Source organism: Protomyctophum parallelum (genome assembly GCF_964188405.1).
Source record: "Protomyctophum parallelum genome assembly, chromosome: 10".
NCBI classification, from domain to species: Eukaryota; Metazoa; Chordata; class Actinopteri; order Myctophiformes; family Myctophidae; genus Protomyctophum; species Protomyctophum parallelum.
Genome location: NC_139704.1, coordinates 39,669,166 through 39,730,113, shown reverse-complemented (window position 1 = coordinate 39,730,113; position 60,948 = coordinate 39,669,166). Strand labels below are relative to the sequence as shown.

At 41.8% G+C, this 60,948-nt stretch overlaps 4 protein-coding genes across 5 annotated transcripts in view; 3 read left to right on the top strand and 1 right to left on the bottom strand.

The window, feature by feature from the left end:
- Positions 1 to 17,112: 17,112 nt before the first annotated feature.
- On the top strand, positions 17,113 to 23,439 carry LOC310865125 (serine/threonine-protein phosphatase 2A 55 kDa regulatory subunit B delta isoform). Its single transcript, XM_083774131.1, has 10 exons — positions 17,113 to 17,367; positions 18,175 to 18,249; positions 18,827 to 18,924; positions 19,106 to 19,271; positions 19,372 to 19,484; positions 19,574 to 19,751; positions 19,989 to 20,153; positions 20,355 to 20,524; positions 21,447 to 21,538; positions 21,741 to 23,439. The coding sequence occupies exons 1-10, from the start codon at positions 17,259 to 17,261 to the stop codon at positions 22,018 to 22,020; spliced, it is 1,446 nt and encodes a 481-aa protein (XP_083630257.1). The 5' UTR covers positions 17,113 to 17,258; the 3' UTR covers positions 22,021 to 23,439.
- A 95-nt stretch (positions 23,440 to 23,534) lies between these two features.
- On the bottom strand, positions 23,535 to 29,529 carry LOC310865126 (BCL2/adenovirus E1B 19 kDa protein-interacting protein 3-like). The gene is made up of 6 exons (XM_083774132.1): positions 29,373 to 29,529; positions 28,726 to 28,903; positions 27,185 to 27,248; positions 25,106 to 25,212; positions 24,365 to 24,514; positions 23,535 to 24,147 (listed from the first exon to the last, which is right to left on the bottom strand). The coding sequence occupies exons 1-6, from the start codon at positions 29,416 to 29,418 to the stop codon at positions 24,105 to 24,107; spliced, it is 588 nt and encodes a 195-aa protein (XP_083630258.1). The 5' UTR covers positions 29,419 to 29,529; the 3' UTR covers positions 23,535 to 24,104.
- Positions 29,530 to 41,005: 11,476 nt separating this feature from the next.
- LOC310865163 (alpha-2A adrenergic receptor-like) lies at positions 41,006 to 42,208 on the top strand (the record flags this gene model as incomplete). Its single annotated transcript, XM_083774181.1, has 1 exon — positions 41,006 to 42,208. The coding sequence occupies one exon, from the start codon at positions 41,006 to 41,008 to the stop codon at positions 42,206 to 42,208; it is 1,203 nt and encodes a 400-aa protein (XP_083630307.1).
- Positions 42,209 to 59,082: 16,874 nt separating this feature from the next.
- smndc1 (survival motor neuron domain containing 1) overlaps positions 59,083 to 60,948 on the top strand; it is a 6,477-nt gene continuing 4,611 nt past the window's right edge. The window contains exon 1 of one of the 2 annotated variants that reach the window (XM_083774536.1): positions 59,083 to 59,220. The gene's annotated coding sequence lies outside the window, so the exon portion shown is untranslated. Of the gene's footprint in view, positions 59,226 to 60,948 lie in introns of both variants that reach the window. The other variant, XM_083774535.1, reaches the window with a different exon arrangement.

The window sequence follows — 60,948 nt, the reverse complement described above, 5'->3', positions numbered from 1 at the left end:
AAGTGTTATGAAAGGTCCCCCTGGCTCTCTGCTCTCTCTTCTGACATGGATTTGAAGACTTGCCACTTTATTAGCTGCTAAGCCCCCTATGCTTGTTCTATATAGTGGAGGCCTATGTTATGAGCCAGGTTCTCATTGTCTGGCGTTATTAGAGGAAGAGTCTGCAGCACTCTCCAATTCCCCCCCTTGAGGATCACCCTGACTGTTTGAATGGAAGCTACAAGTGCAATTTAACCCATCTTATTTACAATATGATCTGTAACAGGGACATCATTACAGAAAGGATTCACATCTAATATTATGGTAGCTGGGCTTTTTGTCCCTGTTGTCATTTACTCTGTAGAGTGCATTCCTTGATTTATACATAGTTGTGTGCCTGTATCGCGCACCACCACAAATAGCATATCTACAACAAGCTTACAATGTGTCTCAGGCTTATGTTGTTTGATATGATTGATTGATATGATTGATTGATTGATTGATTCATTGATTAATTCATTGATTAATTCATTGATTTATTCATTGTTCATTGATTGATTGAAATTTGTTTACAGTTTACAGAATGTGTACAGTTCAAGGAAAATAGCATGGTACAAAAACTGGTAAGAGGATAAAACCAGAAAAAGCCTTGTTTATATAAGGGTCCTCCATTTTCAATTCATCAAAACATTTAAAGACATACAAATATACACATCTATGCAAAAAAGAAGTCATCAAATACATGGTTAGAAGAATGGGAAAACGTGTACAGTATAGAAACATAGAGGGGGAGGGGGACTTGTACACCTGTACTGTCCAAAATGATACCTTCCACTGGAATACTGGAGAAATGGAGAGGTAGAGCAGACTTCACAGTATTGTCAACAGTAATTGGCAACTGACTTCAAATGTCAGTTTGCATCAATTTCAACATGCATTCTTTTTTTAAACAGTTCTGCTACTGAGTATTTCTTCCTAATTGTGAATTAATATGGTTTAAAATGTATTTTTTTAATGAAGCAGCAACTTATCAACAGAGGTTCAGTTTGAGAAAATACAAACAGTGACTTTATAACACTTCATTGCCACCCATGGAGTTTCCAGCTATGGAAATGTTCCTCTGGCTTTGAATAATAAGTGACATAGTGCCATCTAGTGTGCAAGTTTGCACACTGAAGGAGAAAGTCCATTTCACTGCATGTATGGAAGACATTGGTATATGAAACCTTAGCACAATTCAAACAAATAGTAGGTGAAAAAAGACAGTGTAGCTGGTGGCTTCTCATGTGTCTGTCTATCTATAGATGTGTGGTGGTAAGAACACTCAATGACCACACAGGCAATTCTTGCTCAGGGGGAAAATAAACCAACAGTCCGGGGTTTGTCTCAGTCTCTCAGAAGCTTCAGTGCATCTTTGGCAACCCTCAGTTGTGGAAGGCCGCAAGGATACTCTTCTTCTGACAACGAGACAATGTTGAAGGTGATGCATGCGAATTGTACCCGTCTAAATGACAAAGACACGCATGAAGCTCAAACCACCAGGCCTAATATCTCACTCATTGGTCCTCATGGCTCTGCAGGCTGCCAGAGGAGGCTATAGAGACAACAGAGGATACATAAGAAAACAAAAAACAAAATACAGGAGCCAAACAAGAGTGCTGAATAATTGATTGTGTTTGTCTTTGCTGTGTGTGCGTGCGTGCATGCGTGGGTGCGTACGTGCATGCGTGTGTGTGTGTGTGCATGTGTATTTGTTTGTGTGCATGTGTGTGCGTGCGTGTTTTTGCATGTCTGTGTGTGTGCATGTGCAAGTGCGTGTGCGTGTGTGTGTGTGTGTGTGTGTGTGAGGGTGTGTGTGTGTGTGTGTGTGTGTGTGTGTGTGTGTGTGTGTGCGTGCGTGCGTGTGCGTCTGCATGTGCGTGTGTGTCCGTGTGCGTGTGTGTGTGTGTGTGTGTGATTTAAGCCTGAGATGCTGGACAGAGCGCATGCCCCAGAGCAGGTCAGATGCCTCCAATGGCCAATGGTTTGTATTGGAAACTAAGTGATTGACCACATTTGGGGGATGGGTAGATTTGGATGGATGGATGGATGTGCATGTGTGTGCAGTGTGCACACACACCTATGCACATGCAGGCAGGTGAGAGCAGTGAGAGTGTTGTATAGCAGATAGTAGTGTTTTTTTTAAATCAATCTGTAGAACTGAGCAAGCAAGCACCTAGGCCTATATGCATTGTTTTTGTGATCACTTTTGCGAGACTATAGGAGCAAAGGATGTCAGGGAAAACAGGCGCTTGTTGTTAAAGAGCTCAGGAATAGCTGTGTTGTAAGCTGTTAAAAAAGTCAATATACCTTCATTTTGTCTGTGCTGGTAATGAGCCATATTTTCTCAGGAAAATGGCTGCTTCTCCGGAGGCACCGTGTCTACTCAATGTGGCCCTGATCCTGAATAAAACAGAAGGCTCACCAATCAATCTCTCCAGGTTGCCCACAGCCAGAGAAAGCAGCTGCACCACATGTTTGCCTTGCGCGATAGCGACAAGTTAACATACGGGCAGTACAGTAACCATCCACAAGCAGCCTCTAGCTGTCTTATAATGAATTCCCACCGGGATGGGGAACTATCAGAGTCAGTGGTGTTACTGGAGGCTCGGAATAAAGTCAACACCTCTCCTTATACCTGATGAAGCAACGGTGCGGCAGAACACACAGCACAATCACACTGAAGCTGCACAAATGTGCAGGGAGAATAACAGTACATTATTAAGCTGTGAAAGAAATCACAAACCAGGTTAGAGTCAAATGGTTCCCCTTTGGTGGTGTTAAACTTCAACACAATCATTCCCATATTACGAAGGAGTGCTTAGTTTAGACAAGGCAGTGATTTTCTACCCTCTCAACTAAATGGGTTATACAAGAAAGGAGCTCTTTCATTTTATACAACAGAGAACAATTTTTGGTGGCATTAAAGTTAGAATTTTACTCCATAAATTGTTCTCAAACGGCACTTGACCTGTTCATTTAAATGTACTGTAGGAAATGTTCCAGGTAAGCTATTTAAGCTAAGTATTTTCTTTTTTTAATCATGAGATTTTATTCCCTAGTATGATGGGGAATCAAATCTTGGCCTTAGCCTTATAGTGCTAGTTAAGTGTCACATATACACAGTGTGTATTGTGGAAATGCCAAAACGCACTGTCCCCCTAAAAGTATGGCATTAAAATAATTCGCCTTATTGGTCACATACTTTTGTTTAATTGATTGTAGTGTCTAGGTCTTATTTTGTTTCCTCGTCTAGTTTTCTAGGTTCTTCCGTTTGCTCCAGCTGTATAGGCTATCTCATTTGTAATCATCCCTCATGTATATCATGTTCTCCAGTCAGTCCTTGTTGAGTCATTAGTCTTGTTTCACATGTTTTACTTTGTCTGAGATGTTCTTGCTCATCTGTCTCCTGTATACACCCAATGGGTGTTATAATGGCCAATAATTAGATCACTACCTTGCCTGGCTGTCCTGCGTTTGGGTTCTCACTTCTCAGTGAGAAGTAAAAAAAAAAAAGAAAAAGAAGAAAACTGTGTGGTGTTCTCACCACACAAACACATGACACGTATGAGCATGCTCGTGAGTTATATAAATCCATTTCCCATTTCGCCTCACATAACAAAGTGCTCTACTTACACACTTGTAACACTGGTGATGTGAGATGTAGTGCGAGTATTTGTGTTAAAACAAACGGGACACCGTTTTTAGGCCTGTCATAGCAGGATAACACAGGTGCTGAAACCGGTGTGTAATACTATGTATTAGGCCTAATTATGTATTTGTGGTGGCATGTTTTGTTTATAAAGGCTAATTCTAAGTTTCTAACGATAACTATGCTAACAGTGGTGAGTTTACAATGAGTTTTTATGAGCCATGACCATGACTCATCAATCCGTTGCATTCTGTTATGAAGAATTGTTATAAAAATGTGATAACAATATTCTTCATAACTTAACATTTAATGCCGTTAGGCTGGCCTTAATTATCTTCTTCCTGAATCTACTATGGATTATACTATGCAGGGACTAGTTGGCTTGGACTTTAGCTCTTCTTGAACCACCCACTGACTATACATACGCACCTTGAACAATTTTGCACCTTGACTGTACATTGCATCTTGAATCCTGAATCCTGTAGGCTACCTTATATTGCACAGACAGTACACAGCGGCTGCTATGCTCACGCACATATATATATATACCAGTAAGACGCCTGAGGGCGAGAAGTGTGCACGCATCCGCCTGGGACTGCTGGGTAAGCGATGGCGCTTTGGAATGGGGGCTCAGATCAACATATCCGCCTGGGTGACAGCAGACTGCTGGGCGAGCGATGGCGCTCTGGAATGGGTGTACTTGTACTGTACATTGATAATAAATTGAATCTCATCTCATCTCATGAACATATCTGCCTGGGTGACAGCAGACTGCTGGGCGAGCGCTGGCGCTTTGGCATGGCAGGGTCAGATCAACATATGGAATGAATTCTGTACTGGCCATATGGAGCGTGTCTTGAGTGTACAGGGTTTGATGAGTGCCCAGGTAGGGCCAGGCCTTAATTTTCGGGCCTGTTGAGAACTCTAGCTTTTGCCGGCTGCCGGGCGCGGCACTAATAACTTTGGGGCAGGCCCGTCTAGAGTTTAAATGGACAGGTCTCAGTCAAAAGGGAGGATGGATGGGGAAGGATCAACATGTGGAATGTCAGACCATCTCCATATATGGAGATTTAAGGGTTTGAGGTTTGAGGTCAGATGTAGAGTTGCTGGCAAATATTGATAACATCAGGGATCTCCATATATGGGCTTAATATTGATGACATCAGGGATCTCCATCCCTGATTTATGTCACATTATGTCACGAGGCATGCCGCATGACCGGTCATGCCTGGGGGTGGTGACTAATTAACTGACTAATTAACTGACTGACTGACTGACTGACTGACTGACTGACTGACTGACTGACTGACTGGAAATGCACGATTTCATAGTAATTGCGATTATCTCAGGTACTAGCTATGTGTAATTGTTCTTGTGGAAATAAGATAAGAGAGACCCTACAGTCGTGCCGTTTGTGAAATAAGCTTGTAAATATATGGAAACCCCTTTACTTATAAATAAGATAAGACCCTACGAGTGTGCTGTTTGTGTGTGGAACAAGCTTCTACATTTTCTTTCTGTCACAGTCACAGACTTTGCTTGTCTAGGTGTTGTATTTCTATGTTGTGTTCTAGTTGTTTTGGTTCTATGTTCTTGTCTTCCCCAGGTGTTTCTCATGTGTAATCAGCCCTCTTGTGTATATTAGTCTTGTTCCCCAGGCAGTCCTTGTCACTAGTCATTGTTTGGTGTCACTTTGACTTCATGTTCAGTGTTAGTTTGTGATTGTGATTGTGATGTTTTCTCAGTTTTTGTAATAAATCCCCAATATTGGATTTTGAACTATGCCTGCCTTGCTGTCCTGCATTTGGGTCCTCACCACACCACCAGCACGTGACACTTTCCACTTTATTTCCACTTTTTACTTAAAACTGAGATGTGACAAAGATGATCCTGATTCTGAATGTTATGTAACACATAACTGGACCACAACAGTGTGGCCAGTCCTATATACACGATTGGTAACATATTTCCATATGTTTGGTAACAGATTTCCAGGCCTGAAATCGTTTGCCCAGCGGTTTTAAGGCTGCCCTCACCACCATTGTCTGAGGAACTCCCACAAGATTTTTAATTTGGATCAAATTGTCACCTGAGTTTCGAAGTTGCAGGATGCAATGATAAACGGCAGGCCAAAAGACCAGATCAGTGGCCTTGTGTGTCTGCCATTAGACTCGCTTCAGTGCTTTCGAACTCAGCATCATGGTTTGGATTGGGGGTAAGTCCCTGTGACATTCTAGTGCCATGTCCAGGGGGTGTACAATCAAGCTGCCTGCATGCTACGGAAACAGAAGATAGTCTCCTGACCTATGGGCCACATGGCTCGAGAACCATTGGTTCCCAAGGCTACTTACTTATGAGTACAAAAAAAAGGTCAAAACAGAAGTGGGGAGCGTTAATGAACAGAGCTGCAATGCCCTCACAAAATGAGTATTATGAAAATTCAACCGAATTTGTTATTTGATAAGATCAAATTATGTGTTTGGAAACATGTGGGAAGGTGCTGGTATAGCTGTAGCAGTACATCAGTCGATAAAACATGGTACGTATGCCAAACCTCAAATAGACTCTCCAAACATACTATATGGCTAGAACACGGTGGAAATAAGTTTGAACTTTATTGTGTTATCCTTAACATTTTCAATGACTTTCCCAGTGTATGACGGACCTGTCAGTAGCCTATATCTTTTTTGTTACATCATATAAATCAAATCAAAATCAAAAGACTGCGTATGAAACACTAGAGGGCATTTCATTTGAATTTTTTTTAATCCTTTACTACTACCTACAATTCATGACGTTTATCAATTGTTTCTTTTTCCTTTTTCCCTTTTCTTTTTTTTTAACCAAGTCTCACCAAGTAAAATTCATTATTATTCAAATTTCATTATTCTATGGGATTCAACCGTCTGGCTGCCGTCCAGCCTAGCAGAGACAATAATACGTTCTAGTCATAATGTTCTTTGAATTAAGATATCTACTGAGTCGACATGGTTTACAAACCATCTACAAACATTTTCTATGGAGACCAGGCTGGATATTTGCATCTGTAGGGCTGGCCCAATGTCCAGCCGTCTCTGTGTTTTAGGGTTTGTAGACACTTTAGATTTAATTGAACAATGTTAGAATACAGTCCATATCGCTTGATATGCCTTTTCTTTTAAACAATGGATACCGGCATATATAATTTCTGATGTATTTTCTTAGTGTTCTGTTTGTATAATAATAACCCGGGAGCAGTATGGGTTGGCACCCCAGCCTGTGTCTTCCCTGAGGAGGGAGCCCAAAAAACCCACAGTGAGGCCTTTAGGAGGGCCATCCAAGTTAGAGAGACCCGAAATCCAGATGACCTGGGATACATCACTGAGGATATGTCCCAGGTGCATCCATGCAATGTTTTTTTTATATTCTTGTATATGTTTCCTAAACACCTAGTTAATAATAACCCCATATACCTAATGCAGCAATTATGACTGTATGTGTTGGCCCTGTGTCCACTCTCAGAGTGGACACAGGGCCAAGTCTATATGGAGTGATTAGTGAATAAACTGGTGTTTTTTTTAATTGATCTGATGAAGATCCATCATGAATTGAAATGTTTGTTTTGTTCAATGTAGTGTAGTCTAATGTGCTATTTACACGAGGATGGTGTTCATATAAAACGTCAAAATAAAGTATCGTTTGCTGCTGTCATTTAGACGAGAACCGTGTTCTCAGGAGGTGAAAACGCAACGAAGTGAAACCACCTCCCAGAGTGGAAATCTTTGAGAACGCTGTTTCCTATGGTCTCCATATAAACAGGCAAAACGGTGAATCCGCAAAACTTATGACATCATGGCTCACGTTGGCTCACAGCGCATATGTTTATTACATTGATGCAGAGCCATATCATTATGATATAATGGAGTTCCTGAACAAGCCTCCCTCCTCGCCTACAAAGTGCTGCTCATCAGCGATGTTGAATGTAAAACCATGATGTAAATAAAAAGCCTTGTGATAGACGGCAGCCGCGGCAGCAGCGTTTATTTAATAAATATATATCATCCCGTGGCGCGCCCAGAGCAGTTTTGCGCCGCTTGCGTCTTCTTCTTGTACGTGGGTGACCTGTCTATTTGGCAGCCCGTTATCGCCACCTAGCGACAGTATAGCATAATAGCACATTATATCATAACGTGTGCGTTCTCGTGTAAAGGGTAAGAAAAAATGAGAACGCAACGGGACTTTGACGTGTTATATGGAGATGGTCGCCGTCTAAAAGAGGCCTAAGTCTAAAACAAAACTCATATGAAAACTGAGCTAGACTCAGTACCACTTCAAAATTTGATGTTTTGGTTGAACTTTTCTCAACTTTGATGCTTCACCGTGGGAAAAGCATTGGTCACTCCTCGCCATAGACAATGCATTGAACCTTGTCACTTTCTCAGAACACGGCGGCAAAATAGTATGCTGGTGTGAATTCTGCATTTGACTAGTGGTAAACACTGTATTTTATTTCATTATTTAATCCTCTGCTGTAAATGAACACAGACAATAATGATTTATCCTAATACTTTTACATAATGTGCTAAAACTACTGAACCTGAAACATAACTCTCCACTTTTTTCAAATTGCCCCTCACACTCCTTCAGAAAATGACATTTCAGTCAGATAACGCACAAATAGATTTAACCAATATTTATTATAGAATGAGAATACAAGTGTGCATACATTTTCTCCCTGCTCGGCACAATTAAACATCATCGTAAAACATTAAGAGCAGGGAGATAGATATACAATAACAACCCCCCATGGGGAACAGAAATAGCAGAGCCCACCGGTGGTGCTGGGGTGGCGGTGGGAGCAAACATCACATAACAACCAGACAGAACCACATGCAGAAGGACGGCAGGAAGAATCCATGCAGTCTAGGTGAGATTAAATACCCCGCCCAATCGGTCAGCTGACATCAGCGTATGACATGTGGGTCTTGCAAACACTGTATATATATATATATATATATATATACCCACATAGTAATGCAATGTATATTAACCCCTCGAGTATATGTATGTCCCCTTGAGCATAGCATGAAGCCGCTCGAGTATACAGTATCTGACTGAAGTAACTCCGCAAGCTACGTATCATTTGTTTGCATCATAGCACACATGTATTCAAGACAATTTTACAACAATTCTTTCTTGATTGTTTGAGTGCACACACTAGCGTGCACACACACACACACACACACACACACACACACACACACACACACACACACACACACACACACACACACACACACACACACACACACACATGCACACACACACACACACACACACACACACACACACACACATGAGACAATGGGCCTCTGGGCAGGTGATTGTAAAAGCCCCCCTTCCCCGCGCGCGCACACACACACACACACGCACGCACACACATGCACACACACACACACACACACACACACACACACACACACACACACACACACACACACACACACACACACACACACATTGATTGGCTGGTACACTGACTGGCAGTCTGGCAGCCAACAGCACATCAATTACATTTACCTGTACGTCAACAGGATTAACAGAGCACTTACACAAAATCAACTGTAAAAGCATATTAATTTGTGCATTATTTAATTTATGCCCCGTCTTCTAATCTACAAGCTCACAACGAATTGTGCATGCCATAGGAGGCCAAAAGGGGGGGTGAACTCACTTTTCCCATAGAAATGTGATGGCATTGACTGCCTTTAGTTTTAGTTTTTTCTTACCCTTTTCTACTTTGTACATAAAGTGCTTTTTATTTGTTGATGTATTTGGTGTTTTTGATGCTATGTTGATGAATGTGTGTTGTGTTATCCTTTAAGCTCAAATGTCTGACTGTACCTTGGCATCACCCACAGATCCGTTTTGAAGCCACTAGTTCAGTGAAAAATGTCTGTGTGAGTTCAAGCAGAAACAGTGTGCTATTGCAGGGGAGACCTTTCTTCCGAAAGCATACCCTGCTTTATGATCAATTAAAAACTTAATTTACAAAAATGCATATCACGCTGTGGAATGAAAACCTGAAACTAGCGATTGAGTCTTCATGAAAAAGTTGACTAAGGTAATAAAACCAAGCATGCAGTCGGGTCAAGTTTCCACTGACTTTGATGGAATCATCATGATGGTTTGTTGTCTCCACCAGGCCGAAGGCATGTGGGGAGAGTATGTTTTGCACTCCGTCCGTCCGTTTGTGTGTCCGTCCGTGTGTCCGTCCGTGTGTCCGTCCGTGTGTCCGTGAACAGCTAATCTCGGCCACCGTTAACCCGGTCGATGCCATATTTTGCACACACACTCCCTGGATGCCAACCATGAACCTCTGCCCCAAACTTTCCAGAACGGCCTGTTATAGCGCCACCAGGAGGCCGCTTTGTGCAAAACAAGTTTTTGCACAGTACACCTACAGATTTTGTCCAAACATCACGCAAATTGGTACACAGTCTCTCTAGAGCCATTCAACGAAACGGGTCTTTCAGATTTATCAGACTCCATCCTGATTGGTTAAGATTGGCTTCCAAAGTTCACAGGAGTGCTCAGTTTCAAACAAAATGCTGCAAATCATGAACACATCGTGTGATTTCCGTGAAATTGTGCACCCACATTCCCACTAGGCCGAGGACGAAATGCCACATGAACAATTTCAACTCAGCCTCAAGGTGGCGCTATAACTGGCCAAAAAGTGTTTTTACCTCTAACTGCACGGATCTGTGGATAACCTGGTGGAGACCTGTGCCCGGAAGGGCACTTTTTCTAGTTTAGACATGTTTCTTGTGCCATCTTCAAAGTGAATATTTTGGCTATTCCTTCAGTTTCAAGAAGGAATTTTGGGACTCTGTTATTGACATGAATGACTAAGCCCTTTGACAATTCATTCAAAGCCTCTCGCTTAGGGGACCACTGAGCTCTTGGACCCCTGGGCTGAGGCCTGGTAATCCACCCCTGCACAAAGTGCACATGAGCGCGCACACTCTCTCTCTCTCTCTCTCTCTCTCTCTCTCACACGCACTCACGCACGCACGCACACACACACGCACACACACACGCACGGGGAAGGGGCTATTTTCTAAAAGGGCATGGTGAAAATACCGAAAATAGGCAATCTCCAAGCTCACAACGCGTTGCAGCGCGACACGTTGTGAGCTTGGAGATCGGCGCGTGATGCATGATGCCGTACTCAACTAAGTATACTGGAGATGCAATTATTATACATAAATCAGCCAGATTCTTCACAAGCTTTTTGCCCCAAGCCATTAGACCTTTAAACAAGACTGCTATGCTGCTATGGGACTCCTGTTGTGCAATATCTATGTCTCCTAAGAACTGATGTTGTTTTAATTTGGTTTTATAAGTGTATTTTAGGATTTTAGCAATATAGAATTTTTGCATTTCTTTTAACTAGTAGATTGGAAATCTATCAATCTATCTATCTATCTATCTATCTATCTATCTATCTATATATCTATCTATCTATCTATATAAAATGCTGCATTTAAGTTCAGGAGAGTCTGAAAAAGGCAATTGTCTTATGCTGCATTTACGTAGGTATGCCATGGAAAGGGGGTATTTGCATTTCTTTCAAACTACAAGTAAAAACTAGTGCGAACCCATGTCTAACCAATGACTAGTCTAAATTAAGTATGCACCCCAGTGCTACATTCATGGTCTGGAGATGGCACTTTTTACAGATGGGTATGTGCATGTGCCTGCTACAGTCTACACTAAATACCTGCAGTGCTGTGACATGTTGTGAGCTAGTAGATCTGCTATTTTCACTGAATGTTAGCCCCAGGTGTAAAAGAGAAGTGAGGACGCCAAAAGTGATTGGCCGGAATGTGATGATGTATGATGATAAGAGCGCCCCTCAAACGTGTGTTTTCTTTTATACTGAGAGTGACGGAGAAGAGAATAAACATTTCATTATCAACTATATGGACATGTTTACATGTTTTTAAGAGGCACAGGTCTAACAATCAGCATAATCTCATCAGCAACCAGTAGTGGTTAAGGTAATGTACTTCACCAGAATAGGGATGCAACTTGTCGTAGGATATTTAGTATTTTCACACTTGGTAAATGGTGCATTTATAGCACCTTTATCCAAGGCGCTTTACAGAAATTGTGCATTACATTCTGATTCACCCATTCCCACACACATTCACACACCTACGCCATGCAAGGCACCAACCTGCACATCAGGAGCAATTAGGAGTTCAGAGTCTTGCTCAAGGACACTTCGACACTAACTCTGGGGGAGCCTACCCCATTATTCCGGTAGTGTCTCAGCCCCTGCGGTCGCTACTTGCCTTTAAGGCGTCTTACTGGTTGTATATCTATCTCCCTGCTCTTAATGTTTAACGATGGTGTTTAATTGTGCCGAGCAGGGAGAAAAATGTAGCAGAGCCGAACTCCAAGATAAGATATTATATGCACACTTGTATTCTCATTCTATAACAAATATTGGTTAAATCTATTTGTGCGTTATCTGACTGAACTATTCAAATGTAAAAGGAAATTAACATTAACCAATGAAAGGATCTCAAATACATCCACACCCACAGTAGGGTATAGAGGAAGGGGGCAAGAGAACAGAACAGGGGTAGCTTCCCTAATAAGAATTAAGTCTCAAGGACACTTCAGAAAGGATGGGAATATTTATTGCCTCTGGGAACAAACTTGTAGCCACTCAAGTGTTGGCACTATGATAAGTAGAATGTCATTTTGAATAATCTAGATTAGAACGTTTTATCTGTCTATTAGCTTTGACTGTTTATAGGTGAACAGTGTGTCCAGTTTCATGCAGTATCTTAACCCTTTCTTACATTAAGACCTTCTTTAATGACATTTCTAGTTTATAGTCAATACATCTTTGAGTGAAATCTTAAGCATAAAAACTAAGGTTTTGTGTAGCCATGCAGCATCGATAATATGTACAGCATTATTATTATTATTAATAATAATTGTTGTTTATGTTGTGGTATACTTGTATAGGTATACCATGCTTAATTAAGATTTCACTTTTGTTGTGGTAGTGGCAATAGTAGCAATAGGTCAGGTGTTAGAAGCAGTAGTAGTTCTATAGATAGTGAGGCCTTTTGGTGTATGCGCATGCCATTCTTCCAGTAAAGGAGCATTCAGGCCTGGGCCGTGGCTCAGTGGTCCAGGCACCTTGGCTGGTAATCCAGTCTGGCAGTGTGCCGCAGGTTCGACTCCGGATCCCGACGGCCTTTACTGCATATCACCCCCCATCTCTCTCCCCATTTCCAGTCAGCCTACTGTCTGTCCCTCCATAAATAAAATAAAGATTTGGGTGATTTGGAAACCCCCCCCGGTCTGCCCCGGTAACAAGATGTGCACATGCACGCACTACAGTGGGGAGACTAACGCCAGGGCTCCACTGGGCGCGTTGCGTCACGCGTGCGTCACGCGTGCGTGCGTCAAAAAACGAACCGGTTCAATTTTATGGTGACGGAGACGCGACGCAACGCGGGCAGTGGAGCCACCCTCCATTGATTAAAAGGGCACATTCCCGACACTGACGGAGACGCGACGCAGACGCGCCGCAGACGCGCCCAGTGGAGCCCTGGCGTGGGAGAAGGCCAACAGGCCAACGCACACCAAGGCCCGCCCCCACTCGATCATGATTGGAGGAATGCCCCTCTCATCCTGATTGGACGAAGGCTTTCTCTACCGCCACCGAAACTAGGGTTTTTTTTTACCCCCGGGGGCTCACTGGGGACAGGGGGGAACTCCTTATTATGGTCAGCACACAAAAAAAGGGAAGAAAAAGTGATATTTTAGTGAAATCACTGAATATACCTTTAACACCGAGTCACTATCTAATTCTTTGAACCGGCACAGTGGCGCAGTGGTTTGCATGGTTACCTTGAAAGTCTTGGGTTCTTACCCTGGCAGGGGGAGGTTTCCTTTCTTTCTGTGTGGAGTTTGCGTGTTCTCCCTGTGTTTGCGTTGGGATTCATCCAGGTACTCCGGTTTCCAACCACACCTAATAGACATGTCCCGAGCGCTGCACGGTGGCTGCTCACTGCTCAACCCATAGTAATCTATGGGTTAAATGCAGAGGACAAATTCCCCCAAGGGGACAAAAAGTATCAAATCAAAACAAAATTAATAGACATATTAGACAACATGGCGAACAACACTCAACATAATACCGTAACGATCAAAAAAAGCATGTGCAAAAATAACGTGAACTAAATAAAATTAATTCAATAGGTGCCTAGAAAGAAAGAAAGAAAGAAAGAAAGATCATTAAAAAGGAGAGCTACGGCATTCTATATAGATTATTGAAGATACCCCCGGTGTAAGGTGTGTGATATCTTTTTATGGATCTTAATATCTTACCAACAGCAGGATGCATCCACCACATTGTTCCATCCACCGTCCACAGGCTGTTGAGAGCCACTGTTTCGTACAGTATTAATTTGTGACAGTTTCCTTACATATATTAACTTTATGCTGTTGTCATATGAAAGTTTTTTATGTGGAAAAGGTACATATCCTTGTGCTGCAGGGAGCACTGAACCTGCGTGAATGGTCTGTCTCTGTCTGTTCTTCTCCCATGTTTTTTGTCTCCACCAGGCCGAAGGCATGTGGGGAGAGTATGTTTTGCACTCCGTCCGTCCGTGTGTCCGTCCGTCCGTGTGTCCGTGAGCAGCTAATCTCGGCCACCGTTAACCCGCTCGATGCCAAATTTTGCACACACACTCCCTGGATGCCAACGATGAACCTCTGCCCCAAACTTTCCAGAACGGCCTGTTATAGCGCCACCAGGAGGCCGCTTTGTGCAAAACAAGTTTTTGCACAGTACACCTACAGATTTTGTCCAAACATCACGCAAATTGGTACACAGTCTCTCTAGAGCCATTCAACGAAACCGGTCTTTCAGATTTCTCACACTCCATCCTGATTGGTTAAGATTGGCTTCCAAAGTTCACAGGAGTGCTCAGTTTCAAACAAAATGCTGCAAATCATGAACACATCGCGTCATTTCCCTGAAATTGTGCACCCACATTCCCACTAGGCCGAGGACCAAATGCCACATGAACAATTTCAACTCAGACTCAAGGTGGCGCTATAACTGGCCGAAAAGTGTTTTTACCTCTAACTGCACGGATCTGTGGATAACTTTGTATGCCAACTCCCTAGAGGCCAAGGAAAAACCTTTGCCTGGAATTCTTCACATCTGCTCTTTATAGCGCCACCAGGAGGCCCACATATGTAAAACACATTTTCTATTATTACTCCTTCACATTTTATCCAAATTTCATGCAAATCGCTATACACTATCTCCATAGTCATGTGATCAACACGGAGCGGCACCATTTCCCATCTTCCATCCTGATTGGCTAAGATTGGCTTCCAAAGCTCACACGATTCGTCCATTTCGAAAAAAGGCCACAAATCACAAACACAGTGTGCAATTTCCGTTAAATTATACACGCACATTTTCACTAGGCCGAGGACGACATGCCACAATTTCTTCCTCAAAATCAGCCTCACGGTGGCGCTATAACAGGCCAATTCCTGTTTTTTGCTATAACTGCATCGATCTGTATACAACTTATGTATGCACACATGGAAAAACTTTGTACCTGCATCCCTCCAACACGAACCTCCGGCCCAAATCTTCCTCAACAGCCTGTTATAGCGCCACCATGAGGCCACAACCTGACCTGCCCTGGTGGAGACCTGTGCCGATTGGCACTTTGTCTAGTTTCCCCTTCTTCAAATAACGTAGCATTTTTCTGACTGCTGCGCCTGTTTTGCAGGTTTCTCTCTGCAGTAATAGTTTGTGGCTGAAGTGTTGCCGGTGCCGCTGTTGTCTCATGCTGCTCGTAGGTGTGCACAATTATGCACATTTTCAGTGAAAAAACTCTAACCCCGAAACCGTCCCGGCTGAGATTAATTTAAGTCCCAAATAGATATTTTATAGTCCCTGGGACGTAGGGACCCCCTTAGTCTGGAGCCCTGGGCCACATAGTGAAAATGAGTCTCTAGTGAAGGTGCAAAATATGGAGGGGTGTTCCAGAGTCTAGGGCCAGCCATTGCAAAGGCGATATGGTCCACTTTCTTGGTATTAGCATTTAGTAAGGACTTGAGCCGTAGTATTCTGAATCAACTGCAGTCTGCAGTTTTATTGCAGCTATTTTTAGGGAGACCTATACATTATTATTATTATTATTATTTATTTTTTAATGGTCCAACTTTCTTACAGAACGTAATTTTCCCTTTATCTTTAAAAAGAAGTTGGTACTCCTTAGATCATGGGTTTTCAACAGGTGGTCCGTGGACCACTGGTGGTCCGTGAAGGTGTTGCATGTGGTCCCTGACCATGCATTTAGTAATGTAGGAAAGTGAAGATTCGTATTTGAATTTATTCTATTGACCACAAGTTGAGAAACAATGCAGTAAATAATCTGGTGACAATGATGACGCATCGATGTTGTCAATTACTGGGAGTTAGAATCTCAAGCGAAACCGTACCGGATTGCCTGGTTGAGTCACCATTATAAGTAAATGTGCCCATAATGAATCGCAAGTCTCTGCTTACTGAGTCATAGAATAAGTTACAATGAACAGCAACATGAGTTTAATATGGAAGGTTAATTTCTTTCCCCCACACCACGACCATATCCCCCCTCCCAACACAACAATGGTCCCCAGGTTGATTTTCAGTCAGGGTGGTGGTCCCTGGTTCATACTCAGTTGAAAAGCCCTGCCTTAGATGCCCAATCCTGGCACTGACAGGTATGGAGTTGAGGTTATATCGAGGTCGAGTTTATTATTGTTAGAATCCATAAAAACACATAAAAGTATGTGTTCGTTTGTCCACTAGATGTCACCCACGCACCATATAATGTAAGAGATGATTACTACACCCATTACATCCTTCAACTTTAATGTAATAATTCAGTAGCAACCTAGAAAGAAAACACGAGAAGGCAAAATAACACTAGAATTCAAACAAAGAAAGATGAACTTTTGGAACTGAAAGACTTCTATCTAAATACTTATGAGAAGATTAGCAAACCCCCTACAAAGTGCAAATAAAAAATATAATTTTATGTTTTACTCTATAACACTGCATTATTTACACTATTTCCCCCTCACAATTCCAATATAAAGTCTACTAAATACTTTGCCATTTATACTATGTTTAGAGAATGTAGATAATTTGAATATATATATCAATATATATCACTTGATATGATACATAATGAAGCTGAATGTTTAAATGTGTATGTGTTTAAAGTTAAACTATAAATAAACCACAGAAAATCCCAGAGAGAGGGATCAATCATCGTTGGGAGCCAGGCCAGCAGGATGTGAGTGTGGCATGTGTGTATGACGTCATCTGCCCATGTACTGTGCAGCCATTTTGGAAGGAGGAGAGAGGGAGAGGAGGAAAAAAAGAAAAAGAAAATCACGGTGGTGGATAATTTCCGTGGGTCTCGTTCTTGACAGATCTGACTTGCAGCGCCAGGCAGGCCAGGCAGCGGGGAGTCCTCCTGTCCTCTCACAACACTGGATGTGTGTTGGATGTGCGTCTCTGCTCCTCCACGACCACCACCACCAACAACACGCACTGTACCGCACGCGGCGTTACAAGCACGACCTGCTAAATGAGGCAATGGCGGGTAAGCTTGCTACTTTTGAAGCCCACACAGGAAAAAGATCCACCTCTCTTGGCGGCGTGTGTGTTGTTTATGTGTGTGGGGGTGCCCGTGCGTGCGTATGTGTGTGTGTGTGAGAGAGAGAGAGATATGGCCTGAATGTTGGGCACGTTAGCCTTTAGCTCATACACCGCCGATCTACAAGCCCACAGTGCGTTGCTGACGCGACGCTCTGTGGGCTTGTAGATCGGTGGTGTTCGGCACCGCGGTACGGCAAATCAAGGCGTTAGTTAGCGCTGCTGGACGGGGCTAAAACTAATGTGTAGCCTATATATACACACTTTGGGGCTCGCGCGAGCTTGTAAACGCAACACACACAAAACAAGTGTTGACGTGCCCCTCATGGATACACGTCACTTATGTTGAAAACACGTAATTTATTTGTTTTCTTGTGTCAGAGAGGGCTCGCGCGAGGAAGTGTCTAGCTTGAATCCTGCTAGCCTGCCTAGCCGAGTTGCTAGCAGTAGTAGCAGTGTCAATTTAGTTGACTATTAGACTAAAATTCAGATTTTTCTTTGTTTTAGTCTACCAAGACTAAACCATTTCAGATGATAAAATATAACTAAAAGTACATGCTGTGTTATTCAAAAGACTAAGACTGAATCAGAATTTGTTGTCAAATTGCAGACCACTCTGGAGGCTAGTTGTCAAGAAGCTGTCACTATAGGTCATGTTGTGTTGTTTATGTCGCTGTGAAACTGAGTGGGTTGTTTAGTAGTGTGGTTGATGTGCACAGCTGACTGACACACTGCCGTGTTGTTCTCCCTGCAGGAGTTGCAGGTGGAAATGATTTTCAGTGGTGTTTCTCGCAAGTGAAAGGAGCCATAGATGAAGATGTTGCTGAAGGTAAGTGGGCTAACGTTTAGCTAGCGGTGCTAGCTTGTTGGAAGGCTAGGCTAGGAATGCTAGGTGTTGGGGCAGCTAGCTTGGAAGACCTGGTGGTGAGGATGCTGTGTGATGGGGGGGCAGGGGGGTATCCTATCGTGACAAGTACGATGGCTAATCGGCCTCACGTTTATTAATGTTGGGTATTGGTAAAAGGAAATTACTACAGGGTGACAGTGGACGAATGAATGAAATTTTGATGAATTGATGGCTAGCTAGAAGCTATCAAAAGGGGAGCGTCCAGGGTACGTGACGTCAATGTGCTGCGTCCTTAAATTCTCAAGTGAAGTGACATCATGTTGTGTTTTCGTGTAGTTCTTCTCAAATTGTCTTAACATGTCACATTCTATAAGGTTACATGTAGATTCTCTTGCTTCAGCAATCGTGTATAATATGTATGCAGAGTCATCTCTCCCCCAAGCCACACAAACTTCACCATACTAGTTAACGCCAACCACAATGTCATTGGCTGGGGCCAGTGGAAGCTCTTACAGGAGGCTAACGGTTTTGTTAAATCTGGGTTTTATTCTGCTTTCAGCTGACATAATCTCAACGGTTGAATTCAACTATTCTGGAGAATTGCTTGCTACGGGAGATAAAGGAGGCAGAGTAGTGATTTTTCAACATGAACAGGAGGTATGTTATTTTTACAACGTCTATAGCACTTTTCGGAGTCATGAGCCAGAATTTCACTATTTTAAAACATAGAAATTGAAGAAAAGATCAATTAGGTGTCATTTATATTCAGATAATCAAGTGATCCTACAATGTAATTTTGTTTTTTATTGTGCCTCACATTTGCATGTCTTTCTTTCAGTCCAAAAATCGTCCACATCTGCGTGGAGAGTACAACGTCTATAGCACTTTTCAGAGTCATGAGCCAGAATTTGACTATTTGAAAAGTTTAGAAATTGAGGAAAAGATCAATAAAATAAGATGGCTACCCCAACAAAACGCTGCTCACTTTCTACTTTCAACAAATGGTAGGAACTGTTTGGATATGGCGATATTAACACATTCTTTGAAGTATCATGCCATTGTTCCATACCCTAATAAAAACATCCATTATCTTTGATCTTTCAGATAAAACTATCAAATTGTGGAAAATCAGTGAAAGGGATAAACGAGCGGAGGGTTACAACCTGAAAGATGAAGACGGGCGACTCAGAGACCCTTTCAGAATCACTTCTTTACGGGTTTGTTTGACAGGACATTTCAGATTCTACGATATTACCTTCCAAGTTATGGGAATATTTCCTTTTAAAACCATGTTTTGTATTCACAGGTACCGGTGCTGATGCCAATGGATCTCATGGTAGAAGCAAGCCCACGGAGGATCTTTGCAAACGCACACACCTATCACATTAATTCCATTTCTGTAAATAGTGATCATGAAACGTACCTCTCCGCAGATGACCTAAGAATAAATCTATGGCACTTGGAAATCACAGACAGAAGTTTTAGTATCCTTTTTATTCTGCAATAGATAATAAGTCTTCAGGTTCATTAAATAGTGGCTGCTTATGTTTTTAGACTGTACGCTGAATAAAATTTGCAGATCTTCACACCGTATTGGGAACTTGTAGATTGGATCGTGATTCGTTACACCAGCACACAACAAAGTATAAATCAGGTCTGAGTTCAAGTAGGTTTATAGCCTGTGCCAGTTTCAAAACCACTCCTTAACAGTGTTTTTCCAGACATTGTAGACATCAAGCCCGCCAACATGGAGGAACTGACAGAAGTAATCACAGCTGCTGAGTGCCATCCACACCAATGCAATGTATTTGTGTACAGCAGTAGCAAAGGCACCATTCGCCTGTGTGATATGCGAGCAGCAGCCCTCTGCGATAGGCAGTCCAAGTGTAAGTACATGTATAAGTTTGTTTTGTTGTGGATTTCCTTTCTTGCATTCAATTTCAATTTATTCCCTGTGTAGATTGACTGAAAACATTATTTTTGCATTCAGAATTAGCCTGACGGTCACATCACATGTTTACGTGTGTGTACGCAGATTAATATAATCTAATATTTGTATTCCATTGCGATTATGTTTCTGATTTCAGTCTTTGAGGAACCTGAAGATCCAAGCAGCAGGTCCTTCTTTTCTGAGATTATCTCTTCCATCTCAGACGTGAAGTTCAGTCACAGCGGACGCTATATGATGACACGTGACTACCTCTCCGTCAAAGTGTGGGACCTCAACATGGAGAATAGGCCAGTGGAGACGTATCAGGTGCCTATATGCTTATTTAATTGAGTGAATTGATCCCCCATATAGGGCAAATCGGGTCATTTTAGCAGTCAGGAATAGACTGCAATTAAATAAATACAGCCGGTTATAGTACTAAACATTGTGGTATATTACAAGTAAGACGCGCAAACGCGGGAAGCGAACGCAGCTCGTAATAACAACAATTAGAATAAATTACATACTTTTTTTTAAGGTTTTCTTTTTAAAGTTCTCTTTTTTGTTTTTTTTAAGATTTAATTTTTAAGTTAAGTTTTTTTGTGTTTTTTTAAGATTTTATTTGCTTATTACTACTCAAGTACTTCCGCTTTCCCCTCTCGGAGGAGGCTCACAGACCTATATTGTAAGAAAAGGCTAATGTTAGCATTAGCTCACGCTAGCTATCTTTCTCGAAGTTTATAGTTTATACCGTATTTTAATGGCAATGCGATGAAAAATCAGATCCGAACCTCGGATGTCTGATCAGCACAACAGTCAGAGACATAGTTTTCGAGTAAAGAGCCATAGAAGGTCCTAATTATAACCGTAGTCTGCACATGCGTGAGCACATTCCGTGTGTGCAGGGGAGAGCAATGTGTTGCCTAGCAACCGGCTCAGGCAAAAAGTAGTTTTTAGCGGTGCTGTTTAAGATCACAAAACGATATAAAACTTATATGCTGTATACACGTAAATCGCAGACAACAGATGGCTATTAAAACACGTATATATATACGTCAATAGAAAATGTGTTATTGGGTACAGTAATAAAACTTAATTCAGAGCATGGGATGATAATAGGTTTCTGGTGTGTAAATGACCCAGGTTGGCATAGACTGAAAAGGTGTGAAATGGTCCTCTTTGTACATGGCTCTGCCACGCACTAAAGCAAACCATGAACCAAAATAAAACCTTTAACATTTATTTTCAGGTCCATGAATACCTTCGCAGTAAGCTGTGCTCCTTGTATGAAAATGACTGCATCTTCGACAAATTTGAGTGCTGCTGGAATGGCAGCGACAGGTGAGTTCCAAAACCTTCCTGTTTCTATGGAGAATAGCAGTTAATTTAATGGTGGCCTGGCCTGTGTACTGAGTTTTTGTTCTGTTTTCAACACGTGATGCAGCTTGATGTGCTTGTGCTATATAAAATATAAAGTGGGCTGTTTTTTGCCTGCAACACCTAGTTTTCAATATAGATATTTTTGTTTTCCTGTCGTCTTCAGTGCCATCATGACTGGCTCCTACAACAACTTCTTCCGAATGTTTGACCGCAACACGAGGCGGGATATCACACTGGAGGCCTCCAGGGAGAGCAGCAAGCCACGGGCCACACTCAAACCACGCAAGGTGTCCACTGGTGGCAAGAGGAAGAAGGATGAGATCAGCGTGGACAGCTTGGACTTCAACAAGAAGATCCTCCACACTGCCTGGCACCCCAAAGATAACGTGATTGCAGTGGCGGCCACCAACAACCTGTACATTTTCCAGGACAAAATCAACTAGAAGGTCCGGGGGCTCCAGAGGATAGGGCTTTTACCATACCTGTGTAGTTAAGCCTACTACTTGTCTATCTGTATAAGAAGAAACAGCCTCGTCCTCCTGGTGAAGAGTTCGAAAGCACGCGTCTACTTTTTTTGCCACAGGAGGTTGATCCATAGGCCTGTTTTATTTTGAATCTGAGCTTAGGTTGTTTTTTGCCTTTGGCACCAGGGCAATCGACATGCCCCCCCGACCCAGAAAGGCCAATTTGGGTCTAATTGATGGAATGGCACTCCCTAGAGGTCAAACTCTTGAGCGTTGGTGTTTGTGTTGACATTTTAAGCCTTCATTTCATGATTTAACGACTGAACTCTTGGAAGCTCTAAAACACGACGTCTTGTCAAAGTTGTAACACCATTGCAAAGATCTGGGCCCAACTGAAACATGGATTGATGGTCAATAAGCCTAACTGTAACATTCCCCCATTGGCCATCTATTCAGGCCAAAGTACTGGTGGCAGAAATCATGAATTGGGAAAGTGGACTTATTTCTTTTCTCCTCCTCCCTCTTATTACTTTACCCCAGTCAATACGGTGACATTATTTCACTGACTGTATCTACTCAAGTACACCTTGTCATCCACATAATAAAATAAACTAAAACTACAGATGTGTTTTTAAATTTAGAACTATGTATTAAAACATGTTGTTCTTTATTGCTTTGCATGTTTTTATGTTGTAGAGAGGTGGAAAAATGTCCAGTCACACCACTGTCTTTTGAGAAGATCTCAAGCAATCTTAAGGAAATACTATTTGGGGCTATAAGTAACAGAACCACTGTTGGAGATGACCGAACATGAGTTTGTGTCAAGACATTTATTTCTAGTTGACCATGTTGTAGGATGCAGGCTGGAAAAACTACATGGCACGAAATGGGGCCACTGGACAAAGGGAATCTGCAGCCTTAATACCTACTTCTAACAGTGACAGCTACAAGTTATGTCCCCCAGGCGTTTTACAAACCTCATGTGCATTATTTTTAAATCCTATTTTATAGAGTTATGTCCTCATATACTGCTGCTATGTTGTGGCTGTCTATGAAAACACATTATATATATATAAAGGAGGAAAATTGCACACCATACAGTTGATGTAATAGTGCCTCCAACTCATGTAATAAGTAGGAAATTCAGACAGGCCTCATACATGTGCTCTCATTCATTTGTTAGGGATGTCACTCAAATTTGAGCTGCGTATCGCAAATGTGGATCTTATCTTTCTAGTTGTGAATGCAAACATGAAGGTTGACTACATAAAACATGTACTGATGACATTAAAACACAATGCATTGTCTTTGTCCATTGATTCCTAACATGGTGGCAATGTATTCACTTGTTTATTATTTTGACCAAAGTTCAATAAAATCTAATTGTGTTCATCTGCATATGGTCCTGCTCATTTTAGATACCAGTACAAATCCAGTAAAGCTTTAAAATTGGGCTAATTACAGAACACACATGTATCTTTTCATTCTTAAGTTTATTTTGACTTTGAGAAGAAAACAGCTTAATAAAAATGGACCATGATTGTGCTCCCATATTCTGAGTTGAATACCTGTCCATATTCCTCTTGGAACTTGAAATTGAGCAATAATAAATCAAGGCATTACTTTACTACAAATATCACATTTGTTGCGCTTAGAAAAATCTACAAGCCAAGAAAAATAATCATCAATAACATGATAATTCTAGAGAATCAACGAGCAGCAATGTCAATTTAAAGCAACTGATTTTTCACAATGGGGAACAAGGCATTTTTTGTCATGCGGTGTTAAGGAGCAGGAAGCAGTGAAACAGTCATCACCAGGCCAGTGTGGGTACTACAGTGAGGAATGGGGGGACTGGTCATTGTGTACAGAGAGAGACGACATGACAATAGACAGAGCAATGATCGCCTGTGACTCTTGGTTGCAGAGCGTGGGTGGGGACACAGGGCAATCGGCCAAAATAAAGCATGTCACACAGCCACATTTCCCTTATTTCTGGAAGGTCCCATTTTAAGGCTTGCCAAGCTGGATGAGTCACATCAATGTTGCACATCATCACCTGCTCAGCAGGTATTGTGTGAGGTCAGACGTCTCCCAATGTATATTCTAGAAACACAAATCCAGGAGGGAAAAAAAGCAATCAAGACTACAAGCTACAAATTGTTACAATTCTCCCTAAAAACATGCATGCTTACAAATTGTTGTTTCAAATCAGTTTGCCACTGATTTGCCATAGCTTTAAGCTATGACTCGCTATGATGCTTAGTGCTTGCATATCTGCATAGCTCTGTTAGTGAGAACAAGTTGAAACACCTTTCCTTACCCAAGGCCAACGGCAAGTATGTGAGAAATGATTAAGGAAGGGAGGAAAAGCTTGAGGAAGTCAGCTGAGAGGACACCTCCCTTCTTCATCACACTGGTTTTCCGAATGCTGAGAGAGGCAGAGCGCCTGGGGTGCTTCAACAGGAACTCCCTACGGTGGAGCACATCAATGTTTCATAGACATGAATTCATTAAAACAAATGAGCAATCAGCATAATGCCACAGTATGAACTTAAGCGATTTGGCTCCTGCACAGAACTCTTAAGGAAAATACTCAATACTGAAACCAGGGTCAAATTTAGCTGAGAGATTTTTTAATTCTTTGGGTGCGCTGGTGGCTCAGCTTTTTAATCACGGTGTGCTGGGTTTGAACCTGACCTGTATTACAAGTAATCCCCTCTTTGCTCTCCTTCTAGTCTCGACTTCACTGTGCTAAAATGTCTAATGAATGCAGATATGATTAGATTGCCTTAACAATAATAATAAATAAGTATGTAACAGAAAATAATGTGCATATCAGTATACAGTAATCTACCTGTCTACCATGGTAATGATTACTGAAGCAACTAAAGTTGCCTTCACATGATGTTGTGTACACAGATTAATAATTAATAAGTTAGTAGTAGCGGTGCCTAATGAGTTACAGGTTAAATGCATGAGTGTGCTAAAAGGTTTGTGTCAATACCATCATATTGATATACCGGCTATAGTACAATTCACAAAATCAGCAGAGGCTACGAACTTTGGTGGATTGTTCTCAGGTCTACTGGTCCAGTCCCAGATCCAGTCAGCATTCTTCTTCATAAGGTTCTCTACTTCTCGTCTTCTCTCCTGGAAGTCTTCCTCTGACTAAAACACATCAAATGAACGGCACAATTGGAAACTGCTTTTGGAGTCAAGACTGTAATGCTACCGCATTGCTATCACATCTTGAAGTGGTACAATATGGTAGCCTGGCTAAAGTCAGACTCATATCACACTGTCGCCGCCAGCATGCAATTGTTTTTGCCAACGGCTGATTCGCGTCTGGCTTATTAGCCAGGCTAACAATATGGTACATTACAAATGCCCTTGTAGAACATGTGATCCGTGTCAAACAGGTAATATTTGTCTTTAAGAGTTCAAATCAGGATATCTATATAATCATGTGCCTTATAGTCATATTGACTGCAGTGTATAGAGTCCTTAACTTCACTCACTCATCCCCTGATTTGCGGAAGTAATTTTTCTATGGAGAATAACATTGGGTCATCTTAAATTCGTATAAAGTAATTATTTACCAAAAGAATGGTGTGCGGGCTCCTCCTCCTTCCATCATCTTAAATTCGTCTCATATAAGAATTGTGGTCCAAAAATAAACAAACTGTTGCAGCAATATTGTCGGGGAGGTGTCTCTGTATCGTTTACGACAGTCAGTCACTCATATTTGATACAGTCTAGCGTTTAGCGTTTTCTCGCAGTAGGTTGATTCTTCGTATCCATATGAGTGAAACCGCCAAGCATGATTTGTAATTTGTTTATTTTTCAAACACAGTTCTTATATGAGGCAAATACAAAAATACACAAACCCGTTGAATAGCCCTCTTGCGATATTGACATCAGACTTTGGTGCTCCATCTATAGACGAATTCAGAAACGGGTCTCATGGTCGCAGCTTACGTATTTCCTGTAGGCGGACTCTACATAGCTGCGGGGTTTAAACCCTCACCATTGACTGATGTTAGTCTGCCTCAAGTCAAACATTACTCTTTTACCTAAAGATGCCCAGAACATCGAGATGAACCTGTTTATGGCTGCTCGAACAGTAGTGGCAACATTCCAAAAAGAAAAAAAAAAGTAATGTCAAAATATCCACCACGGGGTCTGAGACCAGAGCCATTGTTTTATGAACACATGGCTGCTGTACTTTATACCTCAGACTAAGCATTTAAAGTATGAGGTATAAAGTACGGCAGCCTTGTGCTCATAAAACAGAAAGATTGGGTATTGGGTAAGACTGACGTTATGTATCTTTCAGGACCTTTCACTGCTTCGTCTCAACCATTACTCAATGGCTCTGGTCTCAGACTCTGCGGTGGATATTTTGACATTCCGTTTGGGGGGGGGGGGGGGGGGGGGGGGGGGGAATGTTGCCACTACTGTTGGAGCAGCCATAAACTAAACAGGTTCATCTCAATGTTCTGGGCATCTTTGTAATGTTAGTGTTAGTAAAAAGCAGGTCAAAGAGTAACGTTTGAGGCAGACTAACATCAGTCACTCTACCGTTCACTGTAGTAGAAGAGGTGTGCCTGGTGAGGGTTTAAACCCCGCAGCTATGTCGAGTCCGCCTACAGGAAATACGTACGCTGCGACCATGAGACCTGTTTTTGAATTAGTCTATAGAAGTTGTCCTCACACTCAACCGCAGATTTTTGAGTGGTACAACCACTCCAAGGAATGTGACTATGTCCCAATGTTTAGAGTACTAGTGGGGGCAAAAGTGGCGCTGTTGTGCCAGAAACAGAGCGAGAGAGAGATAGTGTTGCACTGTTGCCTGCTATTATGAGAGAGAGAGAGAGAGAGAGAGAGAGAGAGAGGGGAGTTGCACCACTCAGTTCACACGGGTGTGATTTTACTTCTGCAAGATGCTGATTTTGCACATGAATTTGGCCTTGGGTTGGATGTGCACACTGTTCTACTCTTTCTACTCTCGTCTGCAGTGAAGCCCACAGTGAACCTCACCACAAGTGGGATGCATTCATGACCTTATGGATCGGCTATATTCGGTGCACGGGATGATGTGCAACCAGCCAACCAAGTATAACTCAAGGCTTGAACGTACCTGTGAGCTGTTTCCCTCTGACGAGCCTCTCCATACAAGCAGAGGGGTCTGTGCTCTGAGTGGGCTGTTGGAAGACAACAAAGGAAAGAAAATCATCATTGAGGCTAGAGTCTAGACAGAGATAACAGATAATGTAAAAGGTTTCTATCAATTCACAATCTTCAAAACACTACTGTGTACAGTACGTATCACTTTACGCAATTTAGGCTTACACGTTTTGGGAGGGACAATTTGGCTTCACCTGTTAAATGTTGCTGAATTTATAAAGTTTCCTTTGATTGATTGATTGAAATATTTATTAACAGTTTGTAGAATTTACAGTACATTTTAAGCACAAACTCAATACAAAGACTGTCAACTGTGAGTGGACGACCCAATTAAGCATTACACTTGTTTACAACAGGGTCCACATTGTTCAATTCATCAAAACATTTAAAGACATACAGACATTTAGAGACATACAAATAGACATTTCTATGTAGCTAAAGTACAGAACAGGAATTCATCATATGGGAAGCAAAAAAGGGAAAAGATACAATATACAGTGAGGGAAAATGGGGGGGGGGGGGCAGATTCAGATTTTACAGAGGCCAGTTTCGAATTGCAGCCATCCGTAGGTGCCCTTTGAGAGCGGTTTTGAAGGAGTCAAGGGATTCACATGTCTTAATGACTGTTGGTAGGGCGTTCCACATTTTGGTGGCATAGGAGTTTGTGCCGAATCTGGGTTGTACATGGTTTGTTGCACTCCCTCTGGTGTTGTGGGTGTGGACTTCGTTTACATTAAGGAAGTATTTAGACAGGTACATGGGTATCTTGGTGGTGTATCGAATCTTGTGGACCAGACCCATTGCAAGATGCTGTACTCTGTCGTCGACCCTAAGCCATCCCAGCCTGTCAAAGTGGGCAGGGGTGAGGTGGGTTCGGGGGGTGAGGCCAAGTAGGAGCCTGACCTGACCTGACCTGACCTGACCTGACCCTGAGCCTGACCTGTCCTAAATAGATACAACACATTTTCAGTGTTGTTCTTTTTTTCTTGTCTTTTTTTAACCAGTCAATAATTATTTAACATAGCCTATTTACAAAATATGTTAACATGAACTAGTAAAATAAATATTGTCAGCTAAGCAGCTGCCGTTCATGGTCCATCTCATTAATTAAAGGGGAGACGCCACTTTTGTATGGACCATTGATCTGGGCAGTGGACAATACCAACTGGTCCCACGTGGCTGCAATTCGAAACTGGCCTCCGTAAAATCTGAATCCCCCCCCGCCGCCCACCCCTTTTCCCCCTCACTGTATATGTTTATTTTCCCTCCCTTATGATGAATTCCCGTTCTGTTCTTTGACTATATAGAAGTGTCTATTTGTACGTCTCTAAATGTTTTGATGAATTGATGGTAAACAAGTGTAGGCCTAATGCTTAATTGGGTCGTCCACTCACAGTTTTTTGTATTGAGTTTGTGCTTGAAATGTACTGTAATTCTGCAAACTGTTAATAAATATTTCAATCAATCAATCAATCAAAAACTCTGTCCACAAACCTGTTGCACTTTGAACTACCCCTGGAGCTGCTCCTTCCGGACTCATGCTGTGCATCCAGCAGCATCTTCTCCAGGTCTCCTTCCAGACTGGCCACGGCGATCTGTTCCTGGCTGCCACGATGACTCGTAGTCTGAGAATGAGACCCAGAGCCGCTGAAGTGGAGCTCTACCCAGGAACCTGAGGCCGGGGGGCAAACGCATCGAATCAAAGAGGTGGTCTGGAATTAAACCCACAACTCGCAACTCGTATCCACGTCACGTAAGTTCAATGATTGTCAATCAATGCGCGGCCGTAGATATCATGTTACAAAAGCATTTACACAGTCATCACAGGCTTTGTTTCGCAACGTCAACCAACCAAAACATGTTGATGTTGTTGTTGAACAATAATGTTCCCTCAGTCCCACGTAGGGACGGAGGGAACATATTGGGGCTAGTTGATGACTTGATTTCTCATACATTTGATATTAACATTCTATTGATATGTTACTCTACCAAAACCGAGATATTATGCTATTTCCTCGTACACGTCTTCTTAGATCGACTAATTGCTACCGTTAAGCTATCAATGGTCATCTGATGTCATGTCATCTATCTATTCTATTCTGTAGATAGGATCTGTCTGTAGCGTCATTTAACAGCTTTACCTTGCAAACTCTCTTCCGAAGCGGGGACGTCCTTTTGAAGCGACATGGTGTCGATTATAGGAGCTTCAGATGGTACCTCGTAACGTTGTTAACAAATGTTTAATTTGAAATGAAATGTGGGTCAGATGTGAACAGCAACGCGTCCAAGCAGCACAATAACAATGACGCAACGCAACCTTCTGTTTATCTAAAACCTGATTGGTTCCTACGAGAGGGCACGTAGACTAGAGAGCACGTGTGACGCACGCGCACACGGGCGCGCGCGCGCGCACACACACACACACACACACACACACACACACACACACACACACACACAGACACTCACGTATATATACACGCACACACGCACACGCGCCACACTGCTTTGCTTTGCTTTGCTTTCCAGAGCCAGATGTGACATAACATTTTGGACAAAATAAACGCTGGTTTGCCTTTTACAAATACACCAGCCTACCTTTTTATATGCATTCGACGTTTTGTCATGAGAGTAACAGTTGTATAGGTTACCTTGTTTTTCTGATGTACGTCCACTGACTTGACTGCAGATGGCAGTGATAGCTCACCTCTCTCTCTCTCTCTCTCTCTCTCTCTCTCTATCTCTCTCTCTCTCTCTCTCTCTCTCTCTCTCTCTCTCTCTCTCTCTCTCTCTCTCTCTCTCTCTCTCTCTCTCTCTCTCTCTCTCTCTCTCTCTCTCTTGTCGTGTAATTTCATGAACCTAAAAGTATATTTCTATAAATGGACTTACTGAATTGATATGCCACTAAAGTCAGGATAAGCTATTTTTAACTAGAGTGTAAAGTCTCTCTCTCACTCTCAAATTCCCCGAGACAGGAGGCATTCACACCTGAATACAAGGCCATTGTTCTAAATTCTTTGAAGCTTGCTTCCCTGGGGAGTAATTTTCACTTGGCAAGTTACTGTTGAGCAGATGCGGAACACTGGGTGTTCATTCCCAATATTCCACAAGTTTAAGCTTAATGACTTTTAACGAACAGTTGGTATGAGAAAATAATGAGACACTATAACCAGTAATAGTGAGTGCAACTTGTCTCTTAAAATGTAGGCCTATTATAAGAATAATGTTTCGCTCCACCGTGTTAATTTACCTCTTAAAAGAGGGTTCAGTTTCATTTGCTTTATAGTTTCCGTAACATTCCTAACTACAAGTGTTTCCATTTTTCATATACTCATATACATACTTAAGGTATGATTAGCCAGTTTATAAGTTGTTCACAGTTTCATCTAAAGACCGGTTATGTTACTACAATATGTAACTACAATTTGTCATGGGATCTGTAAAGTAGTAATCTGGTGTTTTAATGTAAGGTTAGATACTCGTGTCTCTGCCAGAGAGGCCCGCCTCTGTAAACATGAATAAGCGGGTAGCCCAGATTTCATTGGTCAAAAGAGTCAGGAAGCGCCCGGTTCAGCTACTGGAGGAGGGGTGATCAGATCTGTATATAACACTTTGTTTTTCTTGTGGACTGGGCTGTTCGAACGAGTCTTACATTTGGCTAACCTAGGCTGGTTGGAACAGACAATTTGGCGTGTACCTTTTTGAGACATGCTTGCTTTGTGACGAATTGAATCTCTGTGTTTTACCAAATAAACGCTAAGATCCGGAGAAACCTTTGTCCTGCTTTTTCGTCTCCACTCTTCATACTGACTGACACACACGGTGAAAGTATACCACAGTTTTTTGGCGCCCGATGTGAAAGTTCGATTCCGTGGAGAATTCTACGGCACGAACACACTCCCCCCTTCCAGACATTATGAATATGAAATATCACAATGACTGGAAAGAAAAATAAACGCAACACCGTGAGCTTGCAGATCTGCTGAAAAAACATTGCAACAAGGTTTCTTCATACAAGATGCAGTTCCTCAGTTTGACCACGAATGCCTTCAGGTACGTCACATGTTTAGGAGGGAGAAATTATATTTGAGAGGATTTAAAATACAGTATGGACAGTTTTCTGTGTCGGAAATGTGGGCTAGAGTAGTCAAAGTGAAAATAGTGGTCAAAATAGGTTAGTCTATTACTTCACTGTAGTAATACGTGTGGGACTAAAAGTAATTTTGATGAAAAAGTAGCATTGGTATTGGTTTATCGCTTCATTTTTGAGCAGTGACTGTGTTTTTACGGTAGATTGATTTTTTCTCAAACGAATAATAGATATTAAACAAAGTTAAGAGACAATGTTTTGCGACACTAAAAGAGTTCATTTATAACAGATGGAAGAGATTCAACAGTCCTATCTGTATTCAAAACGTTTGTGTAATGTAAGTGTATTCAACATATAATGTAGGCATGTGTTGATATGTGTTTTGTCGAAGTTTAAATTAGTTAAAAAAGTTGATTAAAGAGCCTATGGGTCTTGGAAATGATTAAATAATGTTTAGCTCGATTGAAACAATTGTATGTGGCTGTGTCAGGCGGACGATAGTGGCCCTATCAATACGCGTCAGTACGTAATTCGTCTTGGTATTAATAGAGCTAATTATGGTTTTCTCGTATGAAATTTAGTGTGCGAATATAGTCAACTATGAAAAGGCAGTTAGTTGCCAGCGACGTGCGAGGTTTTGCTGTTAATATCGAGATAATTTAGCCTGTAAAGGTGAGATAAGTTAACAGTAGCAGCGTAGGTCGATTCGTCATTTACCAGGCCTTAAAGGGGTACGGAATAGTGAAGTTGCGGCGTGCTGTTATCAAAATCGAGGCTTTCGTCAACGGGACCAATTTCAAAATAAAACGGGATTATTAAGCATGTCTGTAAAAACTTGTGTGTTTAAAAATGGAAACACAGGGTAAGACAAAGTTGTGGTGTGTTTAAATGTCAGCTAAAATGTAAAGTGCAATTGTCAATTTTCATATATGATGCCTGGAATTATCTTTGGGAACTTTTAAAGTGTAACTTTCTGTTGTTTTTTTCTTATGTTTAGTATGTCATGTGATTGGGTCAAGGGGGGTGTAATAGAATTATTGTTCCATATTTTTATGTGACCATCATCTAGTGATGGTCAAGGGGGGAATGTCGTATCTGGACTCGATAATTCTGTACTATAGCATGCTATAATCAACTCTAAGTTGATTGTCTAGTCTGTCTGTCTGCAAGTTTGAAAGCAATCACTCAGTCAAGTACTCTGCATTGTTCATTACTCCTTTGAAGCTTCTCTCAGGTGTGAATCAAAACACACGTAGCAGCCATCTGCTATTCCTATGCACGTTGTTGATCTTTATGTTAAATCCCAACCCCTCCCAGAACTCAACTGTTTGATGTAAACTATATATATGTCTGTAAATACAATGTTGAGTTAGTCTTGTTGGGGGCAGTGTGACCGTACGGTCATGTGCCCTGGGCTCCGCGGCTCAACTCAAGGGCCGCGGAAAGCCCTCTGTCTTTGTCTGACTTACTGCAAATAAATACATCGATGGATATTCAGCTCATCTCTCTGCCTGCGTGATTTTCCTCATCCGACCGTCTAAGAGTTTACCGTCTATACTCTTCGTTACTTTGTCTATTTTAGTCCAGTTTAGATGAGTGTACTTGTTGAATTTACACGACACTCTCTCTCTCTCTCTCTCCCTCTCTCTCTCTCTCTCTCTCTCATATATCATAACATGTTGTCCATGCTATGGCATCTCTGTGGGATCATATGATTGTAAGGTAATGCTGAAATCGTTGTGCAATTGTGACGCAGTACTCCTATTGAATGCATCTCTTCTAAGTAGTAAGTACTGCCTTTAGCAATAGCCCATATATTATTACCCTATGTTGAGAAACAAGTCTTCACTTGTCTGTTCTTATCAGTCAGTGGCACTCCACCACCAGTCAGAAGAGGAGCTGAGATTGTTCTCACCAAATGGCTTTCAACTGACCATGTAGGCTGTCCATTCAGTGCATTTTATTGACATTTTTGAGTGGTGCAACCACTCCAATATAGCTACAGTATGTGTGTCTGTCCGTCCGTCCTACCCTGGCTGCATGGGTCTGTTTGTCCGAGCACAAAATAGCGTTTGGTTGGTTATTATCACCACCAAGTGTTACTGTTGTGTAGCCTAACACACACACACACCCGTGGCACTTTCCTGTGGGTCTGGAACTTCCGGGGCCCCCCCCGGGGACCTCCACACGGAGTTGTACCACTCACTTCACACAGGTGTGTTTTTTTTATTGTAGGCTTTTTCTAAGCAGATGGACTTGACTTCAACAAGACATGATTATTTATTCTTTACCTCTTAACATTTTACTTCCTGCATCGCCCATCTCTCTGCCAAGGATGGGAGATGTAATCATGTACCAATTACCAAAACAAAAGCTGAAGATAACCTTTGAGAGGCGCCTCTGTCCGGGACAGACTGTCCCTGCCTGAAGAGAGCTCTAAACATGAGACTACTACAATTTACAATGTACAATTTAGGCATTTAGCAGACACTCTTAATCCAGAGCGATTTACAGTAAGCAAGAACAAAAAACATGGTAATACATCAAGACATAATCAATTGTCATCATGAATCATATGTACAGTGGAATATCTATCTAAGGCGACTGTGGCTCAGGAGGTAGAGCAGGTCGTCCAATGATCCATGGGTCGGCGGTTCGAATCCCGGCTCCTCCTGTCTACATGTCGAAGTGTCCTTGGGCAAGACACTGAACCCCAAATTGCTCCCGATGTGCTGGTTGGTACCTTGCATGGCTTCCGCCGCAATCAGTGTATGAATGGGTGAATGTAATGCACAATCTATGTAAAGTGCCTTGGATAAAGGCGCTATATAAATGCACCATTTAAGGAAAATATGTGTATACACTATACTATAGAGTGCTATGTCTACGTAAAGTGCTATTTAATTTACGCCTGTAGGAGGTCGAGGCTATAGGGCAGGTACTACGGCAAGTGCTATGGGCTAAGATGGAGTCTGAAGAGGTGCGTTTTCAGACTGCGGCGGAAGATTGGGAGTGAATCTGCAGTTCTGATTGCAATGGGAAGGACATTCCATAGTTTTGGAGCCAGAAGGGAGAAGAGTTTGGGATGTGTGCGTTGTCTCGGCGCTTTTTAGTGAAGGTACTTCCAGCTTCCCTATACTCACAGCCAAGAGGAAGAGGAGCCACCTTCCTCACCCCTCAAACTGTAGACCACCCTCCTCTTCAGTCATCCTCACCCCCTCCTCCGCGCCCCTCTTGCAGTTCACTGGGCAGATGAAAGAGCTGGTCACTGCTGGGACTAAATTGACCCCCTCCCAGCTCTACTCGCATTGTTCTCTTCAAAATGTCACAGATATGTCCCCCCCCCCACCTCCCCATACACTGTTAAAAAAAAGTTATTGTTGAAAAGCAGGTGGTGATAAATAAATCTCTATGTCCCAACTTCAAATTCATAATTTGGAACTGAGAAAACTGTGGGGCTATATATACTATACTATACTATATTTTTACTATTTTGAAAAACATTTTAAAATATTTGAACTATTTTTTTATGTTTTTCAAAATGGTAAAAAAATGCCAAATAAGTTTAGGGACAAGGGCTAGATATAGCCTAGTTATATTAAAATGTCCTTTCATGATGTGCTCCTTTCGCACTCTCTAAATGCGCTGTTTCTTAATGATGCTTAATGGAAGAACTTTGAATGGTTTAGTTGCTATACAAAATATACTTCCCTGTCTGGCCTATATGAGATGTAGAATCTTGAATCTAAATGTAACATTGAAGACATAGCCTGATTCTAATGGTACATTTCTTACTTGGATCATTTGGATCCAATTTTAAAATGTAGCTCTCATTGTGGACTAGAGTAACAAGGTGATTTTAAAAAGTCTGTTATTAAACCAATCCTTTGAAGACAGTTGCGATTTGTGACAAAGCTATGTGTTAGTTATAGTATAAACTATAAAGCCTTTTATAGATGTGAAATCTTCCCACGGGTGCTGTATTTTGGCAGGGAAAACATATTCAATTATTGTTTGAGTTCTGTATTTTGAAGAAGTGAAACGAATTTAGAAGCTATCAAAACCAGTAAGACGCCGCTTCTGTGAAGCTTATGTTTTTTTATTTTATTATTATGCTTCTCGTTATTGTGAACAGAAATCAGAAATCTCCAGCTATGAGGAAGCTAATCATTTCCCCAGGCTACCACCTCCTTTTACTAGCTTGTGATTTACAGTGGGATGTGATGCTCCCAGCATTTCACACACGGAAATAATTACTTTTGTTCATGGGATTAGCAAAACATTTAGCTGCAGTTTTCAAAATTCTCAGCCTGAATGACCTGGAATCCCTTGAGATTTATATTTGTCATTGTCAATTAAATCAAAGTTTTCTCATTTGGAATAATGCATTTCAATGAAGGTCCATGTGTGTGCACAATCAAGGGTTCCTTGATAAAGGCCGAAATGGAGAACCATATCTATTCTTTTCTCTTCAGCATTGAAGAAGGCTGCTTTTGTCGCACTGCACCACAATATAACGCTTTCATCAGTGAGATCTCCATTACCTCACTGTATAAACCACCTGCCAGCCCCTTTGAATGGACTGAACTACCACCTAAATGCAGGAAAAAGCATGCTGTAGTGATTGGAGACTTTAATTCCCACCACACAATGTGGGGATATGACACAACCAACAGCGACGGCGAACTGGTTGAAAGCTGGATGGAAAACACAGGCATGCAGCTGGAGCTTGTTCACAACTCTAAACTCCCCAAGTCCTTCAACAGCTGCCGCTGGAGAAGAGGCTACAACCCTGACCTGTGTTTCGCCAGCCAGAGGCTAGCACATCTGTCTGAGAAAACGGTGCTGAGACCTCTCCCCAAGTCACAGCATCGACCAATCTCAGTCACGATCAAACCTGCCATAACTAAGACCCAAGTACCCTTTCGACGCCGCTTCAACCCAATGAAGGCCAAGTGGGATGAGTACAGCGAAGGAATGGAAAAGACTCTAACAGACACTGAACCCACACCTGACAACTACATCATGTTTGTCCAGGCTGTGAAGAAGACTGCCTGCGCACACATCCCGCGCGGATGCCGAAAAGAATACATCGCAGGCCTCACAGAGGAGTCATCACAATTGCTGGAGAGCTATGAAACAGAGTTCCAAAAGGATCCGTTCTCAGACGCGACCAGTGATCTCAGTGATGCACTCATGGACTCCCTAGGGAAGGAGAGGCGGAAAGCCTGGAAGGATCTTGTGGAGAACATCAACATGACTCAAAACAGCAAAAAAGCGTGGTCCACCATCCGGAAAATAAACGGTGACAAGATCACACCACCCGCTATATCCGACGTAACACCAAACCAGGTTGGGAGCCAACTGGTGGCCAACGGGAGACGAGCAGAAAAGCGCAGGGCCAAAGGACAACACCATCTCACCATCATCCCGGGCAATCAGCAGAACATGTCCATCCTAACCAAGCCATTCATCCTTGAGGAGCTTGAAACAGGACTAAACACCATGAAGCCGGGCAAAGCCGCAGGTCCTGATGACATACTGTCCGAGATGATAACCCACCTAGGCCCAGTCGCCAAACAATGGCTCTTGGACATGTTCAACATCTGCCTACAAACCCAGCACATACCAACGATCTGGAGGAAAGCCATCATCATTGCTCTCCTAAAACCCGGGAAAGACCCCAACCTCCCCAAAAGCTACCGGCCCATCTCCCTGCTATGCACCACCTACAAGCTTTTCGAGAGACTACTCCTCAGTCGACTATCCCCCCAGATAGACGCTGAGCTAATCCGAGATCAAGCCGGATTTAGACCGGGAAAATCCTGCACAGGCCAACTGCTAAACCTCACCCAGCACATCGAGGACGGCTACCAGAAGAAGCTGATAACAGGCGTTGCCTTTGTCGATCTTTCGGCAGCTTATGACACCGTCCAACACAGGCTGCTGATTAAAAAACTTTTCGACATCACAGCGGATGCCAAACTGTGCAACACAGTCAGATGTCTCCTGAGCAACCGGATGTTCTATGTCATGCTCAACAATAAAGAAAGCAGATGGTTCCACCAGAACAACGGGCTGCCACAGGGCAGTGTCCTGGCACCTCTCCTCTTCAACATCTACACCAACGACCAGCCCCTACCAGAAGGATGCAGCAGGTTCATCTACGCAGACGACCTAGCGATGACAACGCAGCAGCATACCTTCCCAGAAGTGGAGTCAACCCTGGAACAAGGACTGACAGATATGTCCACGTACTATCTGGAAAACCACCTGCGTCCAAACCCCGGGAAGACACAAATCTGCAGCTTCCACCTTAAAAACAAGGAGGCCAAACGGGAGCTCAACGTAACCTGGGACGGAATAAGGCTTGAGAACCACCAGCACCCAGTCTACCTGGGAGTGACTTTAGACCGTACCCTCAGCTACAAAGAGCACATCCAGAAGACGAGAGCCAAGGTGTCCACCAGGAACAACCTCCTGCGCCAATTAACCAACTCAAAGTGGGGAGCTCACCCAACCACGCTGCGCACAACGGCACTAGCCCTGTGCTTTTCCACTGCTGAATATGCCTGCCCTGCATGGTATAAATCAAGTCACGCACACAAACTAGACCCCATCCTCAACGAGACCTGCAGGATAATGACTGGGTGCATCAAAACAACCCCCACACCCTGCCTCTACGCCCTCTCTGGAATTGCCCCCCCTGACATCCGCAGAGCAGTCACCGCCAAAGCCGAGCGCACAAAGCAGGCCCATGACAACCGGCACTCACTGCACGAACACTCTGCCCCCCAAAAACGGCTCAGGTCCAGAAGCAGCTTCCTGGATACCACTGCAGAACTGGAGACCACACCATCTGTCGCCAGGACCACGGAGTGGCACAACCAGTGGAACAGCATGGGTAGCCGGACAGCCCAGTGGACAGAGAGAGGCATCACCCCAGAGGAACGTCTCGCGACTGGCCATGACCAACCTTGGGCCGTCTGGAAGGCCCTGAACCGTCTGCGGGTCGGCGAAGGACGCTGCAAGGCATCCATGAAAAAATGGAATATCATTTTTTCTGATGCATGCGTGTGTGGCGAACCACAAACAATGGACCACATCATGATGTGTATCTCTGCTCCACAATGTACTGGAGATGACCTGGCCGGGCCAAATGCTGCTGCACTCGCCTGCGCCAACCACTGGAAAGACGTGATATAGAAGATGGCCAGACACGAAGAAGAATCAGTGAGCCAAATGAGATGGTTCAGAACAACAGACAGATTGCATTGAGGGTTCATAATCACTATGCACTAATGCCATGATGAGGATGCTGTGGCACCTTTAATGTTTATAATATCCATTAGATGGAATCATCTTCGACTGACAGCAAGTATTGCAGTACTGGTCAGTGGTTAAAAGTGATACGGCTTCATGTGCTACTGACGGTGTAGGCTACTCATTATGAAGAATGTCCAATTCAGAATCATATACAGTATATCAAGACAAGCGCTGTTATACTTTAGCTATTCTAAAATAGCCGATCTACAAGCACACAATGCGTTGTATCATCGTGAACATGGAACAATATTGATTATTTATTTGATAAATTATTAATAATCTTCAATGTAGTGGAGTATAGGTATAGAGTATCAAGGAATTTATAAATACAAGTAAAGTAAAAGTACCTCAAAATTGTACCCAAGTACAGTATAGTGTAAATGTGCTTAGTTAGTTAGCCATGTTTGCAGTGAAGATCCCAACCCTGGGAGGCATATAGCATTATAGGCTAGACGCAGATATTATTACCAGGGAGTGAACAGTGCAGCATGGTTAAAACACAATGATACTTTTTTATTTAGTTCTTTCTCACATGGAAAAGCATTCACCACATATTATGATTAACTCAAATAACTGTAACGAGGAGAAGTATGCATTTTATTTTATTTGAACACATATTTGGAATTGCTTACCCTCTTGATACCTCAGTTGCCCCTGTGGTGGCTCAGGGTAGTGGCTGGATGGTATGGTAACCGCAAGGTTCCCAGTTCAAACCTGGGCTCCCCCAGAGTTAGTGTCGAAGTGTCCTTGAGCAAGACACTGAACCCCTAATTGCTCCTTATGTGCTGGTTGGTGCCTTGCATGGTTTCCGCCCCATCAGTGTGTGAATGTGTGTATGAATGGGTGAATGTAATGCACAATCTATGTAAAGCGCCTTGGATAAAGGCGATATATAAATGCACCATTTACCATTCATTTACCATTTTCACTATTTTTAAATGTATAGCAGTGTTTTTTTTGTTTCTGTTTTAAACTGGATTCAACATTATAATTAGTTACAACTCACCCATACTTCTATAATTACCATATAATTACCAGATGCAGTGTATAGAATGCATAGCTACAATAGAGGGACAATATTCTTGAATAATCCTACAAAATGCAAGTTATACGCTTGCTGATGTATTATTTGTTTGTTGGGACATGGGAGGCCTGTTGTTATCCAACACTACAAAGAATGTTGAAGAAAAAGAAACTCAATGTATGCAATCGTCTTCCTTATGTATAACATGTCCTGTCATAGAAAACAAAATGTCCATGAACCTGTAATGTATAGGATGTTTACATTTACCCCTGATTTATACAGTTACTTATACTGTATAAGCACCAAAAATAGCAGATACAAGCTCAGAACACATGTGAGCTGATCCACAAGCTATTTTTGGTGCGTGACACTGATATGCAACAAAGTATAAATCAACCTTTAGTGAGATGATAGATATCCCTTACCTTTATGACAGTCATTCAATACTCTCAGTGTGGTGTATAGACGTGTTTGTGCACCTGAACAACAAATCTGTCTGCCTGCTTCTAAATGGCAACTACTTTAACATTCTTGTATTTGCCCAATATGGCATATCGGTATGCTAGCAGATTTGTATGACAATACAAACATTTACAATGTTTACCTTTGCTACCAAAAAGCACCTCTTGAAACTAATTTAGATAACCTCTTATCAAAAGAAGCAAACATTTGTATAAATAGAAATACTTTAACACTCACCCACAGATTCCCTACATCCCATACACATTATTTTATGCCAATTATCTTAATATGAATCAGCACCGCAAAACTACGAATTAAGTAAAACTGTATAAAGCACAGTCTAAATCAATTGCAAGTCAACGGACTACAAGTATTACTAAATATGAAATCATTATTAACAGCTTTACTGGGAGTCACTGGGGGTGAGAGAAATGACTTCTGAATCTCAGCAGCTCAACCCCACCCCTTGCTGTTCTTGCTGATATACTGGAGCCAGTATCACAGATCCTCTCCGATAGAGCCGATATAAAAGACGGATTTTCCACCTTCGTCATACTGGATTAAAAGAGCTAGCCTGCAACGCTTTGAGGAAGACAGGGGATGTCTTTTCTTCATAAACATTGAAAAGTCTTCCATTGGGACCATTCAAGAAGTTTTCAGTCTCAAAGGTCTGTGGATAAATATATATTTTTTAAGATTATATGGAAGTACTGCAGTTTATATTTATTCTTCTTGTTTGTCATTATAAGCACACATTCCTGAAAGGAAACCTGCAAACAAAATAATAATTTCAGCAATGGATATAAATAAATGAAAGTCAGAGAAAATCCGGGACTGTTCCACACAGACTCAAAACATCACAGCTCATCCTTATGGATTGCAATAACTTGACCAGTGGAAATGGGACCTTGCCCAGCAAACACCCTTACACGGTGAAGACGTCTGTTCCTCTAACAATACTGGTGGGCATCCTCATTCTGCTGACAGTGTTCGGTAATGTGCTGGTTGTGATTGCCGTGTGCACCAGCCGGTCCCTGAGAGCTCCTCAGAACTTGTTCTTAGTTTCATTGGCGTGCGCGGATATTCTAGTGGCCACTTTGGTCATGCCATTCTCCCTGGCCAACGAGCTGATGGGCAACTGGTACTTTGGTCAGATTTGGTGTGAAATCTACCTGGCCTTGGATGTGCTGTTCTGTACCTCATCCATTGTACACCTGTGCGCCATAAGCCTGGACAGATATTGGTCGATCACACAGCCCATTAAGTACAACCTGAAAAGGACACCACGTAGGATAAAATGTGTGGTTCTTGTACTTTGGATGCTTGCTGCCATCATTTCATTCCCACCGCTCATCTCAATGGAAAAGGAAGTGGCCAGGGACGACGGACCCGTCTGCAAGATCAATGAGGAGAAATGGTACATTATATTCTCCAGTACCGCCTCCTTCTTTGCCCCGTGTGTCATCATGATCCTGGTGTACATAAGAATCTACCAAATTGCCAAGAAAAGAACGAGAGCTCTGCCGGGTGAGAGGGTGAGGAGAAGAGAAAACGGACACACAGGTGACAGGCAGTGTGGCTCGCCGCAGCAGGACCCCCAGGGGAGAGGAGGAGGAGGAGAGAAGGTGGAGGAAGAAGATGAGGGCAGAGAGGTGGACGGAGTAGACGTGGAAGACGAGGGCTCGTCGTCTGACGGGAACGAAAACACCCTGTGCTCCCCCAAGAGGATGAAGGTCAAGAAGAAGCCCAAAGGGGCACAGGTGAAGTCCCCAAAGACAGACGGTGCGGCGAAAGTGAGCAGGTGGAGTAGCCGGTCGAACAGGGAGAAGCGCTTCACCTTTGTTCTGGCAGTGGTCATGGGAGTGTTTGTTCTGTGCTGGTTCCCCTTTTTCTTTACCTATACACTCACTGCTCTGTGTCACCTCTGCTGTGTGCCAAAGACACTGTTCAAAATGTTCTTCTGGTTTGGATACTGCAATAGCTCATTAAATCCTGTCATATACACCATATTTAACACAGACTTCAGACGGTCTTTCAAAAAGATACTCTGTAAAAGGGACAGGCGGGGTTTATGACATTTGTTTTTACATTACAGAAGAACATCTAAACTTAAAGTATATGACACTATATTAGATTATTTAGGACGGTAAATATAGGTGATATAGGTCTTAATATAATTATGTGCTCACTTGTAAATATAATTTTTTAGTACATTTTAGAATTAAAGCATTCGATTCAAGTGTAAAATGAATGTGAACTATAGAATATTTAGCCTTTCAATTCCATATCAGTTTACAACTATTTCATAATCTTTGATGTCATGCAAATAATATGTTATGTGTAACACTTGTTAGTGCTACATTAACCCTATAGTATACACTGTATATATAATATAGTATATATAATCTAATCTATACTATATACTAATCTATAATATACTATCTATATGAGGTTTTTATATGGCTGTCATGGGATTTGTACCGTTTTTATTGTCAAAGTGTCATGTTAGTGGTGTATATTATAAAATGACAGCACATGAATCTCAGCACATGCAATCTAATACTAGTTTAAATCATGAGGAAACTTTGACATACACCCATTGAACCCTACTGTATATACGTCATCTCCTTTTATCCCTGTACACTAAAATCTCTTTGCAGAAACTATTACATTACATACTATATAACATTTATTGATTTTACAGTGGCATGCCATGATGTATTTTGTATTATCATCTCAGTAGTGGAAGACTGCACTTTTGTGCCACAAACACCATCCATGAAATGCTCCTTGGTGTTTTGGAATGTTTTTTTTTTTTTATAATTAAAATAAAATTTGCATTGACAGATTGCATATGCAATAGCTATTTGCTATAAGGAAAAGAAGTGCCTGACCAAGTCAAAGTCGTTTCCAAATTGTATCATTCACCAGCTCTGATGAAGACAAGCTTGTGAGAACAAAACAATTATACGCAAAAAGAAAATTATGCCTAGGAGGTAAGGTTGGCACAACAATATGCTAGTTCAGCAGGCAGTCCGGTTGGAGATATCATTAAATCCTTCCCTGAAGTCAAACATAGAGCAATTGAAATGTGATTGGCTGCAAGATTACCAGCATGTTGAGTGGCAAACAATGGATCAGTTATCACCAAGTTCTCTATAGCATAGTACCAGTACCAGTACTTATACTTATACTTTCTCTTTATTTCAGGCTCTTAGATCAATAATGGTCTCAGACCTTAGAATGCAATGTTTGTGGTTCCTTTAAGTTCATTGTAAGAGTTCAAACATACCTTTCTTATATTAATTATTGAATGTAATAAGCACAGTGACTTTCTTCCATGCATTCTGGAGATTTACATTTCCTGTGCTATTTGGGTTCAGCAGTGTCTCCGGTCTTAAAATACAACATCTATTACTCACCACAAATGGTAAATACAGAGCCATTACTGATCGGGTTCCCACGACAAATATGACATAAAATATTATTCTTGTAGCCTCACTAAAATGTTGCTGACCAGTGGAAAGCATGTGTTGAATCTTATGTCTCACGATTAGACATAGCAATACCAACTACCTCATTGCTCTACCAATGTAAGATTGAAGATGGCTGATGTTTATTATTTATGATAACGTTTTGGTGATACATGATATGGGATCAAGGATGATGACTGAATGAATTAATACATTTCATACATATTCATGCAATATTAAAGGTAGTGTAAGTGATTTTCTTTGGTTAAAATAAGTTTTAAAAAGCTCTATATTGTGATAGTACTCTATATTGCTATAGAGTGTTTGTTCAGTAACAGGAGTCTCCATGTCTCTCCAGCTTTAAAAAATTAAGCTCATAAATAGCTACTCTCTCTTGATTGGCTGAAATGTTGTCACCTACCTGAAAATGTATTTTCTGTTTATTAGAGAGTTGGAGAGACAAGGATACCCTTGCTGTTACTGAACAAACACTCTATGGCAATGATAACTATCAGAAAGTGGTTTAACCTTTTAACAAAAAACTTTTCGTTTTAACCAAAATATATCACTTACACGCTTTATTATGTATCCCACCGCAGTTCTATAGGAAAGCCCTGCTGTGATTGGCCAGTAGTCGTTGTGATTGACAGTTCTCGTTTTTGCGACCAGTCATTAGTCCTACACAATCTCAAACCCTCACCCTAAACCTAACCTCCCACGGGGCAGCACACCTAAACCTATACCATGTCTAACCAATGACTAGTCTAAACTAAGTATGCACCCCCCTAAACCTAACCCGAACGGCCTAACCTCAGTAAAACTATGCCTTCCCGGGAGCTAATCAGACACATGGTGAGGCGGGTCTACCCTAGAACGTTGGTGGGATTCATAATCACGCCACTTACACTACCTTTAACCGCTTTCAACCTGGCACGCCTATTTGCGGTTTCCAAAATGATTTTATTTATTTTCCCAAAATATAGCTGATGTACAACGTGTCACACTGCAATGCATTGTGAGCTTGTAAATCGGCTAGTTTGGCTTTTTCTAAGTTATTGATGTTAATGAACGTAATAATTATTCATCACCCATGAGCAGTGAACAATATCCAGTGTTTTTTCCCTAAAAACTCAATGTGATTTTGTAGTTAAAAGTCTTAAAATTTGTCTTCTAACCCACATCTGTGGATATTGAGCGATTAGAATTCATCGTGATTTCCCTCTAAATGGATCAATTAGCAACTTTGATCAGCATGCCATATGCTTGACTACATGAATAAATTAAAATATGTATTGTATCCAGGAGTCTATGAAGTTATCTATGAAACTTTCAGTTCAGTTTAATCTGCAACATATTTTATATGTAGTGGAGGTCCTGCATATCTCTCTCTCCTGCATCTCTCTCTCTCTCTCTCTCTCTCTCTCTCTCTCTCTCTCTCTCTCTCTGCTAAGTGGTCCTTGGCCTAAAACACATTGAAGACCCCTGTATTATTATTGGCTCAAGGAGACTGGAGAAAATCATATAAATAATGATAAATTATCAATGTCGGATTCTGAAATATTTCACTTTCGCTATTAGTTTGTTAAACGCAATAGACTTCCATCCCACAAAACCTTTGTCACAGGGAACTAGCAGCCACTTGTAAATGGATGTTTTGCATTGTGTGTTCCATTTATAATTTGTCTGCAGCATTTATAAGTATAATTAAATTCAACCTTCATTAAGTTCCCTCTGATTAGATTATATTTCACATCCCCACCCCAGTGCACAGTTGCTTAGCCTTAGACTGTTGCTATTTCCAGAGAGCACACACATTCTTGTTTGCTGTCTGCTATAAGAAGAAGGACCACCATCAATGATTTATTTCACATTGCAAAGGTCATCTCAAAGAGTCACAATTTATGTCTATGACACACACACGATGGCTTATAAAACTATGTTTCATAAGCTGCCTCATACAGTTCCCATAGCTTTCATATTCCTGTTTATTAGTTTCCATACAATTACATTTCCTGTAAATTTATCCATTAACTCAGAGAGTGTACAAATGGAACCAAATGGACCCATATACCGTAGGTCCATTTGTATCAGTTAAATGAACACTTTATAGGATTTTACTGTGTAATGTACCCACCCACAGCACAGTAAGTGTTCCTATAGTACCGATTTGCGCATCTTAAAAATAAATGGTAAGCTCTGAGGCTTTGTAATACCAGTGGAAGAAAGGGAAAAGAACGTCATGACAAAGGATTCTGCCTCTGAGATGCACCAGATTAGCCTATCACAGGCCTGAGGCGTGCATGGTGGAACTCTCTTTTGATGAGTCACAACATCATCAGTGTATATATCATAGTCACTGATGAAAGGTGGATCATTGTTTTTGAGGCAGTACAGTATGGGCTGTGTCTTCTCTATTTGCTCTGTCTTGAACTGATAAGCATCACTCAGTTTAGATATTTATGTAGTAGGGTGCCTGGTGGCTCAGCCAATTAATGCACCATTAACCATTATGCTCCTTGTTAGCACGAGGACCCGGGTTCAAATCTGACCACCAACTTATCTTGCATGTTTCTCCTCTCTCTGTGCCCTTGGATTCCTACACTCACTGAAAAAAATAGAAAAACAATACTCATTGCTTACTACAGTAGTTGATATCAAGTTAGACACCTGCAAGGCTGCAACTGTTCAAATGTCTTTGAGAACACCTAAACTATGGTCATTATTTGCACAATGCCTTGAAGGGCAGTAAGCAGAATCATATACAGTAACCCCCTTTCAAACTAGTCCATCAAAATAGTCCATGATCTACAATCTCATGTAGATTGGCTATTTTTACCGAGGGCCGTTGTGTCGTGCAGTTAGCAGTACGGAATCTCCTTCCATGTGACAACACAGTGTCACTGTGTATTGGTTTACAAACCAAGTGCAAAAGTAAGTAAAAAAGTAATAAAATGCTTGTCAGAGAGGAACTCATGACCCTGGTGGGAATCATAAGCCCATGGGGAGTTGAGAGAGCCACACAGCAGAGGATGTTGAATTAACCAACCATAACAAATGCTCTCTGTGATATTAATATTAGTATGGCTACGTGAGGCTTTACCCCAGGCATAATGAATGAAATGAATTGCATTTTTATAGCGCTTTTCCAAGTGCTCAAAGCGCTTTACAATGGTTCATTCATTCATACATTGGGATTTGGGAGGTGAAGCGGCGAACAGTCTACGCCAGCGTCCTCACTTCCCACATTCACACATCAATGGTGGCAAGCTTACACCGACCGACTCATTGGAGGCAGTGTAGGGTTTAGTGTCTTGCCCAAGGACACTTCGACATGTGGACAGGAGGAGCCGGGATTCGAACCGCCGACACAGGGATCATTGGACGACCTGTTCTACCTCCTGAGCCACAGCCACCCTGCAAGGCATGACCATATTGTCATTCCTTGTGACATCACGTGACATCATCAAGGATGGAGATCCCTGATGTCATCTGCCACCAACTGTACATCTGACCTCAAACCTCAAATCCTTAGATCTCCATGGAGCTGGCCTGTTCTGAAGTTCCTTCCCCGTCCATCCTTCCTCTTCGATGGCTCCCTTTTGACTGATACCTGTCCATTTAAACTCTAGACGGGCCTGCCCCAAAGTTATTAGTGCAGCCACGCCCGGCAGCCGGCGAAAGACTTAGCCTTGCGGAGACCAAAAGCATAATTGGGGTGCCGCCCCACTAGTTCACAGAGTAAGAGTACATATCGTGCAGGCGCTTCACTGCGTGTCATCCCCAAACCACCCACATAAATACAAACGAAATAAAAAGAATGCATGAAATTTAAAAGAAGAATAAAAAATAAAAAAATATTATGCAAAGTTGATCGAGTGAAGTCTCTAGGTCGTCCTCAGACGAACCCTCCATCGTCGCTTCCAGTCATCCCGGTTCTCCATACATCTGGCTAGCTCGTTAAGTACGGCACGCAGCATTCTGGTGTAGCACCCATCTAGAGACTTCTGGCTCTAAACTTCAGGGTTGGCTTCAGGGTTCAGCATTCACTGCCGTATAGGAGAACAATATACGTTTCACAACAAACAGTTTGTTGAAGAAAATGAGTTTTCTTCGACGGGTGGCTGGCATCTCCCTTAGAGATAGGGTGAGAAGTTCAGTCACGCGAGAGAGACTCAGAGTAGAGTCGCTGCTTCTTCGCCTGGAAAGGAGCCAGCTTAGGTGGTTCGGGCATTAAGACTAAGAAGAAATTCATTGGGGGAAACACATAAAGTACACACAAAGTGTATAAAAAAATCACACCTGTGTGAAGTGAAGGGCGCTCTTATCATCGTACATGAATCATCATGAATCATCTCATACTGGTCAATCAGAATGCCTGTTGTCTGTGATTGGTTAGCTGATTTGCTCATTTGCATATGACGTAAATTTCCCCTTCAATGTCAATGGCGTTTAATGTTTTGATGTCATTTCTCCGTTCATCGTCAATGGCAAAACTTGAGATGGGCGGGGACACTTATTGACCATAGGTAAGAGTAGGAACGAAGATTGCTCGGTAGACAGAGAGCTTTGCCTTCTGGCTCAGCTATCTTTTCATCACAACAGTGCAGTACAGCGACTGCAATACCACCCTGCCGCTCTGATTCTCCGGCTGATCTCCTTCTCCGTCCTGCCCTCACTCGTGAACAAGACCCCGACATACTTGAACTCCTTCACAATTGGGCCACTGAGAGAAAGGGAGTGTGGTGTGGAGTTGCAAGTCAATGTAAAAGCACATAGAAAATACCTTATTCATTTCAAAACATCTTTGACGTAAATACCCTGGTTGGATTTTTACAAAGCACTATGCACAAGAAAATAGAAAACATAAAGAAACTAGCAACTGTTTGTTGTGAAACGTATGACAGAAACAAAGATGTAGGCTAACTATTGAGCCGCTTTGAATAAGTGACAAGCACAAGGGACAAAAAGCATATGAGAGCATTCATAGTGCAAAAAGGGGAACATCCAACTAGCAGCAGTCAAACAAAAGAAACATGTTTGGCCTCCATCAGGGCCAAAATATGTTCATTGTTTGACTGTTGCGCTATGCATTAATATAAGCATTTAAGGTATTTAATGAGTGCATTCTTCATGTTTAAGCCTCTGCACCCGTTATGAATTATGATTATGTGCCAATCCTTTGCTCGGAAACTCAAAGCACTATACAGTATACTGTGTAGCCTTGTCAAAACCAAGATAATGTAAAACTTCCTATGTCCTTGACCTAGTAGAGTGTAAGGCTCAATCCCAATTCCCCCCTTCGTCCTGGCCCTTAGCCCTTGCCCTTGCTTATGCGCGTTCACGTGAGGGGGAAGGGTTATCTCAATTGTCTTTGGTTCGAGGGGTAGGGCTAAGGGCGAGGGGTAGAATCCCCTTCGTTTGAAGGGATATCTCGACGGGACTTCAAACGGAGCAACATCACTGAGTGCTGAAAGGCGGACGAGGTAAGAAGCCTTTTATGTCCTTTATTATGGAAAAATATTATAATAACCAATATTATTTGAATGTATTAACAATCTGCATCGCCAAAAATATCGCAATCTCTAGCAAATGTTAACGTTACCTCACGTGAACTAACGATATGATACGGCGTTGCATTCATACAACGTTACCCATCAGCATCAGTCCGACCCCCCAGACCACGATATGTCAACATTCTGCAGTTTTGGAGCTCTTAAAAGCCGTGAAATAGCCTACTGTACCTACATAACGCTGGCTACTCGCTGCAGTGATAGCTATGGTTTTTATCATGACCAATGTTACGCTAATCCCCACAAGTTGCAAAACTTACATAACTAATTAGCAATGGTGTTGTTTTTTCCCCCAGGCAAACCAGCTATGGAAACAGATTGCAAGCTGCTGTACAGACTGTACATTGGATGGAGATGAATCACGATGGCATTTTCATTGATAGAAAATGACTCTGTTCTTAATGATATTAAAAACAATGAACAGTGGCCACAGCCCCTTCTTTCTATACTGTAAATTGTTTTTCCTTTTTCTAACCCTGTATAATATATCTTATTCTGTACCCATGCTATACAAACTGTTAATACAATAATAATCAATGAATCAGGTACAACTGAGCAGGTGTCAGAATGAGCTATATCTAGCTGAATTACATTCTGCATGGTGGGCTACCAACATGAGACAAAATTACAATATATTTATTTCATCATAACCACAGCAATGTTATATTTACGTTCCATCTCTACTGCTTAAATCAAATGGAAAGTAGTTTCCAAAGTGGGTTATGGGCTAAATGATAGTTTGTACACTCTCAGAGTTAATTAACATTGATTTTACAATATAAATTGGGGGTCCTAGAGACAGAAATGCCATCAAAGTTTGGGGACCACTGGCCTGTAGTGAGCTTGCAGATCAGCTATCAATATCTACAAGGGACGTTCAATATTTAGGGACGTTCCAATTCCTAGGGGGATGATTTATCTCCCTACCCCTTGACACTCATTATGTAGGGACAAGGGGAAGGGGCAAGGGCTGAGGGGTAGGGTTAAAAAAGGAATTGGGAAAGGGCCTAAGTTCTCTTCATGACACCACAGCCAAGCTGTGTAGCTCTTTTTAGTCAGACAGTGTATGATTGAATGAGGACCATAGGCCTATAGTAGGGGCTTCGCCCCCTAGTGGTCGGTTTGCAATGAAACCATAGGCATTTTAAGCTCCTGGCAGCTCCATCGTGGACGCCATCTGGAAAACGATGCCTTTCTAGATGTTTGTTTTTCATAAGAATTTAGTATGTTATTTAGTATTTAGTATTTAGTACTGGACCCTCATCTGGTTTGACAGACAGGTGTGTGTGCCGTCAGGGTGGTGTGTGACAATCCGGTTGAAGTATACCATGGTACGGCGGCGGCGGACGGGCCCGGGAGAACAATAACGCGACACGAGACAGTATCACGCTAAAAGGTTCACAAGTTTATTATACACATACTGGAAATATATAGCTGGATCCTAATGACGTAACCAACAACCCTTGAGACATAACAACCACTTACTGCAGCAAGCTGACCTTGCTGTCTGAGATGTCACCAGTAGCTATAGTATGCTACAGTTCATTCAGTACACAACATTATCAAGTACACTGTGCTCTCACGTACAAGTACACAGCCATGGGCCATGCAGATTATAACACCCACTAGTAACATAATCCAAAATCAATCAATCAATTATTTGGGGTTTCAACCATATACTGACATATAACTATCTAATAGTGGTTTCATTGCAAACCGACCACTATGGGGCGAGCCAAATTAGTTTGCGATGGTTTTTGAAAACCTTATGCCCATACCCATCACCATGCCAAAATTCAAAAAGTAGTTACCAAGTGCATAATTGTTATGATTTTTTACATATTCAATCCCAGTTTATAGGCATTTTAGCTCATTTTAGCCACCGTGGACGCCATCTTGAAAATGATGCCTGTCTGGTTGTTATTTAGCACACCCAATAGTAACAGAATCCCAAGAAATCTCTTTTATCAATTATTTTGGTTTTCAACCATACCATACCTGTCTAATATTTGAGTCTGTGTAAACACACCACTAGGGGGAGCTCCCAATACGTTTGCACAGCTTTTGCCAGAATTCTAAAACTAGTCACCAAAAGCCAAAATCTTTACAAGTGCGACCCCAGCTAATAGTCTTATAGGACTGTGGAGTTGTGTAGTTTATCCAAAATGCATGCATTGACATAATTACATTATTCTCTTCTTTTATTGCATTGTTTATTATTTGTAAATAATCACCTAAAAACTATTCTGTCAAATATAACGTTATCTCCTCAGGATTTTCTCCTTGATGGTGAATTTCAGTGACACCTTAAGCTCCTAGAGTTCATCTAAACATGGAGAAACACAAACAGCAGAGAATGCATTGAGGTGTGTGTGTGTGTGTGTGTGTGTGTGTGTGTGTGTGTGTGTGTGTGTGTGTGTGTGTGTGTGTGTGTGTGTGTGTGTGTGTGCGCGCACATGTGTGCGAGTGTGCGTGCATGTGTGCGTGTGTCTGAGCGGTAACTGACATACTGACAGATAAAAGGAGGTCTGTCAAACCGGGTGCTGTGGACAGTGATAAAGTACATCAATAATTGGGAGCTTGATCTTAGAGGTTAGTATGTGCGCATGTCTGTGCGCGCACGAGAGTGAGTAAAGTGTGTGTGTGTGTGTGTGTGTGTGTGTGTGTGTGTGTGTGTGTGTGTGTGTGTGTGTGTGTGTGTGTAATTGAGCAGTTGTGAAGGTATAGAATGTAAGCCAGTCTCCTCAGGAACTATGGCTGTGGTCCAGAAGCAAGATGTGGGGGGTTGGGGTTAGGGGGTCGGGGCCTTGTGTAGGGGAGTAGATGAGGAGGCCAGACTGAAATTGGATACGATCGATAGCCTGGACAGGGCGAGCTAAGGAAGAATTGTGGTGTCTCTGTAATGGGAGATTTGTCAGAGGAGCTCGGATTGCTAACAATGAGGATTTGCTGGAGGAGCAAAGTTTCTACCAGGAAAGAGTATGTCCACTCTCCAGTGCTGATAGATGTGATTACTGTACCAAGACATGCCAGTGGTTTAATAGCAGCAACACAGATAAGAGTTACAGAATAAATGATTATTTCTTTCCCTCATGCGAGGGACAACAATAAGGGCGGGTGTCCCATGCCCTCAGTACAAGTGGGCTCTAAGAGGCCCTTACAAGCTGCTCAAATATTTTCACAGCCTAATTTAGGCCTATTGTCAGGTTTGCCTCCCAGCACTGGGAATATTTACAGCAACTTGGTATACAGGGAAAAAGGAGGGGACTAAGTATAGACCCCTGGAGGACACCGGTCTAACAGAACATACATTTTCAGGTAGGTGACAAAATGTCAGCCAATCAGGAGAGTAAATATTTTACGGGGGCCAGTTTCGAATTGCAGCCGTCCGTAGGTGCCCTTCTCTCTCCCTTTATAAGCACTGTCAATAGTGAGAAAAAGGCTGAGGGTAATGATTGGTTATTTGACAGAAAGCCAGGAAGATCATTGTAGTCTCAAATAATGTCTCTCTTTCATTATGCTGTGCATTAATGTCCATTACAACATTTACGCTTCACCTTCCACACTGAAGTCTCTTGATGCAGTTCATCACTTCTCTGTGGTTTATTACTGGTGATGGGTCTCATCATTGAATTTCAAATGGAAAAAACTGGGTTGGCTGCCTCTCCATTCGAAGAGATCACACTCATCAAAGAGTATTTTATTTATTCATAAGGCCTTTGTGTGGCAAGCTCCCAATGTATTTGCATTCACTTTTAAGTTTTAGTGCTATATAGGATACGTATCAGACACGCACACAGAGTACACACATTTTCTAACACACATTAAACACTTTTTATTAGTGAGTTGTGAAAGAGCACTTTCACCTTTTATGCTCCTATAGCTTCAGTACCCTCTGAAACTGGATCATCTGGACTCCATAGAGATCAACGTGCTACTTGGAGATGCATTGCATATGAACTGCACCTGCTTCAAGTAGCAGTCTGCCCCTGTGATGTTAAAAGATAATTCCATACTAGATACTCAATTAATTGCATTGAATTGAATGGGGCTATGGGGTGTTGTGCTAATTCGCTTATTTCCATCGCTCAAAAATCTTTTTTTGGTATATATCCCCTCTTCATAATGTAAATAGTATCCCAAGCGGCACACTTTACTACTTATTTCGATGGAAATAAGCGAATTAGCACAAAAGCCCAACCCCCATTGAGGGCTTATGGTAGGGGAAATAGCCAATAATGCACTTTTGCACAAAATAACACCTGGACCTCTTTGGTGGGGACATAACAACTATAGGTAAATAACGGTAAGAAATCCTTCTAGCATGGAATTCTCCTTTAAGTGATTTTTTTTGTTGTTTTTACAGTTTGTTTTTTGTTTGTAGGCCTACCATTTGTAACTGCAGTTGTATTTTTGTAGATACTGTAATCGGCATATCCATGTAAAAGAGAGCCTGCTCTCAGTGGTCTACCCTGGAAAAATAAGTTAATATTGATGAATGAAGTGATTGGATAAAATTGGTATTGCAACCTGAAATGTATTTCCCGTTTACTAAAGAGGTGGAGAAATTAACAAACAAGCTAATCAATAGCAATGATTACTATGGCAATATAGAGCTCACTCATTCTTGAGATGAGGGACAAAAGTGGAAAAAACATGTCCCACACAAAAGAGCCTTATTTATGTTAAAAATAAATTAATTCATAAAAATAAAAGCACTTGCAAAGTTAAATGTAATACAGTTGTGTATTATTATGCCATTAATTTAATTGTCTCCACCAGGCCGAAGGCATGTGGGGAGAGTATGTTTTGCACTCCGTCCGTCCGTCCGTCCGTCCGTCCGTCCGTCCGTGTGTGTGTGTGTGTGTGTCCGTGTGTGTGTCCGTCCGTGACGAGCTAATCTCGGCCACCGTTAACCCGGTCGATGCCAAATTTTGCACACACACTCCCTGGATGCCAACGATGAACCTCTGCCCCAAACTTTCCAGAACGGCCTGTTATAGCGCCACCAGGAGGCCGCTTTGTGCAAAACAGGTTTTTGCACAGCACACCTACAGATTTTGTCCAAACATCACGCAAATTGGTACACAGTCTCTCTAGAGCCATTCAACCAAACCGGTCTTTCAGATTTCTCACACTCCATCCTGATTGGTTAAGATTGGCTTCCAAAGTTCACAGGAGTGCTCAGTTTCAAACAAAATGCTGCAAATCATGAACACATCGCGTGATTTCCGTGAAATTGTGCACCCACATTCCCACTAGGCCGAGGACAAAATGCCACATGAACAATTTCAACTCAGCCTCAAGGTGGCGCTATAACTGGCCAAAAAGTGTTTTTACCTCTAACTGCACGGATCTGTGGATAACCTGGTGGAGACCTGTGCCCAGAAGGGCACTTTTTCTAGTTATAATTGTTTTCATATGCCATCTGAATTAGTTAAAAGCAGGCACTGTACCCAAAAACGCCTGTATTTAGCCTGTCCCCAGCAAGTGGTCACAATTTCAAACTGCTAGAAAAGTGTCTAATACTGTCACAATCACATAAATATACATACTAAATTAAAGTAGATTGTCAACAACATAGCAAACAATATACACAGTTAATTTTAATTTAGGTTAATTCAGGTTTTTTAAAAGTCTTAAATTAATCAGAAAATATTGTCGACAGATTTAGCCTGAAGACTCCTTCCAAGTCCCGTTTATATTTGTTGCAACAGTGGAGCACCTGGTCTGACAAGCATTCAATTGTTTGATATTTTAAACAAACAATGTTGATATCAATGAGGTCACAGCTTTTACATGTCAACTCCGTCAGGAGTTGACATGTAATTCCATGTAATTCCAAAATAATGTTTATATTTTAACAAATGAAGCAAAAACAAAATGGCTACATTGTACTACAGAGGGTTAAGATGAAAACAAATGACATTTTGTCAACTCCGTCAGACGTCAACTCCGTCAGGTTTTGTGTCTGATGGAGTTGACATGTATCTGACGGAGTTGACAAAAGTGTTCCTAAAACAATAAAATGATAGTTTTTGAATAATGGGACGTATTCTAATTTGGCACACAGTTAGAGCATGCCTTAAGGAACATTTTTGGCTATAGGGCAATCACAGATTTGTCTCGTGGTGACCATGGCAGCCATTTTCCAAAATTGCCGCCACCTGATGTTATTTTACAATAACTCAAGTTCTACACCACCTAGGATCTTGATTCTAGTGTCAGTTGTATTATGTAGGATTAGTCACCAGAATCAAGATCCTAGGTGGTGTAGAACTTGAGTTATTGGGAAATAACAGAAAGTTGGCGGCCATTTTGAAAAATGTCTACCATGGTCACAGGACAAATCTAAATAGTACCAATGTATCCCACATCCTTGAAAATGTATGATTAGTCACCAGAATCAAGATCCTAGGTGGTGTAGAACTTGAGTTATTGTAAAATAACAGCAGGTGGCGGCCATTTTGAAAATGGCTGCCATGGTCACAGGGCCAATATAAATAGTACCACTGTATTCCTCATCCTTGAAAATGTGGGATTAGTCACCAGAATCAAGATCCTAGATGGTCTAGAACCTAAATCAGTTAAACTTGTCAACTCCGTCAGATGTTCGTCAACTCCGTCAGACGTTCGTCCTGTGATGTTTTTGTTAATTTCCAAAGAAATAGAAAATTCGATGTTAAATCTTTTGTGCTTATGTATTGAAACACCAACTGAAATGATACGTAATGATGATTTTTTTTTTTTTTACATGGTTTTCATGTTATAATATTGAAAATAAAGGTTGAAATGACGGATTTGAGAAATTGGATATTTCATAATAGTGTGATATTGGAACAAAACAATATTAAAAGAATTGTATTACTTAACTTGATTACTGAAAGCCATTATAAGATAACTGAGGACTTTATATTATTGTTGAAATTATCAAATTCAATTAAAAGGGATTTTAGTGTGTCTGACGGAGTTGACATGAATCAGGTATTAAGTGCATAAATGTCCCATTTTAGAAAGAAATGTTACGCGAAAAACCTGTTCCTTCTCAAGATTGGTAGTTGAGACCTGTGTCTACAAATACATCTATTTGATTTGAATGTATCTTAAAAAAAAAAGAAATCTAGTTTGAAAAAAGTTTTGTCCCTTATCTCAAGAATGGGTGAGCTATTTTACACTTACTTTAACAAACAAACAAAAACCACATAGGCTACCGTTCTTTTACTTTGGCTACTTTGAGAATATTTTGATGCCAATACTTTTGTATTTTGACTCAGAACTTTTACCCTGTGGTTACCCTTAGGGCCGATTCATACTCCTATTTTAGAGCCGAATAAAAGTCGGTTCGGTGCTGAAGAGCCTACAATTTGACGTCATTTGAGGTTCGGGGGGGCGGGTACCGTCCTAAAGTCGGCTCTTCGGTGCTACTGAAAATTTCTGACGAGCCGAAATCATTTCGGCACTACAGCGCCGAAACAGCGGTAAAATAGGAGTATGAATCGGCCCTAAGTCTTCAGTCATCAGCGCTTTCAGCTGCAGCCTGTATTGGGTGGTTAACATGTACTGTAGGTCCATCTGCTGGCAGCTTGCAGATGAAATCCCCAAATGTTGACATCTGTTTGCCAGGCGCCAGCATTCATACTGTAGTGTAGATCCACATTACTAGCATTGCAGTTCTGCCCCTATATATATGATATAATTATATATCATCGGTGACTGGGGGAAACCATGTATGTCCAAAACCATTCCTTTTTGTTATTAGGCTATTATTATTATTTGATTGAAATCATGACAATAGCCATACACTTGTTGTTGAAGTATAGTGCATCATCAATTTAGAAAAACTATGAGGTTTATGACTGACAGCAACAATGTCTGCTGATTACTGGATACCAAATACCAAATGTTATAGCTAGGCCTACTGTACCACTGTTATGTTTTATAACGACATTATAGTTGCACATTGCTGACCTGGTAAGACAGGGTTGTTCATATGTCCCCCTTTTTCCCCCTAGTTCCTTAACTTTTTAAGCAATCAAACTGAACTGAGTGGTGCTGTACTGTACTGTACTGTACTGTACTGTACTGTACTGTACTGTACTGTACTGTACTGTACTGTACTGTACTGTACTGTACTGTACTGTACTGTACTGTACTGTACTGTACTCCTCCCTGGCCTGTGTGTGTGTGTGTGTGTGTGTGTGTGTGTGTGTGTGTGTGTGTGTGTGTGTGTGTGTGTGTGTGTGTGTGTGTGTGTGTGTGTGTGTGACGTGTGTGTGTGTGTGTGTGTGTGTGTGTGTGTGTGTGTGTGCAACAGTGACACTTGGTGGTCAACAAACGCTATTTCCGTACTCGGACAGACACGACCCACCCAGCCAGCCAGGGACACACATTGCTGTCTATAGGAGTGGCTATAGCACCACTCAAAAATACAAAGGGTCTCAACCATTACTCAATGGCTCTGGTCTCAGCCACCGCGGTGGATATTTTGACAGGAAATACGTAAGCTGCGACCATGAGACCTGTTCCTGGATTCGTCTATAGGAGACAACGGAAACGTGGGAGAAATCTCATCAACCGCCGATGCCGTTAAGTATTTTTAATTTCTCCCACATTTCCGTTGTCTCCTATAGCTGCTTTATGCATCTTTGAAACATCTCACCAACACTCAAGCGGCGCGCCGCTCAGTGTGAACGGAGGGTATGTACATCTGCATCCCAACGAGAGTGGAATAACCGATTAGGGACCCTGGGGTACCGACGTCCAAACTTCAGAAAAGGTAAACTAGGGTTCCGAAAGGGGCTAGTTTACGACTTAACATCCAATAAATGTGTGTTCATTACGAAACATTCACTGTTAAATAAAAATAGCAAAATATAGGAATCAATTTTGACAATGCCTGAATTTCCCCGCTATATAGCAGAACATTTGTCAAAGTTCACCCATTCAGACTTGAGACCGATGATACAAATGCCTAAATTCGAGGTGGACTGGAACTAGCCCTAGAACGGCTCTTGTTGTTACATACAGTATGTACAGTATTTCACATACAGAGCCATAGAACACACAGGTTAATTTCAGTTCGGGTTCTAAATGGGTGGCCTAAATGTGATGAATGCTCCGTTTGTACTCACCCATTAAATTATTCCAAAGACGTGGTGTGAAAAATGGTCCTCTAGTTTTATATCCATGTGAAAGTTCTGGCACAAAACGCGTATTTAGTGAATTATCTCCACTTTTTCAAGAGATGCATCGATCAATCGATTGATCGATGATCGATTGATCATCGATCAATAATCGATGAACTGATTTTACAAATACGTCCTGTTTACCGCAGACGTCATCACCAATTGTCGTCCGTGTGCATCTCTTGAAAAAGTGGAGATAATTCACTAAATACGCGTTTTGTGCCAGAACTTTCACATGGATATAAAACTAGATGACCATATTTCACTCCACGTCTTTGGAATAATTTAATGGGTGAGTACAAACGGAGCATTTATCACATTTATGCCGCACATTTTCAATTCGACCAGGACCAGGTCAAGCCATCTATGCCTGAGATACATGAAAATTTACGAAGTATAATTAAATGATCACAGGCATTCTAGGTCTAGACTGGAACTAATGTCTGGTGATGTGGTTACTAAATCAGTGGTTCTCAAACTTTTTCATTCCAAGGACCACCACATTCATATGTATTTGGCCACGGACCCCAACCAAAAAATGTTTTGTGCCACAGACCACCAGAATCAGATTTGTGTTATATAAAAATAAAAAATGTTTAACATTTTGACTACCTACAGACGTGGTACTACACAATCCGGTTCACTAGGGGGCGCTATGTTCATATACGTTGCTTTTCGAGCCTCCTGGCCAACAACAACAAAAAGAAGAGTACACTTCCGGCTCATTGTCGGAGTTGTGTAAGAAAAGCAGACGGTCGTGCTGTTCGTCTTTACAGCAAAGTAATTAGTTGAAATAATTCAATTAGGATCTGGATGTTTTCGATATTTATAGATAAAATACAAATCTACATATAAAGAGGTAAGGTACGTACACACAATCGTTGCTCTTTGTGATATTAGGTGCTTGCTAATGTTAGCTGTGAATTTGATAAGCTAGGTAGTTGTAGTCAGAAGGCCTCGCCTGTGTTACGGGATATAAGTTACAACAATATACAATGTAAATGATATGTTTTTTTTTGTCGTATTTATGTAATGTTTACATTGATTGCCTCTAGCGACATTAGCTGCACTACTAGTTGTAACAACACCGGGAATATACGTGATTGTTGTTGCTGTGCGGTCTCCGAGGCTACTGTGCAAACATTAGCCACCTAGCTAGCGTAGCTGTCTGGTGCTGCCTTAAAATTAAATAGGACCAACGGACAAAACGGTTTACTGATGCAGCCCTCAAAGTTCCGTAAAAAAGTAGTGTACACTATTAATAATAATTCAATTGCGGACTTTGGGACTATATATGTTTTGATTGATTGATTTTTGTAAATGTTTATTTCACAGTATGCAAATGGTACATCATCCGGATTTCAGGTGTACTGATACACCTGAAATCATCATATATACAGTTAATATGTGTGTGTTAGGCACAGTGACCTACTTGGTTTTGAAAACCAACCAAATGCTGTTTTCATGCTCAGACACAGCCAGGCAATAGGCACACAGAAAGCTACTTAATGAAGTGGTTGCACCACTTAAAAAGGGCCTACATGTTTCACTTCAGCCTACATTGTAGGCTGAAGTGTGTGTAGGGGGGGGGGGGGGAACTCAACTTAATTTACAGGGGCCAGTTTCGAATGGCAGCCGTCCGTATGTGCTCTTTGAGAGCGGTTTTGAAAGAGTCAAGGGATTCACATGTCTTAATGGCTGTTGGCAATGGTAGGGCTTTCCACATTTCAGTGGCATAGGCGTGGAATGAATTTAATCACTTGTTTGAGCCGAATCTGGGTTGCATGCAGCCATGCACATGGTTTGTTGAACTCACTCTGGTGTTGTGAGTGTGGACTTGGTTGACATTAAGGAAGTATTTGAAGGTACATGGGTATCTTGTAGACTAGACCCATTGTAAGATGCTGTACTCTGGTCGTCAACCCTAAGCCCACCCATCTTCAACCGCTTATCCATAGTCGGGTCGTGGGGGCAACAGCTCCTCGGGAGCGGATGATATCGCTACGTCATGTTGTAGTATTGTTTGGTAGTCAGCAATCTTCCGGAACATCCTTTTCCCTCAAACCGATTTTTCTCAAAAAAAAAGCTACAGCCACGCTACGAGAGCTTTTATTGCTATTCTTCCGGTTTGAGGGAAAAGGAAGTTCGGTTTGATTGTTCCTGCCTGATGACTACAAAACAATACTACAACATGACGTAACAATATCATCCGCTCCTGACCGGATCATACAGCACTTTTGGAACAGAGACCAGGCTTTCCTCCGAGGTGGAAAGCCTGGTGAGGCGAGGTTACCTTTGAGGTGCTGTGGTACCAAGAGCGAGCCAGTGACACTCAGTCTCAATTTTCATTTCGTTTCACTTCATTATTCAGAGTGAAAGCCCTCCCCACAGCAGTTTATGGGATGGGCGTTGTCAAAGCGTCAGTCTTCGGTGATTGGTTCATACCAACCAATCAGAATAGTTGGAAAGCAGATGACATTGTCAATCATAACCCGTTTGTTAACCAAACAAACCACAGCCAACGAGCGCTACTAGCATGTGAACAAAAGCGGTAAACTATGTCGGATGATGATGTTTATAAAACCTG

Coding starts and splice junctions, on each gene's coding strand:
- LOC310865126 (XM_083774132.1), bottom strand. CDS start 29,418: ATGTCGCTTCAAAAGGACGTCCCCGCTTCGGAAGAGAGTTTGCAAG. Junction 28,904..29,372: donor TTCGGAAGAGAGTTTGCAAG/GTAAAGCTGTTA, acceptor CCCCGGCCTCAG/GTTCCTGGGTAGAGCTCCAC. Junction 24,515..25,105: donor CCTGAGAACAATCCACCAAA/GTTCGTAGCCTC, acceptor GCTCCACCGTAG/GGAGTTCCTGTTGAAGCACC.
- LOC310865125 (XM_083774131.1), top strand. CDS start 17,259: ATGTGTGTTGGATGTGCGTCTCTGCTCCTCCACGACCACCACCACCAA. Junction 17,368..18,174: donor GCTAAATGAGGCAATGGCGG/GTAAGCTTGCTA, acceptor TTCTCCCTGCAG/GAGTTGCAGGTGGAAATGAT. Junction 20,154..20,354: donor CTGCGATAGGCAGTCCAAGT/GTAAGTACATGT, acceptor TTCTGATTTCAG/TCTTTGAGGAACCTGAAGAT.